Below are 72,089 nucleotides of genomic sequence, written 5' to 3' on the forward strand. Positions count from 1 at the left end.
CTGAGAGTGAAAGCGGAGGCAGCTGGAAGGCATTTCGATCAAGTAGCACATGTTGGGAATTAGTCCTTGGCGAGTACGGACCAGTAAAGAGTTAATATTTGTTCATTGAGATTGTGGCCTTGTACAAAGAGATGTTCATCTCTGATTCAGCTTTGTGACCCAGGAATTTCATGGGGGCAATAAATCATTAAATATATGTGAAATGCCCTGTAGTGTCACACAGTATTCGGCAGGACCTGCAAAAGAAAATTGACAGATGATTGCTTTCAACCTGGGGCGCAACGCAAGGAAGCTCTTCCTAGTTTCAACTGTGGATTTTGAATAGTCTTGTGAGATGAAAATGTTGCTGCCCTTTCAGTGTATGCGGTTATGTTTCTTCATGAATTAAAGTATTTTTTTGACATGTTGATAGCGAAGTGGTTTGCATACAATGAGGCGCGGATGAGTCTGGTTAGGAGGTTTCATGTTGGCACTCTGTGTGCTCTTTGGAATTCAAGTTCTTCCCGAATATGATGTCCTTATTTTGTGAGAACCATTTTTCTAGGAACAGAATACAAGACCCAGGCGGGTCTTCTGCTCCTTCTGGAATGCCAAAGATAAAGAGGTTCCCCCGTCCGTTTCTATCTTCGAGGGCTGCCAGTTCTCTGGATTTAGACAGAGTGGTGGTGTTGAGAGATGAGGTAGCTTTGTTGGTTTTGGCTTTGGAATCCTCCTGTTCACGAATTCAGCTTTGTTTAAGGAATTCTGGCATTAATTTGTTTGATGTCTGTGCGAATAGCGCACATTTCATTCTGCATTGCGTCTGTGTTGTCTTTTGTAGACTTGGCAAGATCATGGAGATCTGATAATTTCTTGAGGCTCATTTACATTGTGGAGTTAATGTCATTTTTATTTTGACAGCCGATTCAGGGTTTGAAGTGTCCGCCTTGACTATTTCCAAGCTCACTCTAGATTCTCTCTCTGCCATATTGCGTAGGAGTGGAACACTGATGGATCCTGGGTATTTTGACAAAGAAGCTTATTTTATTTTTATTTTGAAGGTTTTTTTATAGCCCTAGCTCCACCTGAGGGTATCAGAGCGCTTTACATCAGCAGTGGAAGTATACAGTAAAGAACAATCATGGCATCTGAACGAAACAAGTTGTACAGGTGCTCAAAACAATTAAAAAAAAAAGAATAAAGGGAAAAGGTAAGGGAACATAGTGATTAGAGGTATATACTGGGGCAATTGATTTCCCATGTTAGTAACGCCACGTCCCAGTTTGAGAAGGGAGGGGTGACTGGAGCCTGAGTTATTGAGAAGTGATTTGGAGTTGATAGGTCAGTGTGTATTTTATTCCTATGTAGATATGAGAGCTGTGCATTGGGATGGACCCCAAGTTATAATATTGCTCTGCACTGTGGATGTGAGTAGAGGTACTATTGGTTGTGGCGTAACACTGTCTGATTGTATTGCGCTTGTTGGTATTGGGTTCACTTGATGTAGCTGTAAAAGATTGAGGGACTGGAGTTCACTCTTTGATGCTCACCACCAGTCTGGCTGGATAGATAGCCTCTCACAAGGATTAAGTGCACTTGTTAGGGTCAATGTGTTGGAGAGAAACACTTCCTTTGACAAATGAGCTCTCTGTCGGACGCCTTAGTCCAGAGATGCTGCGGTGAAGACGCAAAGTTGTACATAAGGGCTCACAGGCCCAGCTTGCAGTGTGCCATGTAAAGAGGTCCTTGTAGAGAGTGATGTTATCAGGACAGACACTCTAAACGGATGTCAAACTCCAACCCATTATCAAATCTAGGGCTTTCGTGTGCGAGGCAACTAAAGCTCCGGTGTTGAAAATAAACGAGAGACAATCATAGGCATTAGATATTGGGGATGCTGGTCACAGTGGGCCTGAATGATCAGTGCGTTACTTAGGAATCCGTCAATATAGTGTCTACAGACCCAGAGCGGCTGAATAACGCTTGTGGGGTATTATTAGATTCCGGTGATTGGAAAGGGAATCTAGAGTGCTGTCACTATTATTCACACAGGCCTACATAGAGCAGAGCTGGCGATCGTAAAAGCGTATTGATGGCAGTGTTATATTTCACCCGTTATGGGTATTACCAATTGCCTGCTTTAGATTGTCATTGACTAACTCTGTGCTTGCCTCCTAGTAAGTTTTCAGCAGACCACAACTTCGTTACAGGGCAGGGCAAATTTTGAGTAAATTACCCCGTTATGATGTTGGACGTCGTAGCCGAAGACTTAATCTGGGCGAAACGCTTGGTTGGAGAGGTTCAGCGCTCTGATTAATATGCCGGGTTGCAGCTAGTTAAAGTGGCGTTTGACACTGTTAACCACTAAGCGTTTAGATGAAGAACCGCAGTGGTTGATAATACGTTAGTGGCATGCTCCTTATTGAAAGGGAAGCTTGGGGACACCATTTTAGTGGTGAGACCAGACATGTTGGGAGAACTCCGCGTGGGTGAAAGTCAGCAATTACTTACTGGTGAGTGCAAGTATGGGAACTACGACAGGAGAACTCTTTTACATACTCTTACATGCTTTGGTAAATCAGCCTTAAACATTCAGTTCTAGCAACAGTGCAGGAGGAAACCGTCCTTTCGATTTGCTTTACTTGTATATTACTATTCCCAGATTTTCTTTACATTTGTTTCTCATTGGGGTTGTTCTGGGGCTAAATCACAAAGGCTTGTAAGAGTATGTAAAAGAGTACTAATTTACCTACTGCACAATTGCTTTAGTCATAGGCCCCATGGCGAATAATGCCAATACAGACAACTATTCTATTCCCTTCAGCTAGAAAATATAGAAGAATTTTGTATAAATGAATCTTTAAAGAACTATGGGATACCCCTAATTTATCAGATAGAATGTCCATGCATAGATCCAAAAGACGGACACCAATTCGCCGTCACTTATCCTTTATAAGGGCATATCGCCATTATGAATTGAGCCACGCAATATATTGTAAGACCTTCTTCTGAACAGAGCGTGGCCAATGTTACCGTAAAAGTAAAAACCATTGCACAGCAACACATATTTGCATTATGTTTACCATGAAATAAAAATCAAGATATGCACTGTTTCTCACCACACTTTTACCAACTGCAATATTTGTTGTCAACAGTGTTTCCAACAGAACTTTGACTCTGTCCAGCAGTGAAGGCTTTACTTGAATGTACTGTTTTGCTACGTGTTGTAGATCATAATGCCGCCATCACCCTTTTAACCTCCAAATCAAGTCGGGGCTACCAGAAGTCTGATCTGATACGTTCTTTGGTTCGACAATCCATAAGTGTGCTTCGTAAGCCAGTTTTATAATCATTTTCCTAATGCACACAGAACTCAACCTTGGTCTGCACACCTCACTAACCTGGTCTTCGTTACAACATCAGTTATTAATCCAACTTTCTGTAAAATGTAATTTTTTTCAAGGTCTTCACATCATTGTTTCTTCGACACTATACATTGTGAATTCCCACTTTCACAGCGTACCACTGTTAATAATTTCACAATTCTCGTCCTGCAAACGTATCAAATCAAATCAAGAATATTTATTGAGCGAACATATCACCAGAAGGTCTCATGGCGCTGATGGACGACTGACTTTACGGCTAGAGAGAAGATCTTACTGGTTTTAGTGGTCAAACAGCCATGTTTTTAGCTCCCTATGGAAGCAGTTGTGATCAGTTCCCTTCCGCTTACCAAATTTTAAAGTCTGCCCCTTTATTCGGAAACCAACTAATATATAGCACATTAAAAGTGCATTCTTGTAACTTAATCACGGACTTAAATGATGTAACGGAGTCGATTTGTTCCTTCATTAACACCTCCTCAAGAGGCATGTGTTCGGTTATGATTGTGAAATCTGTGCTCCACACAAAATTTTCTAATTTAATTATGTCATATATGACTTGCGAGAGCCACTATCTTCATAGTTGAGTAATTTGTATCTGCTCCTCTTAAAGATCTCGATGTAGAAGGAGGTTTTTGATTAAAATACACACACCCAATTGATTACAGCTGGCATAATTTAATACTGTAGAAATATCTGGGGTCAAATGTTTTTAAACGCAGTGACTTGTTTAAGATATTCTTTCAATTGCTTGACTTCTGCATTACACTTCTTGATCACCATACATTTATTATCTTTCATTCTAACATTATAGCTACCATCATGCTATCAAATTTCTTAGTGTTAGTAAATTTGGAGTAAACCTCAGTCATGCCTAGGACATACAACAGTTCCTTTTTAGTTCTACGACTACGGGGAGGATGTATTAGTATCCACCAGGCCGGTTTTGGTTTACCACCTTTTCCTGAAATATTCAGGATATTAACCTTGAAACATCCAAATTTAGAGCCAATTTTTTTTCCATTTAGTATTGACGGTGCTTTTGTAATGCAAATAAAACCTTTCACCCTCTCATTGTGTTCCAAGTTGTTTTCATAAATCCAGATGTCACCCTGAAAGCATACCTGGCATATCGCCCAAAATGCTAGTAATGGTTTTTGGAAATATTATGGTATGTCAACAACAAATGTAATTTATTTACACAAATTGCACTTTCCCGATGCTAGTATAAGATCACCGCAATAAAGTTTGAAAGCCCCAATAGTGATCTAGGGCAGGCCAGGGACCACCCAATGATACAGTCCTCCTTATGTTTAGAAAATATTTTCTTGAGGAAAAGGCTTGAGGGTCCTTCAGGTTTGGTAATTGTGCTGGTCACTACATCGACGCTTCGGTCTAAAATCGTCTAACAAGTACATGAGACTAAGCGTTAAGTTTGCTTCTTCAGGAGATTCCTTGGAAGAATATTCACTTCCGAAGAGGGTCAAAAACATGACAATCTAGTTAGAAGATTTCCAGTGTGACTGAGCAAGTATAAGATTGCAAAAATAACTGAACTGTGAGTACCTTCAATTACAACCACCATAATGTTTCTCAAAAGTACCGACGCAACATGTGAGACTACGAATGACACCCATTGGCCTGGTGTTTATACCCGTACTCATTCCTGAAGCGAACATTAAGGACAGCAAGAACTCTATGTAAACTGCATATAATCACTGGCAGGGTTTAGTTTCTGCTGCACACTGAACAAATGAAGGGGGGATCATGTTAAATTTGTATTCACTCAAGAGGCAATGTTTTTTATGAACCTTCGGGGGATGGAACAAGGCCGCGAGCTCATGACTCTGTGTACAACCCGGTAAAAGATGTTGGTGGGGGACCCTGAAGTGGGACTTGGGAACACATTTAGAGCTCGAGGACCAAGTTGGCAGGATTATATTGAGGGAGGTGGGAAAGGAGTTGCAGGAGTAGGTACAGCCATTTGAAGTAAGCAAAATCCATGCAGTTTTCTCTCCCACTGTCATTCACCTGCATTTGATCCTCGTTTAGTGTGTGTGTGTGTGTAGGGGGTCATTACAGTCCGCGTCCATGTTAGAAGTGCTTAATTTGTAAATCCACAACTTCCCAGACCCATGGTATTGCTCTGGAAGCCACTGTAGTGGTTGTACTACCAACTGAAACTGCTATTACTGCTAAACGTCAGTATTAGCACTCTCTTCTAAGCATCACACTCCTATAAGTTTGGACAATTCTAGGCCACCCAAAGCAGTAAGAATAACCTGGACACTCTAGAGTTCTTTTTTTTAAACATGCATGCAATTGTTAAATGGATGTGCTCTGTACAAAATTAGGCAATGTCACCATGTGGTGGACTGTCAATCAGTGCCGGTGCTGAGCACCAGAAAACACTGGCACAAATTAAGCACTGTTGGTACTGAAGGTTTCATTACATCCTGTTGGTTGCAGAACGTCCTCTTTTGCTTGGGTCCTGTTCTTTCACCCATGTACAGTTGACCGCTTTTCTTGGGGAAAACTGCAATCAGAATCAGAATATCCAATCAGGACAGGAGGATAGTTTAAACTTGCAGCAGCTAGCCAATCAAAATGGAGTAGGATTTCTCACAGGCCAAGCTACGGGAACTACTTTGAACAGGTGCAGGATAATGAGTCTCCCAAGACTCCAGAACATTTCTTAATTAAATGACTGACTTTTTACTTGTCTGAAGCTTTCTGTAGTTGCTAAAGCTAAAGGAGCCACATTGGACAATGTAATAGAACAAATAACTTGGTTAGGTTGTAAAGTATTTGCTTAATAAGTAATGAAGATTCTACTGGACGCAGTCGCCATTGGATAGGTGGGTGAACCGTTGCTGCTGTTATGTCTAAATAAAGTTTGCTTACTCTCTAGAAGAGTGTGCAATCATTTCAGTCGTGACAAAGATGCGTCCACAATCTCTTTTAGAAGGTAAGCAAACTTTATTCAGTGAAACAGCTGCGACTGCTTAACCTACTTAAGATAAAGTAGCGCGTTATTTCGCGCTCGGACACTTCAGTCATTCTCCCTACATACAGAATCAGTTGCAAGGAATGGTTGGTCCTGCAATAGTGGGATACAAACATTTATCAAGGACGTCAGAAGACTCTTCCCCAGGGGTGTAGTAAAAAGGCTGTCACTTTACTAAGCAAACTACCCCAAACCCTGAAGGTCTTGCTATAGCCAGGTCCATAAGGGCACTCAGTGGTATATGATGCAAAATCAAAAAGGAGGAACAACAAGCATTGGCGAAGCCAATAGGTAGCGCCTTTTTGAACTATTGGCTCTGCCAATGCTTTTTGGTAATGCTGTTGTGCATACGTCGGCAAAATATATACATTTATAAAAAAAAGTAAATTTAATGACACAAATCTTCACGCATGTGTCATAATATTGCTGTCAGCCACATCATTTCATTGCCGCATGCATGCGTCACTATGTACGTGCATGCCTAAAGAACAACACAGGCGCCATTTTATTTATTTTTTACGTTAGCCATCCCAAAGATGGAGGGCGCCACTTAAAATGGCAAATAAAATTTTTAAAAATTACAAGTTCCAAAGCTCTTTTTGTAAAAACTGAGCAGCCCTGCAACTGATGGCAGCTGCTGTGCCTTCCGTAAATATATTTTTAAAATATTTTATTTTGCAGACTTCAAGAGTTTGGGGAACACCAGAGGTTTGGGTGAGGGAAAGCAACGGTGAGTGGGCGAGGGGAGCACTATACAAGTTTGAGGCTGGGAAAGGAATATATTTTTAAAAATGAAAAATAAACTGAGGTGAGAGGAAGCAATGGACGCAGTGGGCGTAGGGAACAACGCAGTGTTTTTGGGGTTTGGCAGGTATTAGACACGGCTATGCAACATACAAAAGAAAACATAAGGTACAAAGAGGAACAAAATGTGCACTCATATGGAACTCTCGCAGCAAAAGAAACAAGCATTAACAAAAAGAACATGACGTGAGCGAAACCGAAACCTGTTGTGGGGCGGGACTTCCGTCTTCTGAAGCCCGCGCCCACGTAGTGGCTGTCCCAGAGAGGAGCAGTGGTGACGCGGGGCTCCCATGCCCGAGGGAGGGCCCCGCTGAGGCTGCAGAGTCCGGAGTGGCGCCGATGCGGTGAGTGGGGTTAGTTGTAGGGGGGCTGTCTCTGTATGTGTGCGTGTGTGCGCTCGTGTGTGTGTGGGGGCGGGGGGGTGTCTCTGTATGTGTGTGTGTGTGGGGGCGGGGGCGGCGGGGGGGTGTCTCTGTATGTGTGCGCTCCTGTGTGTGTCGGGGCGGGGGGAGGTGTGGTGTGTGTCTCTTTGTATGTGTGTGCTCGCATGTGTGTGTGCGTGTAGGTGCGCTCGTGTGTGTGTTTCTGTTTCTGTGTGTGTGTGTGTGTGTGTGCGTGAGCGAAAGCAGGGGGAGGTGTGCCCGTGTGTGTTGGAGGCTAAAGGAGACAGGAGATGGTGAATGCGCGCGCGACCTGATCCGATTACGGCAGGCGGCGCGTGCACATCTCTTGTCTCCTCTTGCCTCGTTGTAAGCTGAGCTGACAGCTATAGGTCTCGCTGCAACATCGCTTCGCGATGCGTCGCAGGGCGAGACTTAAAAAGTCGCTTACTTAATTTGAGCAGTGGAAGGATGCAAGTCATCCAGTCAAAAGGTGGTAAAGCCATTAGGCTCCATGGGAGGGACAAACAAAAATAAAAGAAAAACATTCAATAAAAAGCAAGCACATTAGAGTGATAAGGAAGCCACCCAATGGTAAGCAATTGGCTGGCATAAAATACTTTGCAGGTTTGCTGAACGGTCCACAAGAGGTTAAACGTTTCCTGCAGGCAAGACAGAAAAAACGATTTTTCAGCGATAAATTAAACATAAAGAGTGGGGAGGGCAGCAAAATACAGTTTTGGTCTTTCTTGCTCACAGGTACCAGTTTTAAATTTAAGAATCCACCTTTTAATTATTTTCGCAATAATCAGTTAATTTTGCAAAGCACCAATTTGTCTTGGTACTGAAGTGATTTATTTGATATTTTTCTCCGCTCAATTATTTTGAGCTAAATTGGGCTTCATTTGAGATCTGCTGAGACGTGCATTTGAGTCAAAAATTGACCGGATTTTGTTTTTGAGAGCAGTAATTTACTGAACATATAGTCAGTCATAAGAAAATTGCATATGGCCACCCAGGAGATCCTCCATAAAAATCTAGAAAAATGGTCCTCAATTCTCTTCCTTGCCCTACCCTGTTGTGCGGATTACAGACCTGACGCGCTTCAATTGTCTGCCCTAAACTGACCTCTCTTTCCTTTCCTTTCCACCCTCCCATTTTCCATACCGCCTTGCCACTCTATTATTTTGTCATTATTGGTGAAATGGTGAAATTGTATTGCAGTCATTCTACTGTGAAATAGCTTCAGCGCGCGTGCCTGGCCTGGGCTCAGGAGTATTCAAAGAGAGAAAAACATTTGAATAGGTGGCAAGCAGCAAGAGGTGAAGGGAAGGAGGAAGGGGATCTTACAAAATACAATTCTGATCAAAATAATTATAATCCTCAGGCACAACCATGCAGAAAGGGTACATTTTTAATTGTTTCTGCCCTGCTCACTGATTTCCGCCCTGTCGTAATCCCAGTTGAAAATAGGTAGGAATGCTCATTTCACATCTGGCATATAAAAAACAGAGGCTTAAAAAGGTAATAAAATTAGTAAAACAAAAGGATAATATATGATAAGTTGAAATATGTTTTCCCACTGCTATTCACTTTTAAATTCACAAAACAGGACTTTCATTAAACAAGTTCATTGATATAGGTTGTGATTTTTTTTAGTAGAGCATTGTTTTTGTGATAATATTTTTAAGGAAAGTACTGAAAGTCTACCACCTGCATGGGTACAAATACAGAAAGGAACAATCAAGTGTGGTTGTCAGAACCTGATAGTGTTGCAAGGGTTGAAAAAGCAAAAAGTGGCTGATTCTACAAATGCAAAGTAACAACATCATATAGCTGCACCCTTCTTCTCAAACTGTACCCACTGGGTGAAACAAGCATCCTTTACTTCTACATCAACATAACATATGATGCCCCTAAAGGGCATACCGACCAGCCTACATGGCTACCTTGACCAGCTGGTCAGTGCCCTGGGTTCATACGCAACCTCATGATACCACCTTACTTCAGGAGAAGAGAAGAGGCCCGATAAGATGTAGAATCATCTCTGGTGGGCGAAGACAAAACACGTCTGCAGATCAATGAAACCAGAGATTCTGCTCTGGGGCGGGTACGTTTATGATCATTCTCACTCACATAACTTCTGATCTTGGCCTGTGCTCTCACCCCTAGCAGCTGGTACATAATTTTGGGCTGCCCATCAATACATACCTATCATTTGCACCTAGGGTGATACCACTTCCATCCCAATCGTCTACTAATTAAGGCCTTTATGAGAATCCTCCCACTCTTGCTGGTCCAAGATCACACTGGGCTGATCCCAGCAGTCCTTGCGTGCTCAATTTACTAGCCCGGCTGAAGCATTGCTGGTCTCCTATCCAAAACCGCATACAAACTAATAAAACCTGGTGACCCACAATCTCTGCAGCGATGAAACTCTACAATGGCTGCCAAGAAAACAACGCATCAGAGAGCTATGCTGGACTGACAAACTCATCTTGGCTCTTGTCCCATCGCACATGTGCTTAACTCAAGCACTGATTGAAGAACAACTGAAATGGCGACCAAAACAACTATGTGACAAAATAACGCTAGTCAACTACACCATGCAATTTATTTTAAAACTGTGATACTACAATGTGCAATTAAAGAATCAACACTCGAGAAAGATCATTGGTGTGGCCTGAGCGAAACACGTTGGCTGAGCTTTATCTGAACCATGATACAACTTCAGACTAGGCTTGACTTAAATCAAATGTCACAACAATGAGAATCAGAATTGTAACAAATGCTCCATTTACATAAAACATATTGGTTTGTACTTCCTATACATTTCTAGTGGCGTGAGTGATCAAATCTGCTCACAAAATCTGCACCTACCTCCTCAACAGAATCTTCCTGTCCTACCAACTACCCTGACGCCCAAGGTCACTATCCCAATACTGGCCATCCGCCCGCTGCAGTACAAACAGGAGTGTGTCACACTTCTAGGTGTATTGAAAATGAATTTGGCTATGAAACAGATGGCGAAACACTTTTAAAGAAGTAAATGTCAGCTACTCCAGTGGTGCACAGTGACTGGACCAGACATGTCGGGTAATTAATCTCAAATAACTACTGAAATTGACAACCATAAAAAATACTATATTGAAAATGCAAAATGTGAATTAGTAGACTACATATACCATAATGCACTGCGCCAACACATGCGAAACATCTTAATGCTGCAAACAAGAGCATGGTCACTCTCATTTTTTTAATTTTTTTTTAAAACAGTGTGCCTTAGACCCAAACGACTATGAAGGATGGCTGCAAATAGGTTGGAGTCCTTTGGTGAAAAGCAGAGCGTTGGATGAAATACTTTGTCTTGAGTCTGAGGTAGTTCTTTTCAACACCAGAATTTCTTGGGTCTACCGGTGGTGTTGAATGAAGTACTTTTATAAGGCGCTGGAGGTTTGTGATCCTGAAATGTCTAAGAGAACATGGTGCCTTCATTGGCCTCTGATTGGTGCTTTTGAGGACAGAGCTTCAGAGGGTGATAAGCCTGGAGAGAGATCTGGAAACAGATGTGTACCATTAGAGAGAACTACAGGGCTCTACCTAGTATTGACAGCCTGCAGAGCACAGATCAGCACAGGTAAAGCAATACAAATGAATAACCCTGGGGGCGAGAGTTGCTGCGGGGTGGGGCAAGAGTTGCTAGGATGGTGTACTAGCATCTAGATCTGCAGTGGGTAAGTTGTGAGGTAGGATAGGCTGGCATGGGGGTCAAAAGTGATCTTGGAAAGAAGCCTGCAGGGGTGGAGAAGTGGCCCATCAGAGAGGGAAAGGCCAGCCCTGGGATAGCATCTGCGTGTAACAGCGGGTTGTAGCTTGTCGTAATCACCAGTAACATATAGAAAGGCCCTTCCTGCTCCCCTTACCTCATCAATACAATAGCCTAAAGAACCTAGAGTTGAAGGATGCGAGAGCTGGGAGACTGTATGCTGAGCATGACATTGGGACTGAAGGGACAACAGCATGAAGGTTTGAGGGAGAAGCCCTTTCCTGGGGACTGCGCGACTGAATGGCAGACTGACCCTGAACGGGAAGTGTTCTGGGGCTGAGATCGCAGCTAGGGCAAACTGGCCATGGGTTCAGCCACGCCAGTGGTCCGAACCTGAGATTGCAAGGCAAACTAGCCTTGGACATCCAGTACTCCAAGTCTGAGATTGTAGGGCAGCATGGCTCTGGTGGCTATTGCTTCAGGCTAGAGATGCAAGGGCAGACTAACTCCAGGCAACCAGTGTTGCAGGCCTAAGTTTGTAGGGCAGACTAACTGTGGACAACCAACGCTACAGACCTGAGATTGCCGGGCAGACTAACTCTTGGCAGCCAGTACTCCAGGCCTGAGATTGCGGGGCAGACTAACTCTTGGCAACCAGTACTCCAGGCCTGAGATTGCTGTCAGACTAACTCTAGGCAACCAGTGCTACAGACATGCAGACATGAGATTGCGGGCAGACTAACTCTGGGCAAACAGTACTACAGGGCTGAGACTGTGGGGCAGACTAACTCTTGGCAACCAGTACTTCAGGCCTGAGATTGCGGGGCAGACTAACTCTTGGCAACCAGTACTCCAGGCCTGAGATTGCGGGGCAGACTAACTCTTGGCAACCAGTACTCCAGGCCTGAGATTGCGGGGCAGACTAACTCTTGGCAACCAGTACTCCAGGCCTGAGATTGCGGGGCAGACTAACTCTTGGCAACCAGTACTCCAGGCCTGAGATTGATGGGGCAGACTAACTCTTGGCAACCAGTACTCCAGGCCTGAGATTGCGGGGCAGACTAACTCTTTGCAACCAGTACTCCAGGCCTGAGATTGCGGGGCAGACTAACTCTTGGCAACCAGTACTCCAGGCCTGAGATTGCGGGGCAGACTGTCTCTTGGCAACCAGTACTCCAGGCCTGAGATTGCGGGGCAGACTGTCTCTTGGCAACCAGTACTCCAGGCCTGAGATTGCGGGGCAGACTGTCTCTTGGCAACCAGTACTCCAGGCCTGAGATTGCGGGGCAGACTGTCTCTTGGCAACCAGTACTACAGGCCTGAGATTGCGGGGCAGACTAACTCTTGGCAACCAGTACTCCAGGCCTGAGATTGCGGGGCAGACTAACTCTTTGCAACCAGTACTACAGGCCTGAGATTGCGGGGCAGACTGTCTCTTGGCAACCAGTACTACAGGCCTGAGATTGCGGGGCAGACTAACTCTTGGCAACCAGTGCTACAGACCTGAGATTGCGGGGCAGACAAACTCTGGGCAACCAGTACTCCTGGCCTGACATTGCGGGGCAAACTGTCTCTTGGCAACCAGTACTACAGGCTTGAGATTGCGGGGCAGACTAACTCTTGGCAACCAGTACTCCAGGCCTGAGATAGCGGGGCAGACTAACTCTTGGCAACCAGTACTCCAGGCCTGAGATTGCGGGGCAGACTGTCTCTTGGCAACCAGTACTACAGGCCTGAGATTGCGGGGCAGACTAACTCTTGGCAACCAGTGCTACAGACCTGAGATTGCGGGGCAGACTAACTCTTGGCAACCAGTACTCCTGGCCTGAGATTGCGGGGCAGACTGTCTCTTGGCAACCAGTACTCCTGGCCTGAGATTGCGGGGCAGACTGTCTCTTGGCAACCAGTACTACAGGCCTGAGATTGCGGGGCAGACGAACTCTTGGCAACTAGTACTACAGGCCTGAGATTGCTGTCAGACTAACTCTAGGCAACCAGTGCTACAGACATGCAGACATGAGATTGCGGGCAGACTAACTCTGGGCAAACAGTACTACAGGGCTGAGACTGTGGGGCAGACTAACTCTTGGCAACCAGTACTTCAGGCCTGAGATTGCGGGGCAGACTGTCTCTTGGCAACCAGTACTACAGGCCTGAGATTGCGGGGCAGACTAACTCTTGGCAACCAGTACTCCTGGCCTGAGATTGCGGGGCAGACTAACTCTTGGCAACCAGTACTCCAGGCCTGAGATTGCGGGGCAGATTAACTCTTGGCAACCAGTACTACAGGCCTGAGATTGCGGGGCAGACTAACTCTTGGCAACCAGTACTAAAGGCCTGAGATTGCGGGGCAGACTAACTCTTGGCAACCAGTACTACAGGCCTGAGATTGCAGTCAGACTAACTCTAGGCAACCAGTGCTACAGACCTGAGCTTGCAGGCAGACTAACTCTGGGCAACCAGTACTCCTGGCCTGAGATTGCGGGGCAGACTAACTCTTGGCAACCAGTACTAAAGGCCTGAGATTGCGGGGCAGACTAACTCTTGGCAACCAGTACTACAGACATGCAGACATGAGATTGCGGGCAGACTAACTCTGGGCAAACAGTACTACAGGGCTGAGACTGTGGGGCAGACTGGCTCTTGGCAACCAGTACTACAGGCCTGAGATTGCGGGGCAGACTAACTCTTGGCAACCAGTATTACAGGCCTGAGATTGCTGTCAGAGTAACTCTAGGCAACCAGTGCTACAGACATGCAGACATGAGATTGCAGGCAGACTAACTCCGGGCAACCAGTGCTACAGACCTGAGATTGTGGGGCAGACTAACTCTGGGCAACTAGTACTACAGGCCTGAGATTGCAGTCAGACTAACTCTAGGCAACCAGTGCTACAGACCTGAGATTGCAAGTAGACTAACTCTGGGCAACCAGTACTCCTGGTCTGAGATTGCGGGGCAGACTAACTCTTGGCAACCAGTACTACAGGCCTGAGATTGCTGTCAGACTAACTCTAGGCAACCAGTGCTACAGACATGCAGACATGAGATTGCGGGCAGACTAACTCCGGGCAACCAGTGCTACAGACCTGAGATTGTGGGGCAGACTAACTCTTGGCAACCAGTACTTCAGGCCTGAGATTGCGGGGCAGACTAACTCTTGGCAACCAGTACTCCAGGCCTGAGATTGCGGGGCAGACTAACTCTTGGCAACCAGTACTCCAGGCCTGAGATTGCGGGGCAGACTAACTCTTGGCAACCAGTACTCCAGGCCTGAGATTGATGGGGCAGACTAACTCTTGGCAACCAGTACTCCAGGCCTGAGATTGCGGGGCAGACTAACTCTTTGCAACCAGTACTCCAGGCCTGAGATTGCGGGGCAGACTAACTCTTGGCAACCAGTACTCCAGGCCTGAGATTGCGGGGCAGACTGTCTCTTGGCAACCAGTACTCCAGGCCTGAGATTGCGGGGCAGACTGTCTCTTGGCAACCAGTACTCCAGGCCTGAGATTGCGGGGCAGACTGTCTCTTGGCAACCAGTACTCCAGGCCTGAGATTGCGGGGCAGACTGTCTCTTGGCAACCAGTACTACAGGCCTGAGATTGCGGGGCAGACTAACTCTTGGCAACCAGTACTCCAGGCCTGAGATTGCGGGGCAGACTAACTCTTTGCAACCAGTACTACAGGCCTGAGATTGCGGGGCAGACTGTCTCTTGGCAACCAGTACTACAGGCCTGAGATTGCGGGGCAGACTAACTCTTGGCAACCAGTGCTACAGACCTGAGATTGCGGGGCAGACAAACTCTGGGCAACCAGTACTCCTGGCCTGACATTGCGGGGCAAACTGTCTCTTGGCAACCAGTACTACAGGCTTGAGATTGCGGGGCAGACTAACTCTTGGCAACCAGTACTCCAGGCCTGAGATAGCGGGGCAGACTAACTCTTGGCAACCAGTACTCCAGGCCTGAGATTGCGGGGCAGACTGTCTCTTGGCAACCAGTACTACAGGCCTGAGATTGCGGGGCAGACTAACTCTTGGCAACCAGTGCTACAGACCTGAGATTGCGGGGCAGACTAACTCTTGGCAACCAGTACTCCTGGCCTGAGATTGCGGGGCAGACTGTCTCTTGGCAACCAGTACTCCTGGCCTGAGATTGCGGGGCAGACTGTCTCTTGGCAACCAGTACTACAGGCCTGAGATTGCGGGGCAGACGAACTCTTGGCAACTAGTACTACAGGCCTGAGATTGCTGTCAGACTAACTCTAGGCAACCAGTGCTACAGACATGCAGACATGAGATTGCGGGCAGACTAACTCTGGGCAAACAGTACTACAGGGCTGAGACTGTGGGGCAGACTAACTCTTGGCAACCAGTACTTCAGGCCTGAGATTGCGGGGCAGACTGTCTCTTGGCAACCAGTACTACAGGCCTGAGATTGCGGGGCAGACTAACTCTTGGCAACCAGTACTCCTGGCCTGAGATTGCGGGGCAGACTAACTCTTGGCAACCAGTACTCCAGGCCTGAGATTGCGGGGCAGATTAACTCTTGGCAACCAGTACTACAGGCCTGAGATTGCGGGGCAGACTAACTCTTGGCAACCAGTACTAAAGGCCTGAGATTGCGGGGCAGACTAACTCTTGGCAACCAGTACTACAGGCCTGAGATTGCAGTCAGACTAACTCTAGGCAACCAGTGCTACAGACCTGAGCTTGCAGGCAGACTAACTCTGGGCAACCAGTACTCCTGGCCTGAGATTGCGGGGCAGACTAACTCTTGGCAACCAGTACTAAAGGCCTGAGATTGCGGGGCAGACTAACTCTTGGCAACCAGTACTACAGACATGCAGACATGAGATTGCGGGCAGACTAACTCTGGGCAAACAGTACTACAGGGCTGAGACTGTGGGGCAGACTGGCTCTTGGCAACCAGTACTACAGGCCTGAGATTGCGGGGCAGACTAACTCTTGGCAACCAGTATTACAGGCCTGAGATTGCTGTCAGAGTAACTCTAGGCAACCAGTGCTACAGACATGCAGACATGAGATTGCAGGCAGACTAACTCCGGGCAACCAGTGCTACAGACCTGAGATTGTGGGGCAGACTAACTCTGGGCAACTAGTACTACAGGCCTGAGATTGCAGTCAGACTAACTCTAGGCAACCAGTGCTACAGACCTGAGATTGCAAGTAGACTAACTCTGGGCAACCAGTACTCCTGGTCTGAGATTGCGGGGCAGACTAACTCTTGGCAACCAGTACTACAGGCCTGAGATTGCTGTCAGACTAACTCTAGGCAACCAGTGCTACAGACATGCAGACATGAGATTGCGGGCAGACTAACTCCGGGCAACCAGTGCTACAGACCTGAGATTGTGGGGCAGACTGGCTCTTGGCAACCAGTACCACATGCCTGAGATTGCTGTCAGGCTAACTCTAGGCAACCAGTGCTACAGACATGCAGACATGAGATTGCGGGCAGACTAACTCCGGGCAACCAGTACTCCTGGCCTGAGATTGCGGGGCAGACTAACTCTGGGCAACTGATACTACAGGCCTGCGATTGCAGTCAGACTAACTCTAGGCAACCAGTGCTACAGACCTGAGATTGTGGTGCAGACTAACTATAAGCAATCAGTACTACAGGCCCGAGATTGCGGGGCAGACTAACTCTGGGCAAACAGTACTACAGGGCTGAGACTGTGGGGCAGACTGGCTCTTGGCAACCAGTACCACATGCCTGAGATTGCTGTCAGACTAACTCTAGGCAACCAGTGCTACAGACATGCAGACATGAGATTGCGGGCAGACTAACTCCGGGCAACCAGTGCTACAGGCCTGAGATTGCGGGGCAGACTAACTCCGGGCAACCAGTGCTACAGACCTGAGATTGTGGGGCAGACTAACTCTGGGCAACTAGTACTACAGGCCTGAGATTGCAGTCAGACTAACTCTAGGCAACCAGTGCTACAGACATGCAGACATAAGATTGCAGGCAGACTAACTCTGGGCAACCAGTACTAAAGGCCTGAGATTGCAGTCAGACTAACTCTAGGCAACCAGTGCTACAGACCTGAGATTGTGGTGCAGACTAACTATAAGCAATCAGTACTACAGGCCCGAGATTGTGGGGCAGACTAACTCTGGGCAACTAGTACTACAGGCCTGAGATTGCAGTCAGACTAACTCTAGGCAACCAGTGCTACAGACCTGAGATTGTGGTGCAGACTAACTAAAAGCAATCAGTACTACAGGCCCGAGATTGTGGGGCAGACTAACTCTGGGCAACTAGTACTACAGGCCTGAGATTGCAGTCAGACTAACTCTAGGCAACCAGTGCTACAGACCTGAGATTGTGGTGCAGACTAACTAAAAGCAATCAGTACTACAGGCCCGAGATTGCGGGGCAGACTAACTCTAGGCAACCAGTGCTACAGACATGCAGACATAAGATTGCAGGCAGACTAACTCTGGGCAACCAGTACTCCTGGCCTGAGATTGCGGGGCAGACTAACTATTGGCAACCAGTACTAAAGGCCTGAGATTGCAGTCAGACTAACTCTAGGCAACCAGTGCTCAGACCTGAGATTGTGGTGCAGACTAACTATAAGCAATCAGTACTACAGGCCCGAGATTGCGGGGCAGACTGGCTCTTGGAAACCATTGCTAAAGGCCTGAGATTACGGGGCAGACTAACTCAGGGCAACTAGTACTACAGGCCCGAGCTTCTGGGGCAGACTGTCTCTTGGCAACCATTGCTACAGGCCTGAGATTGCGGGGCAGACTAATTCTGGGCAACCAGTACTACAGGCCTGAGATTGTGGGGCAGGCTAACTCTGGGAAAACCAGTATTACAGGCCTGAGATTGTGGGGCAGGCTAACTCTGGGAAAACCAGTACTACAGGCCTGAGATTGTGGGGCAGACTTGCTCTTGGCATCCTGTGCTCCTGTCCGAGTTAGCGAGGCACTAGCCTGGTCTGTCACTTAGCTGCTGTCATTTCGGCCATCTGAATTCCCTGCTGGTACAACAAATTAGGAAAATCTCCTAAAGCCAGTATTTCTGACCTTTAACAGCACATAATTTAAACAGTAAGTGTGAGAAGAAAGCATTTTAAAATGTGTTCTGTATGTATCTGCCTTAACGTCACCAGACTGACCATTAAAGTAACAAAGAGAGAAAGGCAATGTAAAAATGACTACAGATGATGAAGAATGTTGTCTCGGCCTTTTCAGAATATTAAAAGGTGAACATATAGCCAGTATTTTCTTTAGGAAAAGCAGCCACAAGCATGTCAGTGCAACATACGAAAACCCAGAACAAGAACTCGGTGTCCTCATTGACATGGAGCCAAACTATTACATGCAAGTATCAAGGTCAGGGCTTTAAGTTAGCCAGGTCCCTCCGGGCCTCATACCAGTTAGTAATAATTAAAAACGGACATTTAACCAAGTCCCTATATTTATGTCCTATACTTTACAGGCAAATAACACTTTATCGATTTTTGAACAATTAATGAAAAAAATGTTTAGGTAATCCATGTTAGCAATATAGCTCCTGTTTATATTTCACGTTTAACGTAATCTTGCATCAAAATAGTGGTTTAGGTGGCACACTATATGGATCACTGAAATTGAGTTTACTTGTTTAAGCCATGTCCTTAATTGCATAGGCCACGCCCCTATAAGACACCCTCCACTTTTTGCCTCCCATGTAAAGCCCTGATCCAGGTGACCTGTGCATGGACACAATACACGACTGCTTTGCTTTTGACCTTGGGATGTCTTTAACCCGCCTGTTTACAGCGCTGCAAAACTCAGGGGGTGATGATTCACCATCACTAGGCATGTCTGTGGGATGAAAGCAATCAAACACCTCCAATGACGTCAGAGCGGCTGGCTCCAGTCACGTGACTGGCCGGTTCCCATAGCGACGCTGGCGGCGTCGCGGCCTTGGCTTACCTCCGGCGGGACATGGCGGACACGGAGTCGGCGCTGGAGCCCAGCGACCCCGGGGCCCTGACCCCCGAGCAGCTCGAGAGGCTCCGGGACTTCAAGGTGAGGGGCTGGGAGGGGGCGGCGTGGCGGGAAACCCACCCGGTCTGCGCGAGAGCAGCGCGCGCTGGACAAGGCATCCTCCCCGCCGGCAACCAATAGCAACGCGTAGAGGAGTGACTGACGCGAAAAGCAGCCTGTGGGAGCGTGCAGGAGGCGGGATTTGAGTGGCAGTAACTACCACGGAAATGTAGTGAGACGCCAATTGGATTGGAGCACCTGGTTGAATAATTTATTTAGCGCATCTGTTATGGCCAGCATTTACTTGTCGATACAATCAACGGCTGAAAGGAACATTGTTATTTATAGTTAAGGTGATGCAGGGAGACGGGCGTCCTTTATGTTTCACTCATGGCGGCTGAAGCCTCTCCGTGACTGAGCCAGACCTTATTTATTTTATTTATTTATTTATAAAGTTTTATATAGCACTGGCTAGACCTGGAGGTATCACAGCGCTTTACATAAGAATCAGTGTGTTGCTAGTTACAAGATCAGCGAGTTACAGGTTACATAGTTACAGCTGCCGGGTGCTTCATTTTAATAGATATATTTGCAGGAGAAAGAAGATGACGTTCTTCGGGGTACTCTGAAATGCTGGGGTTGCCGAATAACAAGGTTCCCATTTTGATTCCCCCACATTTCTCTTTCACCAACCTACATTTTCTGCTTATTTTATTAACCTCGCTATAGTTGGTTCTCTTTATCCCCACACGTTGTCACTGTCTTCCTGCCTTTCTCTTCTTTCTTCCTTTTCTACTTTTACCTCTTTTGCTCTGGGTCAAAGTTTGAATCTGAAATATAGGACCTGTCTCCTGCAAATCTACCCCACTCCCCCAAAAAAGCGGTGCTGCTCACTTCACTTTCATGTGGTACCCAATAATAGGACCAGCAGAACTTTATTGTAAGGGTTCTACAACTCATAGGTGTTCTTAGGCCAGCTCAACCATAACTGACCTCTAAAACCTTCACAGCAGTTCCATCTGACATTAAACAGAACCCCAGCGTAGTGATGGACAAGTTAAAACTACACCCCTCCCCATTCTCTATAACATAAACATTCATAATCAATAAGGGAAAAACTTACACATCCAATTTGTTAGCACTTGGGAAGGGGAGATTAATTACATTGTAAAACCCTTAACATTAACATGAAGTAAATAAAGGGAAAATGAACCAGCAGTTCAATGAAAAGAAAACAGAATGTTATTGTGACTCAGTCGCGCGATTTGACCTGCAAATCACCGCTCATAATTGTGTAGCCTATTGGCAGCTTGCCTCACTCTGCCCATGTTGGTCCTCCTAGATACGTGTTCCCTCACTGCCCTATCACCTCCGCCTCTTTCGGCCCTGGGTTCCCAACTCTCAGTTGCGCTGCACTAATTCTCCATCAACGGCATTACTCCTTTACATCCATCCGTCACCTCCCTCTGCCAGTCTAGTACTCGCGTCCTCACAACCAGCACCCCTTTAGTACGACGATGCGCTCCTCATGTTCCACTTTGGACCAGTGTTGGCTCCTTAAGGCGGAGGAGCGTCGGCCCACTGCTCTTAGAACAGTGAAAAAATAAACCTATAATAAAAAGGTTATCGTTTTATTTTTGGTTGCTGCGGGCTGGGTTTGGGAGGGGTGGGGCTGGTGACTCAGGGTGGAAGCAGGAGTGGACTGTGTACACTAAGTGTGCATGACTGCTTACCAGTCATGCGCACTTTGCATATTCCCTACCAGGCTGTAATGGACAGCCTGGTGGGGAATATGCACAGGCTCCCTGTCCCGATCTGAGTGCCAATCCACAGCACTTAGACCAATAACAACTCTGCATTGCAGCATTGTGATTCGCTCAGGGGAACCTGTGTGCTGAGTGCTTCCTGCAGCTTCTACCAGACTGGAGTCAGGAAGAGCAGAGAAGTGGAGGAGAGAGGCACCCTCAGGAAAAGGTAAGTAAAAATGTTTTTTATATATTTTCAACCCTCCCCCATTCCCTACCAGCCGCCTCTGCTTTGGACCATCGTCTGATTCCATGTAGTGATCTCTTGATAGAACCTCTGTGCAGAGGCCCTTGAACCTGTACAGGCCCTGTCCGCCTGTCTCACTTTTAACCAATCAACTTCCTCAACCAGCCTCCAACACTCATTGTCTTTTTTTGGTCTCACTTCCTTTTTAGGTCTCGCTGGTACTGCATCCGAAGGATGCGTCCAGCTGGAGACTTCATGTTGCCCGTCTCGGGGGAAGGAGGGACAAGAGGGTGCCACGCGCTTCTCTTGTCCTGGATTTCACTGCGTGCACGCGCACCCACACTCACGCATGCGCACATCACAGCCACACGCATACACAGCCACACGCATACACAGCCACACGCATACACAGCCACACGCATACACAGCCACACGCATACACAGGCACAAGCAATCACAGGCACACCCCCCCCCCGTCGCCGCACCTACACACACACTAGCGCACCTACACGCACACACAGAGACCCCCCCACACACACACCAGCGCACCTACACACTCGCACGCACACATACATACACACACACCAGCACCGGACCCCACTCACCGGCTACGCAGGATTTCTCTTCTCTGGGGCAGCGGTAGCGGGGCTCTCCCGATCCCTGGGAGCCCCGCCCGACAGCGCCTCTGTTCTCCCGGTCCCCCATCTCGGGACCGGGACTCAAGGTCGGGACCGGGACTCAAGGTGGGGCGGCCCCGGGGCTCTCCCTAGCTCACGGGAGCCCCGGGCCGCGGAAGGACTTGGCCTCTTTGCTCCATCCCGGCGGGCAGCCAATCATAGCCCAGCAGCAGGCGGGACTTCCTTCTCTCTTCTGGCCCAGCCCACGTCTTCTCTCCCGTTGCCTGGCTTCCTGCCTCAGGGGTCCGCCAATGGCAGCGCGGCCCCGAGCAGGGAGGCGGGCACAGCGTTTCCTCGGGAATCCCGGGCCCGTCGGCGGTGATAATTTATTTGTGTTTAATTGACCTGCCTTTAACGTGATATACCTGGAACGCCGAGTCACAGCTTAAGAGCACTGTTCCAGTAGTAGGGGAGGATGCTGAAATACGCCCAGCAGTGGTCAAATCCTGAAATTGCTCCCCGGTATCCCTTGGGGTGTCTGTCCGGCCAGAAATTATTTTACTATTAAGATTAGCCCTCCTACCACTCACTGTGGCCTTTTTTGATTTTTTTCCCCCACTTCCTGGTAATGGTGATGGCTACGGCCGCTATTTGTGATGTATTGACCACCTGTGTACTACTGGCGGTTTGAGTAGTTTGACCGGCAGCAGCCCCAATTACTTGCAGATGATCCTCCATTGGAGCAACTGACCTCTGGACCGCGGCAGCTACGGCCTTGTCAAGCTTACCTCTACCCTCCTGCACGGCTTTTCCTCTCTGAACCGGCTCCTGGCAAAAGAAACTGCCAATGCTGTGTTTCCCCCTAAGGTGGGCTAATGCGGCCGCCATACGCCCTCTTCGGAGATCCAGGGCGGCCTGCAGCCAGCAAGGCGGTACGGGCAGACGTTCCCCCAGCCTCCTCCCTGCACATTCCCAGCTGCGCGGCTGACACAGAATCCGGAACATGTCGCGGCCACGAGACCGCTCCCTCCTCACAGGTAAGGAGCGGCAGGAGCGCAACAGGGGTGCGATGAAAAGACGTCTCTTCATCTTCATTTTTGGCAAGTCCATGGTTAGCGTAAGTCTCCTCCGTCCCGGGATTTAACTAATCAAGTGGCCGTGATGGGAGCTCCGGGTGCTAGCGGCTAACGTCCAGCCGCCATGTTCCCCCCGACAAGGGGTCCTTTTTGTTAAAAAACAGTCAAGAGCAGTGGTGCTCCGTTCTAGTTTTAGCATCGACTAAAGCGATGGGGCAAAACATTAGTCATTGTTAAAAAGCTGCTAGCTAAACCACTAATAGTGCAATTCTATTTGTAAATAAGTAGAACCCCTACATATGGTGATTAAAAGTTTCAAGGTCACACAAAGCACAGGACAATAAGTGAACAATGTGCAAAATGCCATATTCGGCCGCTGTCAAGTTGTGCTGCGGGGCAGGTAGTTGTGTGCCGGCCGGGGTTGACGAATTAGGATATTCATGGGTTAAAGGTAGTTTTTCAAAATAATACACTACAGTACACTGGCTGTGACTGACTGTGTGTGTGCCTGTCAGCCTGAGGCCTGCTCAGTGCCTGACTGACTGCGGCGGCGTCCACGCGTCAGCTGACTTTTATTAACACTTCATTTTAGTGCCCTTCCATTTCTGTGGCTTTGCAGCAGTTTGATCAGCTTCGAGTTTCTCCTTGCTAAAATGAGGAGAATTTGTGAGATTTATGTTTCCTTCCACTTTCTTGCTTGATTTTCCTCGGGACAAAGTGTCACTCATAGTCGTTGAAATGTCACTCATAATTACACTGAAATTATAAAAATGCCACTCGTACAAATCTGAAACCTTGGCAGCTATGGGGTTTCACTGCAGGCAGGCCTGGGGGCCAACTTGAATTACCAAGGCTCAAGCCTCACGCAGCCTTCAGCCAGCTGTAGGCCACAGACATCGCGGCCTGGAGGCCAACTTGAATTGCCACGACCCGCGGTGGCTACAGCCTGCCTTCTGCCATCTGACACCAGAGTCTCCCTGCAAATATACAACACGAAGCTCCAGAAATAGTTTAAGACCATACTTTCGAGCGCGGAACCAATCTACTGCTTCTGAAGGTGTACAGTGGACTCTTCAGCAGGCATTTGATGGCAAGATCATTTTTTCTTAAGTTGATATGGTGACGTGCATAGTAAGATGTGCAAACCTATTACTTTGCAAAGGAAAGGTTGCTGTTTTCCCAGAATAGAAATCCCAAATACGGTGACTGTTTCATAAATTAATGTAAAGCAAGATCTGTATTACATTTTATTACCTCTTCTGCTTTTACATTCACAATCCTGAAGCACTATGGCATTGAAAATCGTAACCTGCATTAGAGTTGTTTGCCAATATCACTTGAAAGGTAATTCTTGCTAAATGCATGCACAAGAAACTATTTAAAACAAACAGTGCACATTATATTTTATTCCCCAGCAACAGTCCACAGACCTGCAGGTACCGAAACTAACTTTCTGTCGAGTGCTGCTCTCTTTGATACTCTCTCTGTGATTGACGGTCATGCTGACAGCTCTTACCCCCCCAGCGAAGGGGCTAAGCTGTTAGCATTGTAAATGTTTAAAAACAAAAACATAAATAAAAGGCATTGCCATTTACAATGCCAATAGCTCTAACTTTAATAATGCGAGACCTATTGCATTGCAAATGCTTGTTGTATCCCTTTTACCATTTCTTTCAACCAACTAAACAACCAAGTTCGTATTTGCTTCCGTGGCCATTATCAAGAAGAACTGTGAGCCATCTGTGACACCATTCACACAAGTACGATACAACCACACCAAGTCTTCCACTACCCTGTCCGCTTCCAAATTACTCTTCGAAGCCTGCCCAGGCACCCCTTTAATGATATGGTTTCTCTTTCGTCCGTGGGCCATAAGACTGGGTGATGCACACTCATCCTGCTATGTTTCACACCATTCCATTCCAAGAAATGTCTCCTTTCTCTGGGACTCAGTTGAGGCTCATTATCATTAACAAGCGAGCCATTGTGCACCATCCCTCGGCAACCCTTTCCTCAAAACATTAATCTTGCTGGACGCAGTTATCTCCTTGACAAACTCTGCGTCCAACCACCTTCTTTGTAAATCGACCATAACCACTGCAAAGCGTGTCTACATTGGTAGGTTCCACATGGGTCTGATAAAGTCCAAAGACATGTATCCAGCGGACACCCAGATCAATCAAATGTTGAACTTTGTCTCCACTTACTTTCAACTTTTTCTCCCTCGCTATATACGCTTTACAAGTCTTCACCCATCGCAACATCTCTTCATATGTCTGTGGCCACCAAAAAGTTTCCTTCAGCTTTCTGAACGTGCCTCTCTTATATGTCCCTCGTGAGTTTACTGCATCCGTCTTTGGTGCAAAAGTTCAGGAGGTACGAATCTTTCACCCCTCATAATGATATAATCTCCACATATCACTACCTCTCCCTTTAGTTTGACAAACAGCCCGACTACCATGCTTACACACCATCCTCTCTCGCTTGCCTCCATCCTTGATCAGAGACCTGAGGGCTACAACTTATAGGTAGTATACCTTAGGCCAGCAAAACACACTGACCTCTGTAATTACTCCTAAAATAAGTTCACATGACATCAAATACCCAGGTGAAGTTCCACGTAAACTGAACAACAGCATCTACCACTGGCAAAATGAAACACTGCTTCTGCGCTTCTCTACCCGGATACCATCTCGGCGATGGACAGGGACAATGGTCTTTGTGGACTTAGCTTGTCTTAGCATCTTTGGGTGCCATGTTGAATTGTTGCACTGTTGGTCCTCTGTGAGGCCTGATGATTACACTTGGTTTATTGTGGCTCCTGAGTTGTTGCTTCTGTGAAGTGTTGCCCATAAAAAGACCATTACTTGGATGTGCTTCCCTCATGGCCTGCTGGGCTCTTTATTTTGCTTCGCGTCTACTATTTAAAGGTCCATTTCTTGTGGTTTCCCACGTTCCAGCTTTCTGAAGGAGGGGCTGGTGTTTGCTCTCGCATGGAGCGATTCTGGGATCTTTTCAGCTTGCATATTTTAGGAAGGTGCTGGAAATGTTTGCCTCACCCTCTACACGTGAAGGGTTAAATTCTTTTCAATTCAACTAGAGGTTTTTTTCTAGAATTTCTCATCTGAATTCCATTTAAAATTGGCAGCTCCATCTCCAGTCTAGATTTTATTGGCAACACATACATTCAAAAAGTCTAAAAACTGTGGTTAGCTGGAGTAATACACAGCTTGGGTGTTATTCACTGTTGTACAGAAAGTAGGACGGAAGCACTCAGGAAGAGGTGAGTGGTCAGGACATTTGCTATTTTTTTGATGCATGTCTCATTACTATCTACCTTTTAAATGTGCTCCTTGGACTTGTCTATATCCTCTTAATAACAAGGCCTGGGTGAAATATGCTGGTAGAATTAGTGTAATTTGGTGTTTCCATTGTTACTCGAAACACCATTTGCAGTAATAATGTACTGCAAAAGCATGGGAACGACATGAACAATGGAGTGATGGCAGATTTGTAGTTGATTGTTTGCAGTATATTTTAAGCGTAAAATGCAACTTCAGAGGACACAAGAATGCATTTTGTGCTAAAATAAAGTGGCATATGCCAGTTATACATTTTGCATAATTATTCGTAATTTCGAATAATTCAGCCGAATTTTCATACAGTTAAGCTGAAACAAATTACGCGCACATCTATTAATAATCCATCATAATTCGTTTTTTTATTGTTGGTTTTGGAGGTTAAATATCCCCAGAAATGACAACAGGATGTGGGAGCACACCGCTGACCTCTCAGGCAAGGTTCGCCCCTGGCATTCTGGTAAATTGTGTTTCGCCAAGGTTGGGGCAGATAGTGCTGATCTCTAGACACGTGTTTCTGGTTTATTAACCGTCATCAGTAGAGAATACAGTCTTTCATTTTGGGGTTTGCTGAGTAGGCTGCCAAACATTATATCAGATCCGGTACCACTCACTGGCGCACAGGTGCTTCATCCACGAGCTCGTCAGCTCAGTGACTCACAGGAGTCCTTTAAATAGACAACAGGATGTGGGAGCACATCGCTGACCTCTCAGGCAAGGTTCGCCCCTGGCATTCTGGTAAATGCAGTCTCTTGTAGCTCGCTCCAATATTTTCGAATGTTTCGCCAAGGTTGGCGCAGATAGTGTTGATCTATAGACACGTGTTTCTGGTTTATTAACCGTCATCAGTAGAGAATACAGTCTTTCATTTGGGGGTTTGCTGAGTAGGCTGCCAAACATTATATCAGGTCCGGTACCACTCACTGGCGTGCAGGTGCTTCATCCATGAGCTCGTCCGCTCAGTGACTCACAGGAGTACTTTAAATAGACAACAGGATGTGGGAGCACACCGCTGACCTCTCAGGCAAGGTTCGCCCCTGGCATTCTGGTAAATGAAGTCTTTTGTAGCTCGCTCCAATATTTTCGAGTGTTTCGCCAAGGTTGGCGCAGATAGTACGGATCTCTAGACATGTGTTTCTGGTTTATTAACCGTCATCAGTAGAGAATACAGTCTTTCATTTTGGGGTTTGCTGAGTAGGACGCCAAACATTAAATCAGGTCCCCAGAAATGAATTAGATGTAGTTTTGGATGGCTGAGTAATAATGTTGCCAATATATATAGCACATGGTACAAACTAAATTGCCTGTGCTAGAATAGTAGGTGTCTACAAGCAGCCACGGCCCATGCAGGTAAGAGCGGTGTGGCCTGGTTGGGGGTCGGGGGTCGGGGGGATTTCGCCAGACGATGACAAGGTACAATTAAATAAATAATTAATCGACCCTGGAAACCCCCCTCACAGGGCCCTACCACCCCTCTGCTCTTACCTGCATGGGCCGCGGCTGGTCTACAAGTGTATTTTACCACATCTGAAAGATGCACATATGAGTCGGGCGCCAGGATTCAAACCTGTGCGCCTGCAACTTATATGCAGAACACTGCAGAAGGTTATCTAGTGTACCATTTGCTTGCAAGGGTGTTTTGTTGTGAACTCGCTGTATGCGTAAAGTTATTACACATCAGGGCCCCTCCTCCACACACTACTTCATTCATACTCCGGTGTGGAGTCTCCCTTTTTACTGAGCTGCTGAAACTAGAGCAGAAGCGTCACCAGCGCAAGCGGAGGCCATTAATCTTCCCCCCTCCTGCCGCTTATCAAAATGACTTGCATAAATATGTAATTTCAGTCCCTGCAGATTCACCCACTTACATTTATCTTCACCTGAGGCAGACAGCTGAGGTGTAAGCGGGGGATTTCAGGCCAGGCCTGAGGGACTGCGTAGTAATTAGCACACTTCCTGCACAGAAGACCCAGTGATGCGCTGGCGGCGCGTTCCCGCCCCTTCGCTTCCCAGGGATATTTTTTTTCCTTAACGTTGGGCCTAGTCTGGAGAGGGAGGCTATTTCTGAAAAGGTTGGGAGCCCGGGGAAGTGGTTCATGGCAACGGCATACTGCTTCGATTACTTACCGGTAATTGCATTACTCTGAGTCCTTCTCCCGCTTACTTTCCTAACGACATGAGGCCTCCATGCCTCTCCCGACCTTTTACCAAGCATAAAAGCTCCTCCCCCCTTTTATACTTCCTGTTTCGTCAACAAGCCCCGAATAAACAGTTGGCTTGGACATACAGGGCCAGGAGGGAGGTAGGAATCTAAGCGAAAGAAGGACTTGGAGTAATGCAATTACCGGTCAGCATTACCACCTCATCCCTCTCGCTTAGATATCTAACAACGTGGATGTATACAAGCCAAGAAAAGCGAGGGTAATTGAGCACATAGAAGAAATATTTTTGAACAGCTGTCCAGTCCACCCACTTCAACCCTGGTATTTGAAGGACCTGGGATATTAATGCAAAGACCACCACTTTGGCAGACGTTGCGAGGGCGGCTCTCATCCACATCATTGCGGCAATTCTTGCCCTGCCAACCTAGGGAACAGGTGCAATTGTAGTGATCATTCCAGTTGATAAAGTGAGCACCATAGGCACAAGTGTTGTTTGCACTTGCATTAACCAGGGAGCAGTGTTGTCTTCAGAACCCCTGTGGGCAGCCCCACATGAACTGCACAGAGCCATCAATCACAAAGTTTGTACAGAACCCTCTGTCGCGTCAGGGTATTTGGTGGCAGGGGTCTTGAAACTGGCATTGGTCACCAATAGGCCTTGGGCGGCACCACACAGGACGCTGATCTGTTTGAGTACCTGTTACACTTGCCCACAATTTTTCAAGGCCGTTTACCATCCCAGCATTGCAGACCTGTAGGTTGCCTCACCCGAAAAGCGCGCCGAAGCTCCCTGCAGACCTACCGAAAGCGCCCCTGGAGCAGTGTCGCATTCTCCCCTCCAGGTCATCCAAGAGAACGCCGGCGACCCAGAGAAGCACCGCACTCCCTGCAACCCGGAAGTGCTCCAAAGCACCAACGACGCACACACCTCTGGTGGTTAAAGACCAGGAAGAATGGTTACACCATTGCCTACTGGAGTGCCACAATCCTGGCAATTGCCTGTGAGAGATGTTCACCGCTGGGCCAGAGGGGGTAATGACTAAAAGGGAGAATGGGGACTGCTGCTAGAAGCCGTGGCACTGCTTACTTTGTGCCAGTGTTTGCAGGGAGTGGGTGGGCACCTACACTTATATTTTGGGACTTGTAAGTATTTTTCATCATGAGACTTTGACACAGAAAAAGGGAGAAAGGGGGAAGAGACTGAAAAACAGAGAAAGCAAGAATGAAAAAGGACCTGCATGAGAGAGGTAAATAGAAATTGTAGGGTAGTGGAAGAAAGAAGTTTGAGGTGCAATAAAGACGAGGCAGCCTGGGCATTGGCAACCCAGGCACACGGCAGCTGAAGCAGTGGTCTCCTAAAAAAAAAACTTTACATCCTGCTCTTATGGTTTTTCTTCTTACAAATTAACCCAAATGAAGCACTGCTGCCGCCTCTGACAGGCAGGAGATCTAGACATATGATCAGTGACGGCTGCCACAGAATAGTACATATGGGGCGGTAAAAAAAAAGTCACTTACCTAGCGGCAGGCCGCCTCCTCCGTCCTCCTCTATTACTCCCCGAAGCAGGAAGCACACAGGCTTACCATGACAGCAGAATAATGATTGGTCTGAGCGCCATGGTTCGGCGCTCAGACTGGGAGTGGGAGCATGTGCATATTCCCAGGCTGTGCAATACAGCCAGGTGGAGAACATGCTAAGTGTACATGACTGTTTGGCAGGCCCAAGACCCCGGCCAAACCCTCATGCGCACTTAAGTGCCCCAACCACTCCGCTCCCTCCTAGCTGTGACGACAGCCCTGCCCTGACCCGTAAAACTGCCTGAGTACCGAATAAGAAAACATTGTGTTATTATTTTATTTTTCCCTTTTCCTGCAGTGGGGCAGCGCTCCTCCGCCTTAGCTGAGAAACCGCCGCTGTATGTGATGTACTCTATCCCAGCCCTCTCAACCTCTCTGACATGTTAGCAATGCACATGCTCTCCTTATTCCAATATTGGAGTCAGTTTTAAACTCACATGGCTTTTCCACCCCATGACACCTCGATTAGACATTTGCTGCTGTAACCCCCTGCTTGCCTTTCGAGTTGACCTTTTTGGGATTCCCATCGACTCTGCACAAGTTCAGTTACTAGAGCCATTTCAAGAGCATCTCGTCCCTAGGTCTTTCTTCCTTCTTCCTGACTTGAGGATCACCTCTCGGATAGCTCAGTGGTTAAAGCACCCACTGCTGCTCCCAGGTTTGACTCAAACTTTCCTTCCGTCAAGGCTGAAGACCTAAAAATTCTGCAAATACTGAATAAATGATCTATGTTACATTCTTGTACATTGGTACAAATTATTGATCTGGGCTTTTCCTTAACACTGGTCTATGTGGGGCTGATTATAAATCCAATTACTGAACTATCCAGGATTACTAACTTCTTGCACCCACATGTGGGTCCTTCCTGAGCCCAACTAACAGCATATTATGAAGTTATATGTCAATAAAATAAATCATTGTGCATGTAAGGGGTTCTTCATCTGTCAACTGACTCTTTTGTTCCCCCATTTGTAACATCAGTGAACATTTATTCAGGGGTGCAGGTAGACACGCCATGGCCTTCCTTGAGGTTCTCTTATCAATTCACCGACTAGTATCGCCATGTCTTCTCCCAATATATCATCAATAAATGTGTACTTGGAGACTGCAAATAGTCGATCCTGGGCCTTCCTGGAGGTGTCCTTTTCTGTTTACCCCTATACCTGTGATGATGGGGTTGGATATTGCACATTGACAATCCAGTGCAGCCCTAGAAGCAATATTTTTGGTTCCCCCTCTCATCCTGTCAGTGTAAAAGTACTTGGATCTTGGCCTTTGTAAAGGGTCCTTGTTTGTTCACCCACTAACATCGCCAATGATCAAAGACTTTGGTATTGTTAAAATTTGGGGCCCGGTATTTTTGCAGGTGACTGTTCACCCACAAATACTGCCAACGAAAAAGTACTCGTGAATGGGCTAGTACCGGAGTAGCTGGGTATTGTGAATAGGTTAGCCCCGTAGTAGCTGGGTATTGTGAATAGGTTAGCACCGGAGTAGCTGGGTATTGTGAATAGGTTAGCACCGGAGTAGCTGGGTATTGTGAATAGGTTAGCACCGGAGTAGCTGGGTATTGTGAATAGGTTAGCACCGGAGTAGCTGGGTATTGTGAATAGGTTAGCACCGGAGTAGCTGGGTATTGTGAATAGGTTAGCACCGGAGTAGCTGGGTATTGTGAATAGGTTAGCACCGGAGTAGCTGGGTATTATGAATAGGTTTGCACAGGAGTAGCTGGGTATTGTGAATAGGTTAGCACCGGAGTAGCTGGGTATTGTGAATAGGTTAGCACCGGAGTAGCTGGGTATTATGAATAGGTTTGCACAGGAGTAACTGGGTATTGTGAATAGGTTAGCACCGTAGTAGCTGGGTATTGTGAATAGGTTAGCTCCGGAGTAGCTGGGTATTATGAATAGGTTAGCACAGGAGTAGCTGGGTATTGTGAATAGGTTAACACCAGAAGTAACTGGGTATTCTAAATAGATTAGCACCGGAAGTAACTTGGTATTGTGAATGGGTTAGCACCATAAGTAACAGGTTATTGTGAATAGGTTCGCACCGGAAGTAACAGGTTATTGTGAATAGGTGTGCACCGAAAGTAACTGGGTATTGTGAATAGGTTAGCACCGGAGTAGCTGGGTATTGTGAATAGGTTAGCACCGGAAGTAACTGGGTATTGTGAATAGGTTAGCACCGGAGTAGCTGGGTATTGTGAATAGGTTAGCACCGTAAGTAACTGGGTATTGTGAATGGGTTAGCACCGGAAGTAACAGGTTATTGTGAATAGGTGTGCACTTGAAGTAACTGGGTATTGTGAATAGGTTAGCACCGGAGTAACTGGGTATTGTGAATGGGTTAGCACCGGAAGTAACAGGTTATTGTGAATAGGTGTGCACTGGAAGTAACTGGGTACTGTGAATAGGTTAGCACCGTAAGTAACCGGGTATTGTGAATGGGTTAGCACTGGAAGTAACCGGTTATTGTGAATAGGTGTTCACTGGAAGTAACTGGGTATTGTGAATAGGTTAAAACCATAAGTAACAGGGTATTGTGAATAGGTGTGCACCGTAAGTAACTGGGTATTGTGAATAGGTGTGCACCGGAAGTAACTGGGTATTGTGTATAGGTTAGCACTGTAAGTAGCTGGGTGTTGTGAATGGGTTAGCACCGGAAGTAACAGGTTATTGTGAATAGGTGTGCACCGGAAGTAACTGGGTATTGTGAATAGGTTAACACCGTAAGTAACAGGGTATTGTGAATAGGTGTGCACCAGAAGTAACAGGGTATTGTGAATAGGTGTGCACCAGAAGTAACTGGGTATTGTGTATAGGTGTGCACCAGAAGTAACTGGGTATTGTGAATGGGTTAGCACCAGAAGTAACTGGGTATTGTGAATGGGTTAGCACCGGAAGTAACAATTTATTGTGAATAGGTGTGCACCGGAAGTAACTGGGTATTGTGAATAGGTTAACACCGGAAGTAACTGGGCATTGTGAATAGGTTAGCACCGGAAGTAACTGGGTATTGTGAATAGGTTAGCACAGGAAGTAACTGGGTATTGTGAATAGGTTAGCACCGGAAGTAACTGGGTATTGTGAATAGGTCATCACTGGAAGTAACTGGGTATTGTGTATAGGTGTGCACCAGAAGTAACTGGGTATTGTGAATGGGTTAGCATCGGAAGTAACAAGTTATTGTGAATAGGTGTGCACCGTAAGTAACTGGGTATTGTGAATAGGTTAACACCGGAAGTAACTGGACATTGTGAATAGGTAAGCACTGGAAGTAACTGGGTATTGTGAATAGGTTAGATCCGGAAGTAACTGGGTATTGTGAATAGGTCATCACTGGAAGTAACTGGGTATTGTGAATAGGTTAGCACCGGAGTAACTGGGTATTGTGAATGGGTTAGCACCGGAAGTAACTGGGTATTGTGAATAGGTTAGCACCGGAACTAACTGGGTATTGTGAACGGGTTAGCACCGGAAGTAACTGGGTATTGTGAATGGGTTAGCACTGGAAGTAACTGGGTATTGTGAATAGGTTAGCACCGGAAGTAACTGGCTATTGTGAATAGGTTAGCACCGGAGTAGCTGGGTATTGTGAATAGGTTAGCACCGTAAGTAACTGGGTATTGTGAATGGGTTAGCACCGGAAGTAACAGGTTATTGTGAATAGGTGTGCACTTGAAGTAACTGGGTATTGTGAATAGGTTAGCACCGGAGTAACTGGGTATTGTGAATGGGTTAGCACCGGAAGTAACAGGTTATTGTGAATAGGTGTGCACTGGAAGTAACTGGGTACTGTGAATAGGTTAGCACCGTAACGGGGTATTGTGAAGGGGTTAGCACTGGAAGTAACCGGTTATTGTGAATAGGTGTGCACTGGAAGTAACTGGGTATTGTGAATAGGTTAAAACCATAAGTAACATGGTATTGTGAATAGGTGTGCACCGTAAGTAACTGGGTATTGTGAATAGGTGTGCACCGGAAGTAACTGGGTATTGTGAATAGGTTAACACCGTAAGTAACAGGGTATTGTGAATAGGTGTGCACCAGAAGTAACAGGGTATTGTGAATAGGTGTGCACCAGAAGTAACTGGGTATTGTGTATAGGTGTGCACCAGAAGTAACTGGGTATTGTGAATGGGTTAGCACCAGAAGTAACTGGGTATTGTGAATGGGTTAGCACCGGAAGTAACAATTTATTGTGAATAGGTGTGCACCGGAAGTAACTGGGTATTGTGAATAGGTTAACACCGGAAGTAACTGGGCATTGTGAATAGGTTAGCACCGGAAGTAACTGGGTATTGTCAATAGGTTAGCACAGGAAGTAACTGGGTATTGTGAATAGGTTAGCACCGGAAGTAACTGGGTATTGTGAATAGGTCATCACTGGAAGTAACTGGGTATTGTGTATAGGTGTGCACCAGAAGTAACTGGGTATTGTGAATGGGTTAGCACCGGAAGTAACAAGTTATTGTGAATAGGTGTGCACCGTAAGTAACTGGGTATTGTGAATAGGTTAACACCGGAAGTAACTGGACATTGTGAATAGGTAAGCACCGGAAGTAACTGGGTATTGTGAATAGGTTAGATCCGGAAGTAACTGGGTATTGTGAATAGGTCATCACTGGAAGTAACTGGGTATTGTGAATAGGTTAGCACCGGAGTAACTGGGTATTGTGAATGGGTTAGCACCGGAAGTAACTGGGTATTGTGAATAGGTTAGCACCGGAACTAACTGGGTATTGTGAACGGGTTAGCACGGAAGTAACTGGGTATTGTGAATGGGTTAGCACTGGAAGTAACTGGGTATTGTGAATAGGTTAGCACCGGAAGTAACTGGGTATTGTGAATAGGTTAGCACCGGAGTAGCTGGGTATTGTGAATAGGTTAGCACCGTAAGTAACTGGGTATTGTGAATGGGTTAGCACCGGAAGTAACAGGTTATTGTGAATAGGTGTGCACTTGAAGTAACTGGGTATTGTGAATAGGTTAGCACCGGAGTAACTGGGTATTGTGAATGGGTTAGCACCGGAAGTAACAGGTTATTGTGAATAGGTGTGCACTGGAAGTAACTGGGTACTGTGAATAGGTTAGCACCGTAACGGGGTATTGTGAATGGGTTAGCACTGGAAGTAACCGGTTATTGTGAATAGGTGTGCACTGGAAGTAACTGGGTATTGTGAATAGGTTAAAACCATAAGTAACATGGTATTGTGAATAGGTGTGCACCGTAAGTAACTGGGTATTGTGAATAGGTGTGCACCGGAAGTAACTGGGTATTGTGTATAGGTTAGCACCGTGTCACCTTTCGGTCACAAGAAGGGAAGGAGCCAAGACTAGAGGGCGACTGTTTATCTAGTTTATTGCGGTTTACAGATAACAAAACAAAGTCTTTCAGTCAGACACGGGGTCGGTGGTAGGTTTGTGATCCTCGGGGCACTTCCTGGGTCGGGGTCCGGGACACTCCAGCACATGGAAGAAAAGAAAAGAACGTGGCTTTTAGTGGGCTGTTCCGTTTACTAGAAACTCTTGTAATAGGGAGGGTGTGAGGGATAAAGCAAAGACCACCACCACATTCAGTGAGCTATACACGGCTTTGCTAAACGAGGTGCCCCAGTGTTTGCACGGTCCCCTATCCGGTCCCTCCCTTCTTAAAGTTTAACAACGAACCCAAACGAGCACGCACCTGGGAGAGCCACGCGTCCTCCTTTGCGTGGCTGGGCGAAACGCGGTGTCGTTGGCCTCCTGGCTTTACAGCTGCCGCCGTCCGCTCCTCTTCTGTTCTCGGTCCGGCACCTTCTCTGCTCCTGGTGTCGTCCACTTCCAAGGAATCCGTCCCCACGGTGCTTTCCGTCCTCCCGGTCGCGTGGTTCTCCTGGCGTCTAACTTCCTCCTCCCACGACGAAGACACAGCGTCTTCCGGGTCTCTCCTCATATGGCGAGACGCCACTCCTGATAGGTCCGAAAAGTCAGGTGGTTCCGATGCGAAGCCTCCGTCACGTACACAAAGGCCATCCTTAAAGGGCCCGTAGTAATCCGCCTGTTGAGGAGACGGACATTCAGTTAGCCCTGTCGGGGCTGAGCACGGGACCCCCTGACACACCGTAAGTAGCTGGGTGTTGTGAATGGGTTAGCACCGCAAGTAACAGGTTATTGTGAATAGGTGTGCACCAGAAGTAACAGGGTATTGTGAATAGGTGTGCACCAGAAGTAACTGGGTATTGTGTATAGGTGTGCACCAGAAGTAACTGGGTATTGTGAATGGGTTAGCACCGGAAGTAACAATTTATTGTGAATAGGTGTGCACCGGAAGTAAATGGGTATTGTGAATAGGTTAACACCGGAAGTAACTGGGCATTGTGAATAGGTTAGCACCGGAAGTAACTGGGTATTGTGAATAGGTTAGCACAGGAAGTAACTGGGTATTGTGAATAGGTTAGCACCGGAAGTAACTGGGTATTGTGAATAGGTCATCACTGGAAGTAACTGGGTATTATGTATAGGTGTGCACCAGAAGTAACTGGGTATTGTGAATGGGTTAGCACCGGAAGTAACAAGTTATTGTGAATAGGTGTGCACCGGAAGTAACTGGGTATTGTGAATAGGTTAACACCGGAAGTAACTGGGCATTGTGAATAGGTAAGCACCGGAAGTAACTGGGTATTGTGAATAGGTTAGATCCGGAAGTAACTGGGTATTGTGAATAGGTCATCACTGGAAGTAACTGGGTATTGTGAATAGGTTAGCACCGGAGTAACTGGGTATTGTGAATGGGTTAGCACCGGAAGTAACTGGGTATTGTGAATAGGTTAGCACCGGAAGTAACTGGGTATTGTGAACGGGTTAGCACCGGAAGTAACTGGGTATTGTGAATGGGTTAGCACTGGAAGTAACTGGGTATTGTGAATAGGTTAGCACCGGAAGTAACTGGGTATTGTGAATAGGTCATCACTGGAAGTAACTGGGTATTGTGTATAGGTGTGCACCAGAAGTAACTGGGTATTGTGAATGGGTTAGCACCGGAAGTAACAAGTTATTGTGAATAGGTGTGCACTGGAAGTAACTGGGTATTGTGAATAGGTTAAAACCATAAGTAACATGGTATTGTGAATAGGTGTGCACCGTAAGTAACTGGGTATTGTGAATAGGTGTGCACCGGAAGTAACTGGGTATTGTGTATAGGTTAGCACCGTAAGTAGCTGGGTGTTGTGAATGGGTTTGCACCGCAAGTAACAGGTTATTGTGAATAGGTGTGCACCAGAAGTAACAGGGTATTGTGAATAGGTGTGCACCAGAAGTAACTGGGTATTGTGAATAGGTTAGATCCGGAAGTAACTGGGTATTGTGAATAGGTCATCACTGGAAGTAACTGGGTATTGTGAATAGGTTAGCACCGGAGTAACTGGGTATTGTGAATGGGTTAGCACCGGAAGTAACTGGGTATTGTGAATAGGTTAGCACCGGAAGTAACTGGGTATTGTGAACGGGTTAGCACCGGAAGTAACTGGGTATTGTGAATGGGTTAGCACTGGAAGTAACTGGGTATTGTGAATAGGTTAGCACCGGAAGTAACTGGGTATTGTGAATAGGTTAGCACCGGAAGTAACTGGGTATTGTGAATGGGTTAGCACCAGAAGTGAATGGGTTAGCACTGGAAGTAACTGGGTATTGTGAATAGGTTAGCCCCGGAAGTAACTGGGTATTGTGAATAGGTTAGCCCCGGAAGTAACTGGGTATTGTGAATAGGTTAGTACCGGAAGTAACTGGGTATTGTGAATAGGTTAGCACCGGAAGTACTTGGCTATTGTGAATAGATAAGCCCTGGCCTTCGTAGAGGTGACTTTATGTGTTCTCGCACTATCTCCTTTGAATAACTAAACAGGTATTGCAAAAAGAGAAGCCCTGGTCTTTCCAGAGGTATTCCCAAGTATTCCCCCTCAATATATCGTCAATGACCAGAGGTATTCTGACATTATGAATAGATTAGCCCCGGCCTTTCATGGAGGCACCATTGTCTCTTCGCCTCAAACACTATTGATGAGCAAGTAATAAGCCATTGCCTTACCCTACTTGAGGTGCACCCCAAAATGGTAAAACTCTTTGCCCACGACTACTGCTGACTGCTCTTCCTTTTTTGGTTGTAGATCAAGACCCGCATCGCCAATGAAAGATATCTGCGGTCGCACAAAGAACTGCCACTGCTGCTGGCTGGATTTCTGCGGTAAGGAGGGTCTTCAGATTATACTGGTCGTGGTTTGCTGGCTCTTGCATGATTGAGCAGGAGGTCTGAACCACCACTAAAATATAAAGATATTCAGATTTGTTGAGCTGTCAGTTGACCTAAGGTGGCTAAAGTTTTGAGCAACTTTCCCTCTTTTTTCCCTGAGAAAATACCCATTTGTCAGCTTGAGCTGAAAACGTGTGTTTTTGGGCCTCGCCTACCGACAGTTTATCGCTGTACGTTGTTGAAACACCTACTGTGGACCATACCTATAACCTACAGTGGTTGACTTATCATTGGTTGACTTTCTTGTCACTCTTATTTGATTGTTTCTTATTGGACGACTTTCCTTCCTCTCCTGTCTTAGTTCCTACCCTGGAGCATTGTTTCTTTACCATTCTTAAGATTGGATAATTTGTATCTTTCCACTGCTCACATTCAGGTCACGACTTTTTTTTTTCTTTTGCATTCAGCACTCCGTGCGAGTGCATTGTTTTCTTGCTCTTTACGCCCATGTGCGGCTTCCCCAATCACATGCCCACCCTGTGCGCTATGGGTTGCTCACCACCCCGCACAACTCATCTGTAAAAGCATAGCAACATGTATATTTTTGCCAGCGTTTGATTAAAGAGCAGACTTTATTGACTTGGCTTTGTTCTGTCTCCTGCATTTCACATATCGTGTGAAACCCCAGGCCGTGGCATATATAGGAAATATTTATGGCGCTGGGGGAGGGGGGGGTGCTGCTGCACTCAGTTTGCCGCCATTTGGCTGAAAAGAAGATGCTTATTCCCCTGGCTGCTGCTGAGACCGAATGGCTGCAGCGTTTGGCATTTGTTTCAGCTCTGAGTGCTATCAGAGTTGGACTGGCTTTCTGGCAGCTTGGCAAATTGGCATTTCTAGGTGGGCCAGCTTCAATGGGGCAGTGTGTGGCCCATTTTCGGCCCTGTGGACTGTGACCGAATGGAATAAAAAAATGTAAAAAACAGCCCAATCAGTGGGCCTGTCAAGCTGGCCCGTCTGGCTATACCAGACTGCCTGAAACGTCAGCCACACGCTGAGGGCTGTGGAAAGTAAATAAGGCCTTGGCAAGTGTTTTCCTTTCAGGTTTGACACTTCTTTACTCTTCATAACCGCTTAACCGCTGCAGCAATTCCGCGGCGGTTGAGCAGAGTGGACGGGACCGCGTTGGCCAACGCACGTGCGCAGCACTACGAAGCTAGTGCACGTGACGGCCGTTGGCCGACAGAAGCACGCAAGGGGTTAAATTCCGCATGAAAACTATTTTAAAAATAAATATGCCGTTTATTAACATTTCACATTTTTAATGCTTTGTACAGGTTTAGGATACTTTGACATTTGCATTTGCTTTTCATCCAGTATTTTTATTTTTTATTTTTTATATTTCACTTAAATTTTACTTTTTTTTCCTCAGCAGTGCTTTGTAAACAAGCATTGGCAAAGCCAATAGCCCACCACTTGCTTTATAGTGGCGCGATTTATTGGCTTTGCCAATGCTTGTTTAAGGTCTTACCACATTCCTGTCGCTTGCTAATCGGGGGGTGCATTTAGACCCGCCAAGAACTACTGATAAAGCTGTAAATTGAATTTCCGCCAGGTGCCACAATGGCGCTTGTCAGGAGCTGTGCAAATCTCCCTCGCTTGCACTTGGCATGTTTTACAAATTTCTGTAGGACTTGCAAAGAGGCAAACAAATATTTTTGGGGAGAAACTCCCCATATATTTAGACAAATATTTAAATCCAACACTACAACGCACTCCCTGCCGACGCAGATGTTATTTGCAGTGGTGTGTTCCCAGACCAGCAATCAACACTGGGTGTAAATTACCCTGTGAGGTATTAATTAACTTTTTTTTATGTAGCAATTTTACATCTGCTTATGGATTGTGTTTCGACTTCTTGTACTGTATGTTTATCCCTTATACAGTGTGTTTGCTCCTGCCTATAAAATGCTTTTATCTGCTTATTCAGTGTTTGCCATTGCTTATGCAGTGTGCAAACATCTGCTTATAAAGTGCACATTGGTCTGCTTTTTACAGTCAATGACCTATACAATATTTTTACTTCTGTTGATATGCTGTGTATTTACGTCTATATCTGCAGTTTTTATCTGAATATATAGTCTGCTTAGTGTCTGTTACTGCTTACATCCTGTTTGTATCCGAAAGTACAGTGGCTTATACAGTTGTTGTCAGATTATGCAGTTTTTGGCCATGAAAGTGTTTGTTTCTGCTTCTTATTTGTTTATACAGTGTGGTTGCTTCTGCTTATACAGTTGTCTGCTTCTGCAGTGTGTTAACATCTGCTTATACAGCGTGTGCTTTAATGTACAGTTGTCTGCATATAGATGTTACAGTTGTCTACATATGCAGTTTTAACATCTGCGTATACAATGTCTGATTCTACAGCTGTCTACTTATGCAGTGTGTTTTTCCTATTTTTATGTAGGCGCCTGCCTATGCAGTGTGTTAGCGTGTGCTTATGCAGTTTAAGTTTTGGTGCGATTACATGGTTGTTTAGTTACACTGTTTATAGAGAGGTAGTGTCTGCTTATAAGAAGTATTAGTGTCTGCTTATACAGTGTCTGATATTTCAGGTGTCTGATTATCCAGTGTGTCTACGTATTATGCAGTGTGCTTGGATTTGGTTATAGCATTGTCTGCTTTTACAGTGTTTGTGTCAGCGTATGCACTATGCTAGTAGCTGCTTATACAGTCAGTTATCATCTCTTTATACAGTATATGTTTGTCTGATATTTCAATTGTCCGCTTATACACTGTGCTTGCGTATGCAGTGTGCTAGCGCCTCGTTAAACAATGTGTACTTTGGGTTATTGCTTGGACAGTGATTGAGTCTGCATATGTTATGTTAATGTCTCCTTATGCAACTTGTTAGTGTCTGCTTGTACAGTGTGCGTTATACGGATTTTTGCAGGTATCTGCTTATAGTGTTCGCATTGCTTATACAGCGTGTGTCTGATTCTGGAGTTGTCTGTGTATACAGTTTGTATCTACCTATGCAGCGCGTAAGTGCCTGCTAATACAGTGTTTTTGTGTCTGCTTATACAGTGAGTCTCCTTATGCAGTATTAGACCCTGCTTAAGCAGTGTGCTAAAATGTGCTTATACCGTTTGCGTTTGGATGTGCTTAGATGGTTGTTAGCTAATGCATTATTTGTGTCTGCGACTACACTACAGAGCGTTTGAGTCTGCTTATGCAGTGTCTTTGTGTCTGCTTATACAGCGAGCCTCCTTATGCAGTCTTAGACCCTGCTTAAGCAGTGTGTTAGGATGAGCTTATGCAGTGTGGGTTTGGGTGTGATTACACGCTGAGTACGTTTTTAGGTCTGTGTATACAGTGCGTTAGTGTCTGATTATGCAGTGTCTTTCTTTGTGCCTGCTTATACAGGGAACCTCCTTATGCAGCCTTGGAGCCTGCTTAAGCAGTGTGTTCGGGTGAGCTTATGCAGTGTGGTTTTGGGTGTGATTACACGCTGTGTACTTTTTTGTTTCTGGGTATATACAGTGCATAAGTGGCTACTTATGCAGTGCATAAGTGTCTGCTTATACAGTGAGCGGTCAGTCTTAGAGCCTGCTTGAGCAGTGTGTTCGGGTGAGCTTATGCAGTGTGGTTTTGGGTGTGATTACACGCTGTGTATTTTTTTGTGTCTGTGTATATACAGTGCGTAAGTGTCTACTTATGCAGTGCCTTTGTGTCTGCTTATACAGTGAGCGGTCAGTCTTAGAGCCTGCTTGAGCAGTGTGTTAGGGTGAGCTTATGCAGTGTGTGTTTGGGTGTGTTTACACGCTGTATATATACACTTTTTTGGGTCTACCTATACAGTGTGTTATCTGCTTCTACAGTGTTTGATTAATCGGTGATCTCTCTGTGTGATCAGTTTGTTTTTGCTTATGCACTCTGTATATCCGGGCTTATGTCGTGCATGTGTTTGCATTTAGCGTTTGGTTACCTTTGCTTGTGCTTCGAAGCGCCGCATTCAGAGTCCCACAGGGGTTTGCGGTCCTTAAAACTGTCTGGGTTGAATCCAGTTAGGCGGTATGCAGGCCTGAATGGGGCATAACACGTGGCCGCTTTAACCGCACGTCCACAGTGCACGCTTTCTCCATCACAAGCCTGTTTTTGACGTGCAGTTTTCTTCACGCTATGCCTGGGGGATACGAGTGGGAAAAACACGCTTTTCTCCTGACATTTCTCGGTCGTTTCAGGAGAACAAGAGATGTTCCAGACCACAAGGCTGCATTATTTATTTCGGAGTGCGTGAAGCGCAAGTGGTCCTGGGGAAGGGAATTGGGGTTACCGTAAGATTCCTGACGACACCATTTCCAGTCCTAGGCAGTGGCATAACAAAACTCGAGCCCCACCCCTGCAAAGTACCAGTGGCGGTTGGTGACACACAAAAATGGTGACATAAATAAAATGACACAAAATACAAATAAACATTTACATTTAAAAATGAAAAAACGTTTCACTTACCTTTTTAGCCTGCAGCACATCCTCGGTGTTCTCCGGCGGGCTCCAGCCTCCTCCAGCACAAGGTCTCGCACCTCCTTATCCAATCCAGGCGCTGCTCTCATGTTGCACAAGAGAAGTGTCTGGATTGGCTGGAGCAGGCTGCTCCAGCGCTCCCAAGAGCACCGAAGGCCTGTGCCTGCTCTTGAGAGGTTGAATTGCGCATGACTGTTTGGCCGTAATAATGTAGCCGACCAAACCGACCTGTGCAGTTCATACTGAAGGGGCCACTCGTCATTGCTGCCAATCAGCAGCAGTGACGCACTGGCCCCGCCCTGCCCTCTCCATTCGGCAGAAAGCCGGCAAAAATAAAATGTAAATAAAATCCTTTTATTACCATTTTATTTTTCCAGCTGTGTGGGGAGGGGGCGGTGCTCCTCTGCTCCTATGGAGGAACCGCTGCTGCAAAGTACATGGGTTGGGCTCCCACGCTCCGGGCCCAGTCAAGAGCGCTCAGGCCAAGCCGCACCCCTCCTCCATGCTGTAGGGGCTAATGTTACGCCACTGGTCCCAGGACTCCATTAACCACATCAGTGCATTCTGGGATTTGCAGTCTTGATTTAGTTCAACGTACCCTTAGGACCGCTATGATTTGTAAAAATAAAAGTTCAGGGCTGCAAAGTGACCTGGTGAGGTAGAAAGGAGACGTACCTTCACCCAGAATGCAAAGTGTGTTTGTGTCCGGCTAAACACTCTGTTCATGCCACCGTATACGAACTGCTTAATACTGTCCATTTACGACTGTTCAAGCGTTGTGTTTACAATTTACTTACTCAGTCTAACACTCCTTTTAACCGCAGGGAAGTGATGCTGAAGAGGCCGGAAAACGTCCGAGAATTTGCTGCAGGTCAGATATACTATTTTCTAAAATGATTTTTAAAACGATTGAATGATTTTGTCACCTAGTGTGCCTGGCTGAGGTCTTCCCTGTGCAGGGTGCCATCTCTCGTTCTCTCATCTCATGTGGATCTTAGAATTGGGATATGGTGACCACCTCCCTCCACGTCATTATTACCTCCTCCTCTGCCTTCCTCATCCCAGTCCTTACAAATGAGGCCTTTGTCTCGGGTGTAGACCTTGTTCACTCCCTAGAGACTAAAAAACAATGGCCGCCTAGGCTTTGTTTGTATAAAACCCCGCCCCCAGCGCATCGATACAAATGAGGGACTAACCCCCCTTCAAACCACGTGGTATCCAAACAAAAATAAAGAACATTATAGCCCTAATTGACAGAGGGAGGGAGGGTACGTAGAACTGTGACGAGGAAGACTACGACTCGAAGTAATGAAGATTACCGCTAAGTAGTTCGAGCATTACGGACAATGTTTTCACACTGATCTTTTCACCTTCAAATAATTGCTTTCAGGTGTGTTAGTCTAATTAGTTCAATGGAAGGAAAGCTTGACTACAACACCCAGAATGCATTGGGGATCACACGAAAGTCAAGGTCTGTAAACTGTGTCTGTAATGACTTGGAAGGAGGTGGTCACCTAGAGTGGGACCATTTCTAAAGGGGGTTTACTATTTCGCATACTAGCAAGCCATTATAACCTCAGTACCATTAACAGCCTATTTCAAAATGCCATAAATTCCTTAATCCGCTCTCCGCCCTGAAGAGTCATAAAAATAACTACACAATAAAGCATTTACTAGTGCAGTGAATAACAAGCATTGCTATGAACTAATTTAGAGCTAATCCTTTTCTCGACCCTAGAATATTGAAAGCATAGTCTCCATTTCCAGGACTCGAACATAGAGCCGCTCAAATAAGAACATGGCCATTGGAATTATGCGATTCTGGGGCTGCTGCATTTTCCGCATAATTATGCATTTGCCACGTTTGCCCGACAAACCATCACCTGCTGCCTATCATGCAGATTATTTTTTTTTTAACCCCAAAAAATGGTTTCCAGCTCAAAGAGATCAAAAGTACTAAAGAAGTGGCGAGGTATACCAGCGCTGTGGAAGGTCCTATGCAAAGTTTGACTGGCCATCTTCAGTTGCTTATTGCTTTATTTGGTTGTTAAACTATTCCTAAGGAGGTAAGATCTTTGCACAGACAGTGTTACTGTGTGTAAGAAGTACAAAATACTGAAGTAACACTCTCACAGAATACCCGGCTTTACACTGCATAATTCGTCTTTTCTTGCTTTTTAATTTAGGGAACCCTGCCACATCATTTGGTCTTCCCCTGCTGCATAATCTTCAGTGGTCCGTCTTACGCGTCCTTAATTCATTGAGCTATCATACAGGCCACCACTTGTACGGATCTACTGGTCTGAGGGCCTCGAAGTAGCTCCTGTCGCAAACCGGTGCTTTACAAAACATGAAATATGTGTGTGTGTGTATATATATATATATATATATATATATATATATATGTGTGTGTATATATATAGATAGATAGATAGATAGATAGATAGATACTCACACAGCCTGCAGGCCCCACTCCAGAACGGTATAAACCGGTTTCCGACACCTGCCAATTAGGCCATTAGGAAAGTCTCTGAGCCTGCCGCTGCGGTCCCCTCGCTACCTCCTCGCGGGAAACCTCATGAATTATATACGGTTTGTTCATGTTGTTCACGTTCTCGAAAACACTGACAGCTCACCTCGTTTTTTATATATATAATTTATCCAAATAGATTGTTGCAGCCGAAGTCGATGTTTAGCCTGCCGCTGCCGACAGGTCCCCAGACATAACCACAGGCCACGCTCAAAACAAGCACAGCATGGAATGGTTACTGACCAGGGACTACCGGGTTTTGTTCTTATGGAAACCTGAGAAAAAGGATATTTTTGTTTTGTGAATGAGGGCTTCATAACCAAGCCTCCGCAAAATTTAATTTCGCGAAAATAAGTTCGCAAGTTTACGAAATTTAGCAGTATCCGTCATGAAAATTGAACACTGCAGCATACCTGACAGTTGTAATCGCATTTATATAGCGCTTCCTACCCCAGACGAGGCGTCGTTGGAAGTACCTGCAATCAGGCGGTGCCGCAAAAGTAGCAGGATTTAGCAAATTTGGTCAAATATAAAATTAGGTGCCATCGTATCAGCTGCATTTAAAAATAAATAAATCACCAGCCTTGTATTTTTACCCAAAAAAACACAGCCCGAAAAAGTTGAAATTCTGTCTTAAAATGGCAGAGTGACTCTCAGGCTCGCCTCCAGCCTGTTTTCCTTACATGCATTGCACACACTGGAGAGAGGCTCTTTATTTTACTGACATCCTGAAAAGGGGAGCACGTGAGTAGGCCTCAGGCTGTGTGTTTTTGCAACCAGGAAGTGATTCTCTGGTTGAAGAAAACGGTCAAAAACGTGCTTAAAATGAAACGCTGGCTGAGGTCTTCGGCGTGCAGGTTAGTGTTGTTCAGTGGATGAAATGCCACAAAAGACCCCCATTTATAATAATAATTCCTATTTGTAAAGCACAAACATATCACTCCTTAAGGTTTCAAGGCGCTGTGGGCCGTCGGGGAGATTAAGTGAGCTATTGCCCAGAGTCACATGGTGCTTAGCTGGGCTGCCAGCGATCGAACCGTGAGCCCCACGCTCCGGAGACAGCCACTCTGGCCACTGCGCCACACCTCTCCCTTTAAAGAGTTAAAAGTTAGATGTCCACCACCACCATGGACAAGGCCAGCGTAAGTGCCACCGGTGGGCATGGGGTCCAAGTCACCCCAGGTCTTGCTTTCTACCCACCTTGAGGCAGGGGCCCGTTGCTTGCATGAGGGCTCATGGCGACCTCGCCTCGCCCCTCCGTGTAGGCCAGACACCCCTCCCACACTTCTTCTCGGAGGTCTCCTCAAGCGAAGCCTTCCTCCTGCAGTCCCTGCCTGCACGCCTTGGGTACAGAAACAGGATTAGCAGGTAAAGTCCTCATTGATTTATAGAACATCGCTCACAAGCACTGAAGCGCGAGCAATAAAACATCATTAAACTGCAGAAACCCAATAAAAGGCACCGACAACAACAAACAGGTTCAAGCTGTGGAGCACAACATCTTGTTCTTTAGTGTCTTTATGGGAGAGACAAGCGAGGAGGAGAATTATATGGCTGGCGGGAAGAGGCGGCACGGTACCAGGGCTTCCCGCTGGGTGGGGAGAGGTGGTCGGTTGAGCCACGTGGGCTACCTTAGATTAGGGTGGGCAAATAGTTGATGTGTGTCCAATGCCCAGGTGTGGCTTGGATCACTGCCTCCGCTGTGGCTGTGGCACCTACGCCGCCACGGTTATGATGTCAGCATCTGGTCAAAAAGCACCAAGAAGGTCATGTGAAATTTTCTGCTGTATCCCTAGTAGTGGTCGAAGCATGAACCCGCAGTCGGTTTAATGTTCCAGTGCACATCAGTGCTAGCCGAAGGGTATTCCCGGCTTTGGACGGATAAGCCGTGGTTGTCCATGTGAGTGCGTAATCCAAGTTTACCAGTTGACAGCGTTAAAAGATGAGTTGTCTTTTGCCAGCCGTTGTGACTGGTACGAGCCAAGCAGACTGCGCCAAAGCTCAGGGATTCATGTCCAACTTTGATAAATAAAATAAACATAGCTGGCTCTACCTGTGGTCCTGATGAAGGGCTCCAGGGCAGTGCTATGCACGTCCTTTACTTACAGGTAAGGAACTGGGCCAATGTTCCCCACTCACCAGATACAAGGTGTAGACCAGGGTTTACTGTTGCCTTGGTGTATTGGACTAATTTAAGATTTCCCATATGCCTGTAGTGATGGAATAGGGCACCGCTGTGCTTATAGAATGGTCTGAGCCAAGGTTACCCGCTGCCCAGATACAGTGAACAAGTCCGAGGTTGTCGGCCTCCTCGTGTAAAGGGCAAGTGTCCGTTCTCTCAATGCCTTTGTATAATGGAGCAGACCAAGGATACGCACTGCTCTCATATAATGGGTTAGGCCAGTGTTGTCCACTGAAAATATACAAATGACTAGACCAGATGTTCTGCTGGGCTTCTAGGTTCACCCACTACCTTTATCGAAGTGATTTGACCAAGGATATGGAAAACCTACAATAAGACACTAGTTCGTGGATGCTTCTTCGCCTTACTTATTACAGTACACCAATGTCAACAACTGGAAAGATATGAATGAGTAGACTTGGGTTTCCGCTGCTCTGGGGTAATAGGCTAAGTTAAGATTACTCACTCCCTTGAAGTGATGGATCAGACCACCCAGTAGTTATATAAAAGACTAAACCAGGGTTACCCACTGGCCAAATACAAGGGTCTAAACCAAGAATCTCTGCTGCCAGCATATGATGACCAGGTCTAGGCTTGCCAACTGGCTTTGTATGAACGCAGCCGAGTTTACCCACTGCCCAGATAGAATGAAGTAGACCAAAAGTATGTGCTGCACTAATGGAATGGCCTAGACCAAGATTATCGACTTCGCTAATTTTATAGAAAAATATACAGGTTTACCTGCTGCCCTGGATGGGCTAGTCAGAGGTCACTTAAAAAACTGGTATAATGAACTATACTCAGAATTCCTCTTCCTTCTAATAGTCGGCTAGATCAGGGTTACGTGCTGCATTCGATGAATGGATTAAGCTTGATGACCTTCTCGCCTTGTATGATATTCTGGACCCAGGTTACGTGCTTTCGAATGTGTTTGACCTGACCAAGGCTGTTTGTTGTCCTGATGGGATGGACTCGACAAAGTTTGCTGAGTGCCCTGATATAATGAGCGAAGCCAAGGAAGCCTCTACCCTCATAGAACATATTAAGCTGCTGCCATAATGGAATGGACTAAACTGAGATTATTTAGCTCCCTAATGAACTGGAATTTTCCAAGGTGTCCTACCACCCTGAACTAATGGACTAGACTCCAGCATCTGTCAACTCCAGTGCAACAAGATTACTGAATCAGACAGATTTTGGCGTCCGTGTCTGAGGTGGCAGCTATCCATGCTGTTTAAACATGGACGTATGATTGGAATGAGCACAGAAATAACATTAAGGACACTGATATAAAGAGGTCATACACGAGGGTACTAAGGGTTTATAAGTGTCAATCAGATTTGGAGTAGCAAAAGTGGAAGTATCTTTGCAGTATTTGCCAGGGCGAAAGTAGAACTGGCTGGCCGGTGTAAATAGAGCGACAATTCAGGAATACAGCCCTGAGGAAGTCGTGGGGAACACCCCAATCGACAAAACACGTGTTGGCTGGTTGGACTAAAGAGAAAGAAAATTAAAAGACCAAGAGAAATACAAGAAATGTGTTATAAAATGTGATTTGTTTGACTGGACTGAGTGTGTGCTCAGGTAATGCAATTTTACTCCAGTGCAGCCGTCTAGACCAAGTTTGCCCATGGCTCTAATACAGAGGTGACTTGCCGAGTTGTTCTAATAAACTAAGCAGAGGTCACCCACTGCCTTGAAGGAATGGAGTAGCCCATTTGCCCTCTATCCTGCTAGAATGCACCATCTGTTTCCTCTTATAGGGGTCTAGACCTTACACACCATCTACTCTAGTAGGCAGGACAACGCTTTCCTGCTCTCCTCAAAGAAAGGACGACCAAAGGTTCTGGATCCCACAAAGGAATAGACTAAACTAACTTCATTCAATGTCCTGAAATAAAAGACTAGATTGGGGGTACACACTTACCGGATACAGTGGGATTACACCACGGTTCTTTGACAAACCAATATTAACAAACCTACCTACGTATCAGTATTTTTAGACGGTAATCCTATCTGGGGAGCATTGGAGTGCTGGGCAGGGCCAGGAATCTTGACGAATGTTTCAGGATTATTAACAATTAGCTTGGCCGGACTGGCTATAACGGGCATCGGTGTTTCCCGGGGAAGCTGGAAGGGTGGCGGCCGGTTTTGGAGCGGTGGCGGCCGGTTTTGGAGCGGTGGCGGCCAGTTTTGGAGTGGTGGGGGGCCAGTTTTCCAGCTGTGCTGCAATATTGGCCCCAGTAAAAACAAAGCATCAGTGCTGAGGGCCTGTTTTGATACTGTGGGTCAGTTTTTCAGGGTTGCTGCAATATGGGGTCCCCAGTAACCAAAGCAGCAGTGTACACACTGCCCTCCCCCACCCCACCCCTGGGGGCCGGTCCAACAAAATTGCCAGGGCTGCTTTGGGTCCCAGTCCGGCCCTGACAATAAGGCAAACGCAATGAACTAACCCAAAGTTCAAGTCCTGGTATAATTAATTAGACCAATATCATTAATACCCTAATATAATGTTGGAGCAGGTTATAATGGACTAAACAAAGTTCACACACTGTTCCAACACGGTGGACTGGATTCATGTTACCCACCACCTTGATATAATGCAGTAAACCAAGTTTCAATACTACTTGGACTCGCCCAAAGTTTTCCTCTGCTGAGATGGGTGTGTATCATGGCTATTAGCTGGACTGGTATAATGGACGAGACAAGAGCTGCCCTCTTCGTAAACTTGCCCGCTGCGCCAATGGATGTACCCTGGGGTTACTAGCCGGGGCAGGATAATGGTCAAGGCCAGTAAATGACCAATGGAATCCTAATATGACGGACACGATTATGGTTACCCACATGCTTATCTCATGGGCCAGAGACCGAGACTTCGTTGTTGCAGGATCTGAATATGCTCCAGATCATGCGTTCCCACTACGGGGCATTGATAGGTGACCATCGTTCAAGTCACGCGTTCCCACTGCTAGGCAACGCTAGTTAACCATCACCCTGGTCACCTACTCCCACTACTGGGCAATGATATAAATGCAATTACAATACAATACAATGGGTGATTGACATCTGGGCAAGCAAACCCTAATGTAGTGTTGATGTCTGCTTAGCTGGGCCCAACCTTCTTCCAGCACTTGATGTAATTTCCAGTGCCAGCCAGGGGAGCTTTCAGAATTTAATACAAATGGATTAATTGCTCGCTGATTATGAGTGTGAGAGTACATCCCGCCGCAGGGTTGTTGTTTTGTAACGCTAATGGTGGGATTGCAGACGGCGCGAGTCACCAGGGATGGAAAGGGCGTTTTGTACATTCCGGAAAGGTGGAGGCTTGTGAAAAACAGGAGGCTTTTTTGGGGAGGGGATATGGAGTGAGAACCAATACAGAGGATTTTGAACAAAATTTGCAGCCCTCAAAAGATTTTAGAAAATTAACAATTTACCATTTGCATCATCCACATGGTAGTCAGTTTGATTGAGTTTATGTTTCAGGCCCTAAGTTGCGGTAGGAGTGGCACTTGGGTCTGGACATGAGAAGGTGGCTACCTTTTTAGGCGAAAAAGTGAGATTTTTGGAAGAAGAGAAATAGAAAAAAAGAGGACGCAAGATGTGCATTTTACTGTGCCTCTTTGGCGTTCATAAAAAGAGTTGGTCCATGTGGCCCAGACATAGCCCTTTGCTGGACAGTAAAAGTACTCGGTAGGAGGCCGAGTCTCTCTGGAGCTGGTGCATGCATCTCATGACTCTTCGAGTCGGTGTCTAAACATTTTTGTCAGAGTGCCTCTACATCATCCCATAAAAACATTTTTCACTCTCCCACAGTCTTGCACCATCCCACAGGCCCAAGGCTCTTCCACCATCCCAAAGGCCTAGCAGTCTTACAGCCTGCCCGGCAGCATTGCTCTCACACCAACCCATGGACAATGCCATACTTAGACACCCCCAGGCTGACGCCCTTGGAATCTCAAGAGCAAAATGGGCAGGTATCTGCAGCCCCTCCACAGCTCTCTCTGTTGCTAAGCAACAACCCATGCTCCCCAAAATCAGACACCTCTGCCTCCCCAGAAGCAAGAGCATCTTCAGAAATGAAGGTGAGTGAACCTATTTGAGACAAGTTCTACCTCTCACCAACGCCTCCTTCCTCTATGTATCAATTTGAGCCACGTTTATCAACCCGCGTGCCACAACTCGCGCTGCTCGCCACATTGTTCCCCTGATAACTATTTTTGAGTTTCTATGCTGTTTCCAAATTGGTGCTTTGTCTGTGGCAAACACTGCCAGTTACGTTTTTTTGTGTGTACCTTGACAACCTTCACCTGTGAATTTCAGTGGTTTTATGCATTTCAACCAGAACCATAACTCGGTGTTCAACTGTGCTTTTTCAGTGAATTTCAGTGTTTTCATAAAAATACTTGATTTGCAACCACCGCTGTACGTAGCTGTGTGCAGCAGGGTCAGTCACAGGGTCTGCGCCCCCACCTGCCGCTGGGGGTCATCCTTCCCCCAACATGCAGCTGCAGTTAAAACTTCTGCCAGACCGCTGGCCGCGTGGCCCAACCCGCTGCGGGTGCCCAAACTCTGCTGCGTATGACCTTTGGCCTTGTTCGGCAGTGGTTGTGTGCAGGGCCCTGTGCCATACCCTCCGTGGACCAGCCTGTGATGCATGTTTATTGGCTGTGCTGGTGGGGGGTGGGGACGGAGTTGATTCCTGGTCTGTTTGCCAATATCCCTGAGGTTACTCCATGGTGCTTGGACCTTTTTTGTTTTGTTTTTTGTTCAGCATCATACCCTGAAGCTCACATCAGCATCATGAGTTGGATTTCTGATTCTTGAATCCTCTGTATCAAAAAATGTCTGGCTCAAGAAGGTACCATTGTCCCCTGCTGCCATTTCAGATATGGGACTTGTGATTCTGAAACCTGACTCTTGAATCCCACAGCTTTGTTTGTTGAGGGCCCGACCCCAACTCCAAGGTCACCTTGCCCCCTTATCGACCATTCTTTTACTATACCTCTGGGAAAAGGAACTGTGCCCCGAGTATTGCAATGGCTGCCTAATGAGAAATGTTTCAATTGTGGCAGCCAATCAGATCTATTGAATCCGCTGTACCAAATCTGACACCTCAGATCCAAAAGAGAGGATGGGACAAAAGGCTTCCTCATCCAAACAGATTTTTTTAGTTTTCGGAAATCTCAGACTCGCAAATTATTCACAAAGGTGTTCACCGTTTAAAGACCACTCAAACTTTTTTAAACATTAGGACCTCAAAAACGACTGAATGAATTTACACCAAACCAACACAAGTAAATTCTCTGAGTAAAGTTCTATTCTCATGCCAAGTTTGTGCAAATCTGTTCAGAAGTTCTGGCTGTAGAGCTGAGCAAAATTTCGTGGGAGCTAAAATGGGGGGGGGGGGGGGGGGAATATTTTTTTGTTTTGCTTTTTTTTTGCACAGAAGTCAGTGGTATAAAAACTCATACTTCAGGTATAACTGTGAAATATAGGAAATCATTTATGGATCTACATAAAATATTGGTTTCATAAACATGACAGGCCTCAAAACAGCTTTACCGTTGTCAGGGCTACTTTGATTATGCAGCATTTGGAACCAAATTAAACCACAAGGTTATCTGCGGAGTATGGTCTGATATTGCATGTATGGGCTCTGGATTTATCAGATAGCGCCTCGCGACCCTCACCGGTGTAGCAGCTGTGCTCTACAAATCCTGATTGATTGATTGGATTCTTAACCCTCTCTTTCGCTGACGCAATCTTAGCACTCCATAGATAGCGCTACACTCATTCGAAAAACCCATATCAAATAGCCTTGTGAGGGCAGCCATTTTATATTCCACCTAAGATGCATTTGATGTGCATCGCTGACCTTATTGTTGGCATGCGGGCCCCTTTCATCTGCGCTTGACATGGCGCTCGCTGAGCCCAAGTCCTTAGACAGACACAAGTCGACCAGAAAATCACCCACACACATTTATTCATCTTTCAGGCCATAGGCACCGGTATTATCCGGGACAGTACTTAAGCCATTTTGCTCAGCCCTACAGTCACCCCCACTAAAAATACATAAATCCTATAGAAAGTAGCACACCAAACTGCACCCACACCTCCACAAAAGTCAATCAACTCTGGTCTGTAGTGGAAATGGTACGAAGACCTACTCTGGACTACCGAAACCTGTTGCGATGCCAGACAAATGTCAGATTGTGAGCTATACGGGAAACATCCTTTACGACGCAAATTTTACCACGCAGTGTCTTTACAACGCAAGTCATTACAACAAATTGCGCTGGGGGCGCTCTAGGATAGGTAATAGTTTAATTTACTAACCAACACCTTCCCTACTATCCACGGGGACTGGAGTTGGAATAGTAAATTAAACTATTCACTATCCAGCACCCCCCAACGCAAGTCCTTGTAACGACTTGCGTTGAAAAACCTGCGTTGTAAAGGCATGCGTAGTAAAAGCATGCGTTGTAACAACGTACATCCGAGCTATACACAGCGCTGGGAAGCCTTTGGGTAGCTATGCGCTATATAAATCTGCATAAGATTAGATCCGGGTACAAATTGACAACAAAAACATAGCAAGAATTTTCGTTCTTGGCCCTCCATTTCTTGTTGAAAGTAAGGGTGATAGCCATGGGCTTATGTGTAAAAATGTGAGCAGAGAAAAGTGTTACTCAAGCAGGCGCTTGCATTTGCAAGGGTTGCAAAGATTTATGAGTTACCAGTGTTACCAGCAGGTCTCAGATTTGGAACCTTTGCAGTCTTAATTCAGTCTTTTATCCTTCCGAGATTAATAAAATGAGTGCCAATTTCGTTTGATTCTTAATAAGTGTATGTAAAACGTCTTCTGTGAACTGAGATGCTTGCAAACTCTATATAGATGTCAAACAGTCGTCATTATACAGGTATTATACTTGGAGTAGAACATTTCTCTAGAAAGACCTTTTAAGACAGGAGAATTAACATTTATAAGTGGCATCATTCTGGTAAAAAGTGCAGCATTCCTTAAAGAAAAGCGAGGGTGGAAGGTAAAGTATAGAGAAGACGCCAACTTATCCTGATACCGACCGGTGTAAATGGAAGCAAGTTAGGTGTAAAAAAAATGTTTTTTATTCAAAGCAATATTTCTGAAATACTCGTGCTTTTATTAAACACAAGTGTGTAAGTGCAATAAAATGTTAATTTGGTGCAGAATTGCAGCTTCGATAACACGGGCAGTTTTAAGAGAAATACCCAGCATAGGCATGGCACAGGGAACTGCCAATCTCACCCCAGCAGATCCTAAGACATAAAAAAAACTCTCCACTCACATTACAAGAAGTATCAAGCATGTTTATTACAGATATATTTAATCAAGAGGGGAGAGAAAGAAGGGATTGTAATCCATTCAGCTTCCTTGTAGCCATACAAGATATCAAGAGGGAATGGATCACTCGACCTGAGTAACCAGGGTTTGCAACGTGTTCAGTCGTCTTTCGTTCGAAAACCCTCATTCACGTACACAAGCCGCGAGGCGGTATATCTTGGTTCTCCGCCCTGTTAAAAACGTGACAGCATCATCATTGGGTTTCTTTTTCGTATGCTTTCCCCCACCAGTAGGAGAACCACTGGTTATTTTGTACAGAATTACAGAAACAAAAGCCAGAAATCCATAGAAATAGTCTTCTGATATAAAGGTATGGCAAAAGCGATGTTCTAGCTTAGACGGTCTGAGAGAAACGCTGCAACAAGCCTTGGCAAAGCCAACGTGTCTGGCCTGCCCATGTGAAGAGCACTGGAAAGAGTTGCCCATGGAGAGCCGCCTTCAGCAGTATGGTGATGGGGAGCGCAGCGACCAGGGCTTTGAACCGCCAATGTGAAGCCCCTGCCAGGGCATCAGGAGCTACATCTGCTGCCGACATATGTCTACTACTTGTGAGTAAGGAGCTACTTTGCCACATCACCAAAACCATAATGTACAGTGAGCGGTTCAGGGTAACTATCCGCGAAATAGCGTGGCCCTTTTTTTTTTTACACACGAGCTCGTACAGCAGTCACCTGTTTGCTGCCAGGCGCTAAAAGTGAAATATGTTTTCCAGATAGCTCAGTCTGTTAATGCATTGACTGTAGAGATTCATCTGTAGCCTGCATAGCTGCGGTTCGAATTTCGGCAGAGCCGATTTAACCGTTTTCTTTTTTCCAACATTTCACCTTCCTAGGGTTAATAAAACCAGCACCACTTATATCGACAACACCTCTCATTTAAGCATCTAGATCATTTATGTTGTGGCGAGCGATATTTTAAATGATCAATATGAATTGGACCGTATTTATTTCTAAGAGAATCCCCTCTAGATGGATGTGGTAATTTCCAGAAGAAAATGGATTCCCTCTCTCCCCCAATCTTTCCTTTCCCACTGTCGGATTCAACGAGGAACATGTTTCCATCCGCCTAAACCCATCAATTGCCTTGTCAGGGACCTGATATAACAGTGAGCCAGACCTAATGCAATCAAAAGTGGAGGGGAGGTTTAAGAAAAATGGAAAATCAAGTATTTATGAAACATCTTGAGGCTGAGTGGAAACTGGACACTGGCCCTACCAGGCGAGTTTGTTTAAACATTGCCCCTTTTCTTGTTTAAGTGTTTGCTTTGTGACTCATAGGGTTTTCTTGTGCATCAGTACTTTTCTCCACCCAGAAGAGAAACTAAAGCTAATACTTTTTTAAATATTTATTTCAGAATATTTTACAGACCCGGAGTTGCCTTCAAAAATTCAAGAGAAATTAGCCAAAAAAGAAGAAGAAGAAAACGAGTGTAAGCCTTGAGCGCAACTGGCCATCCTGTCTGAATATATGCTGTGGTGCAAAGGTCAACACCGAAGATGGACCAATCCGGACGCTGCATTGTGCTGGACTCCTGCGGTAGCGTTGGCCTGTTGGATAAGCAACCCTTCTGTCAACTTCTAAAGGAGGAGTGTTGTTTATAGTAAATAAAACATGTTGTTTCGACAGATACATTATTATATTCTTATAAATCACAGAACAATAACATTTTACTTCCTACAATTTTTAATAAATTGTTCTAAAACAGCAGAAGCAACTGAGTATTTCTCCTTTCAACCCCTCATCACCATGGCCGAGCTACTGGAATTACTGTCGTGTAAATCTAATACTAGAGCAATCCGTGTTTTTCATAAATGTACAACAGCTGAAGAATGGGAGTGTAGAGCAGGTGGGGGAGGGGTGTGTGCATGTGAGTGGGGAGGGGTATTGATCTTTAAGATAGACTATATGCATTGCATTTATTTTGTTTATTTCATTTGTAGTACGCTTTTATCCAAATCGCTAAACGAGCATCGGAGTAATAAAAGATCTTACAACTGCACACTCGACGACCGCCTTATCCTTTGTAATGTCTCCAAACTACACAGTAGTGTGATGCAACTGATCCAAATCAAAATTTCACCATCTCCTTCTCACCAGTTCACCACTCTAGCAGGCACCTCACGGCTCACTCTTACCGCTAAATGCTGCCATCATATCCGTTGTAAGAGCAAATTACACTGTCCGCATCTTTATATGCGGTATACGGAGATTCACGGGGAAAGCACAGTTAAAGCGAAGTTTTTGCTATAATTGGGTAGAACACCTTAATGTCTGCTTTTAAAAAATCACTGAAATTCTTGGTGTTTATAAGAATAAATATGTGGACTTTATACTTTAATGCCACAAGACCACATTATCGAAAGGGTTGTATGTTAGCATGGTATGACCAGGTTATGGTCCCAAGAGGTAGCAGGGCAGTCGCCCGGGGAAAAAGATAGATTCTGCCTGGCACCTTGGTTTTCACAGAATTCCTGACTTCTGCAGGGAGTTATTCAGTAGGTCCACAATGGCTTCAAGATGTGTCTTGCCTTGTCTACCTGTACCCAAATCTCCACCAGGAGATGTGAAAAGGACATGATCTCATCGCTAAGTATGCAAGCGGGTTGATGTTCTACGTTAGTGCCCAGTGCCAGAACGTCAGCCACGTGGGCCAGCCCCCTTGGCTGAAGGAACCATGCGTGCCACCTGCCTTGCTGTTCTGGGGCGACCCTCGGCTAATCTCTTAACATGACCGCCAACCGTTAACACATGACGCAAAACTCCTAATCTTCAGGGAGCCACTCGGTGATGGCATTTTCTTCCATCACAATTTGGAATCCCTGATTTCCCCCCGTGGGATGCAGCTAAAGCGCTGTCTGGAGGCACGAGGCCTTCTGCCGTAGGATTAGCGGGACAGCATCTGCCAGATATCTATTCGGCCATGTTCCCAGATCTGGTCTCCCCAGGCCCATGGACTCCGCTAGGATTTCATTAAAACAAGCCTGGGGGGGGGGTACTGTGTCGACCACCACTCGGGGAGGGGGGCTTCCCCTTCATCCCCAACAGCCTGCAAGGCGGTATGGGTTGGGGGTGGGGTACCCGGGCCCAGGGAGGCCTTTGTGGTGCCCGAGGCCTTCCAGGCCTCGTTGTGGCTCTTTGGAGGCCGCTGTTGTTGCCAGCCTCGGAGAGAGATGTCTGCCGCTAATGACGCCCCTCATTATAACCCTCTCCTGCCCTCTGTGTCCTGCAGTCTGGGCGATCCGGACAGCAGCCTGCCTTTTCTCTTCCTCCTAATGCAATTCTATTCAGAGATAAATCTCATTATGGACAAGGCCGGGTGTAGTCGAGGGACCACGCATTCAGTTCATTTTTTTCGGATTACACTGCTTGCAGGCCCTCCAACAACCCCTGTTCGGTTTTTTTCTTTTTTTTTTAAATAAAACATTAATTTTCGCGAGCAGCTTCCTTTTGTGTGCCTGTTTGTTAATCATTTATACCGTGGAGAAAAAAAATGAGGTTGGGAAACGCCAGCCGGTTCAGCTGAGGCGTTGACAGGACGAGGTGACAATATTCTCGGGTCCTCGGACCAGCAGCACTTGTTGGGAGAGAGGGGGGTCTGTCCCTCACTTAAAAGCCCTCCCTGACACAGAATACTCCACTAACCCGCTTTGTCGTGTTTATACAAACAATGCACATTCACTGTCTTTTCCTCGGTGAGTTGTTCTATTTGCCTCTGAAGCAGGCAGAGTTTTCGCCGCCATTTTGAAGGGCTCCAGGCTGTGTTTTGGGCGAACTATAATAGATTCATACTGGCCACATCACCAAAATAATTATTTTGTAGGGTTTAAGGGTTACTACGCCCAATTCTTGATTACTCGACCCGGAGGATAATAGCCCGAGTCAGGCTGGTGACACTGGTGCAGTTATTTACAGCGCTTGGGCACTACAAGACCAAGTAAGCGCTACAGATTTCACAGGACCGTCATATTTCTTTACACTCGTATTATTAATGGCCTTATGTCAGCCTTCTCTGTCTCGGTGGTCAAAGAATAACAACATTATTTAGGATTTCACGGCGATAGTGCAATATGTACTTACAACCTGTATAAAAATATGTTTTTAACGCACACATCAGAAGCAGGCGAGATAGTGATGGGATGGGACGTGTGTTTTTATGTTATTTGCCTGTTATTCGATTGCAGCGAGGCTCTCTGCTGCCCTCTGCTGGGCGAACAAAGCAAAACCAAAGGGGATGATGGAGGTAGTGTTGATTGAACATTGCAAGCTCTCACCCTCAGTCACAGATCTGGGTTGAATCCCTCATCATTCTTTAGCTCACTTCGCCACCCCAGTTCAGACATGGCCATATGCAAGTCTGACCCTGTGGCTCATGGGAACAGTCCAGCTCGAACTGCTGGAGCCCACCGATTTATGCATGCATGTGAACACCAGGCTGCCTTTCCGTTAATATTGTATTGTGACATTTATACAGGGGCGTAGCTTCCATTGGTTGGGCAGGTGCAGTGGCACTGAGGCCTGAGAGGCCCACAGAACCCTGATTGTTGCTGTATTTCACAGTTCAATCACCGGCCAGGGGACCCATTTCCTTCTTTGCACTAGAACCCATGACACACTTGAGCCATACAAGGCCTCCTGCCCCTGTGGGGCGTGCAGAAATGCTTGACCGCTGCATAGCACGGTACACTGCACCATGTGTGCAGGTGGAAGGGCGCTCGCTCTTCATGTCATCTCAGGTGTGGTTATCGTGTTATGGCAGAAAGGTGAGAGATGGCGCGCTGTTTATGGTTAGCAGTGTGCGGGCACCTTTCAGCCGCCCCGAATGGCATTCTTTATGTTTACTGTCCATTATGTTGGTCCGACTATTCTAGCAAAAGTTCAAACCAGCCCTGCTACTTTTTTAGGTTTCGTTTGTGCTCTGCTTGTGAACTCTATTGTTTTTAATATAAACTTAAAACGGGCTTACATCCCATCCTTTTCTCTCCTGGCTTTTCATTGGTTCCTGTGCTTGCCACTTACTTTTCCTCCATTTCTAGTGGCTGTAGCATATTTTCCTGCATTTACCAATGCTTTTTCCTTGTCTGCTTCTCTTATCAGTTTCCCGTAGCTAAAATACAGTTCACATCCGCTTTGGTGGAACAATTTTTTCATAAAGTTTTGCCTCTTTCAGCTTTTTTGTCTTGTAGTAGATTTATATAGCGCAACTTCGCATCGGTAGGGATAAAGTGATTTGTTAGAAATCACATGATGTAGCACCGCAAGACTTGAACCCGGATCCCCAGCTCTCGAATCAGCATCTCTGGCTGCTGAGCCACATCCTCTCCACTCCTGTGATACTTGTAAGGGATCTCTTTACTTCGTCCCGGACAGTGATTGATAAAAACTGCGTATTATTCATTTCATAGGCGAAACTGATGCATTAACAATGCTTGTTTTCTCTCTCTGTCCTGAAGCCCCCACTGTGCCTGCAGCAGTTAACTTCGAGGGGCTATAGAGAGAGACAGAGGTGCAGAAGAAGTCATGTGCCTTCAAAAACTGGCCTCAATGGCATAAGCCTCCCGGGGAAATGCTTAGTGGCATCAATGGCCAGCCTGGCCCTTTCTCGAAAAGCAGGCGCGGGACTGGATTAAGAACAGCACCAGGCCTCTTAGCAGATCTGATAAAGGAACCTTATTCCCTCCAGAGTAAGGGCCTCAGAGTAGTCACGGGAACCTTCCCTGGTGTAAGGAGCATGGAATATTCATTAAACCTCCGTCACGCTTTCCCAGAAGATGGAAACAATGTACGTAGAGTTGTCCATCGCAACAAGGGTTGCTCATCACTATGCGGTGCACCAGGAGCCTTCAGCGAGGATGGTCTGGTCCCCAGTATTGAGACCCTAACAATGGAAGAAGGATCACATGATCAAATGAGTTACCCACAGCAGTGGTCCTTAACCTTTAGGCGCAGACCCAGGGGAGGGGGAGGTCTATGACAACTTCTCAGGGTGTCCGCACCTGTTTAGAAAATTAAATAACAGCTTATTAATTAAGTAGATAAACATAAAAGAGCAAAATAAAACAATGTAAAATGCTATGTAAATTTGAAGGACTTGGGTGCTGTCAACAAAGTTTGTATCCTTATCTTGATTTGCGGAAGCAGCACAAGTAAAGTAAAAGAAATTGAGTATGGACGATTGGTGTCCTCAATGGAAGGAGTAGTGTAAGCGGACAAAAAGATAGCGCGCATTTGGAGCAAAAAAACAAAATGATAGGATAGCATCCAACATATGGTTTCATCTGGAAATAAAACAACATTTTTAAGAGCTGCAATTTTCTGATTAAAATTTCGAATTTTGCATAAGTGTTTGTTTGTGAAATAAATAAAATATTTCATACTTTGTCTATTTGTTTGAGATACACTTGTTTCTGTAATTTTATGAATTGTCCTGAAGTTCAAATCAAAGTAATTGCTTAGGTGGGGGGGGTCCCCTGGCTTCCAGTAGTGATTCAACATGGGTCCCCAGGAGACAAAAGGTTAAGAGCCGCTAATCCTACAGACTATGGGATCCAAGCTCACCTCTACGTAGCGAAGGGAAAAGTCCTGCCCAGTAAAAGATGCAGCCCATGAGAAATAAAACACATTTGCATTTGGTAATTTATAGAGCAGAGCTGCTACCTGACACTAGCAGGAAAATTGGCCCAAGCCTAAACAGGTGAATAAAAAATCTCCGTTCTTGACTGCTCGGAGAATTGAACATTAGTTGAGAAAATGTTGGGGGAGAGAAATGGCATTCCAGGAAGTAGGTGCTCTGTATGACAAACTACAGCTAGCCTAGAGTTTGCCACACAAGAGTTGTGGTAAACGCTTCAGAGTGTACGCAAAGGGATCCGGGGGCAGGTAGAACTTTAATTTAGGGTGGAAAAAAGGGTGGGCTAGTCTTTTGAAGGGCACATAACTTGGTACATAGAACTTAAAAGCACATCTTCTCGCCAGCGGCCACTGACAAAAGGTTCTGAGAAGCCAGAGACGGCTCACTTTGCCTGAGCACCAGAATCATCTGAGTGACGCAATTTTAAGCAGTTTGAACGTGAGGTAATAAATAAAGGCATCATACCAACATCCTCGATTTAGATGCGGACACCTGAGCCAGCAGACAATGGTAGTGCCTCTGGGGTGCAGGTACCCCTAGGGTTCTCATCAAAACAATAATGATCCAGACCCAGGGCACTCAATAAATTTCTTTAGACTTGGCTCCCTATTGTCATATTATTTTAACAATGACCACCCATTCCATGCTGTGTAGGGTTGGAGGTATACCAGTCAATGGCCCATCTTAAAAAAGCCTGTCTCATTCTCTACAACAGTTCTAGTACCCACACCATAATATGTGAAAAAATGTGTGAAAAACGTGATAACACCTCACGGGCGCACCACCAATGGGACCCCTGGCTGGTACTCACCAGGATGGCCCTGTTATCATCATCGGTGTTATCACGCTGAACGGAAAACGTGTCCAACCAAACCCGTGTTAGTGGTAATGTGTACAGTGGAACAAACAGACAACACATACATATAGTGGGACAATACCACATATATAAAATCCACAACAAGCATGAACCGACCACTTTTATTCTTGTTCTAATCTGCTTGTTGTACTCAAGTTAAAAAAGGTGAAAAAGGCTACTACCTATAGAGCCAATATCAACTTGCCGACATGTTTCATTGCCTTAATAATTTCAGGCAATTTCTTCAGGGCATATCTTTAGTCGCCACTGCTTAGGACACCAGGGTTGTAGATACTGTTGTAAAGACAAACCACAAGAGAGCACACAAAAGAGTCTCACTCAAATATCCTTTACGTGTGTAATTCTCTTAACACACCGCACTGCACACACAATCATATTTTGTATATTTACCCTCAGTCGGCCAAAGTGTCTCCTACCAGCCACGAGGTATTTAAAAACAAAATACCCCCGAACTCCAGTCGTGAGTTCACGAGGTTTCTCCTTGCGCGATGAATCACTGTAAACACATCGCAATTATGTTCAAAAATATGCCTTACGCATTAGTACAGACCTGTATTCCTCCAACTATTCCCTCTGTTTGTTTTAAGGAAAAGTTACCGCTATATGGAGAGGCGCCGGCTTTCTCTCATCCCTCGAGCAACCTTCTGGCGTCTCCTTCCCTGTTTACATACAGATTCCCTCTGATAGGCTCCCGTAGTCTCGCGATAGCACGCGGCCATTTTGGATTGGGGCAGTTTCTATTCTAGATTGTACTGCAAGTGTGAACTCCCGTCTGTTCACGCGAGATGACGGGGTCTGTTACCCTGGTTACACGGATCCCAGTGTAATCTGCTGTCACCTCGTTTGCTGTTTTAGCCACCCGATCAAACAAACGTAAACAAATTTCTGTAATCAGAGCCCTGATTTACTCGTTAGTGTATAATAGATGAAGTGCATTTTGTACATTCCTATATGATTCATGTCCCACCACAGGCGAGTGTAGTCATTGCAGCTAATACTTTAGAAGCCATACTGTAGGTTCTAATTAATCACATTGACTATAGGGATTTCGAATATTAGGATTCTCTGTAACCCTTGCTTACTCCTATGTTTATTTTGTATTGTTTTGCTCTCAACAGACAAAAAACACAGTATGTCTGGAGGTGCCTGATGCACAAGGGACGGTAATCAAACCTTCTGTAATGATTATATACAGTACTCCCAACTGAGCGGCCACTTGGTGCATAATGCGAGTAAACCTATCGCAAGACTTATGGACCACTGAGAAAATCACCGTAGTCTGTTCCATTCTAAGAGTTCGTTCAGTCCTCTTTCTTCACTTTTCTCATTGTAGATCCATCTTGCTTCTTTTATCATGAGCGATCTTTCAATCGTTTGTGGATCTCCTTTCACTTTTTCCAGTACCACCCATGTGAACGTGTGTTTATTCCTGTGGCAATGTTGCACAAGCTTTGTCGTTAGTCTACCAGTTCTAATTGTGCTTAGATGCTCCTGTATTCGTAGTTTTATTTTTCTTGTGGTTAGGCCAATATACTGAAGGCCACATTCGCATTGGAGTCTATATACCACATTTGTGGTATTGCAATTGCTGAATTGCCCCAACCACCATGTTTTGCCCGATTGGAGCGTTACATTCAGTGTTTTTTCTGTCAAAGCACATACAGAACAGGATCCGCATGGGTAATGGCCATTAGGGATGTTTCTTTCATTTCCTTCATTGGTTTGTTTTTCCCTTGTATGCACCAATTTATCTTTCAGATTGCACGCTCTTTTAAAAGAGAAACGTGGAGGGGGCATCTTGAACTCGTTGGTTGATAATAGTGCCCAGTGTTTCCTGATCGATTGACGTACTTTAGTCGCAAGCGGGTCAAATGTCATGATGACCGGAATACACACCTCTCTTTCTCTCTTATTGGACTCCAACAAAACACTCCTGGGTGTGTTAAGGGCTCTTTTTCTAGCCTGCTTGATCACTCTCGGTGGATATTCTCTGGCTTTTAGTTTTTCACTCAGGATCATAGATTGCTCATTATAGTCTGTAGTGGATGAGCAATTTCTGCGGTATCTCAGAAATTGACCCACCGGCAGATTATCCCTCAACGCCCTCGGATGGTATGACCTGTATGACAAAAGGGAGTTTCTGTCGGTGGGTTTTTGATGCACACAGGTTTTTAAGATGTTATCTGTAACTTCAATGTCCAAATCCAGATACACAGCTCTGCTCTTGCTGTACGTCCAAGTGAATCGCAAGCTCTGGTCTTGGGTGTTGAGCCAGTTTAAAAACTCGAGGAGAGAACCTTCATCACCAGTCCAGATGCAGAGCACGTCATCGATATATCTCTTCCAAAGACGCATGTGGTCTTTGAAAGGATTGATGTTAGAATCGATGACGTGCTCCTCAAACTGGCCCACATAAATGCAGGCCAGGCTCGGCGCCATTGTTCATGCTTGTTGTGGATTTTATATATGTGGTATATATGTGGTATTGTCCCACTATATGTATGTGTTGTCTGTTTGTTCCACTGTACACATTACCACTAACACGGGGTTTGGTTGGACACGTTTTCCGTTCAGCGTGATAACACCGATGATGATAACAGGGCCATCCTGGTGAGTACCAGCCAGGGGTCCCATTGGTGGTGCGCCCGTGAGGTGTTATCACGTTTTTCACACATTTTTTCACATATTATGGTGTGGGTACTAGAACTGTTGTAGAGAATGAGACAGGCTTTTTTAAGATGGGCCATTGACTGGTATACCTCCAACCCTACACAGCATGGAATGGGTGGTCATTGTTAAAATAATATGACAATAGGGAGCCAAGTCTAAAGAAATTTATTGAGTGCCCTGGGTCTGGATCATTATTGTTTTGATGATGTATTGAGTGGGGGGCGGTCCAGACCTATTTTTCCCTCTAAGCTCCAATTCTGTGTGCACCCCTAGGGTTCTCACCGCCTCTCCACACCTCCTGGTGCACTCAGACGATATAACCTGGAGCCCAGAGAGAGCATTGCAGATCGAGGGACTTGTAGACAACAGCAGACACCTGCGCCTTGAGGTACGAGAAACCTGCGGCTTCGGACGGGCAGGATGGCCCGAGGCCCCGTCTCTAGGTGGAATCCATTGATCACACAGGAGCACAGGCGCTTTAACAGCACGTTCACTCTATTCTCGAGGTATTACTTGATCCCATGAAGAACAGTGCTGTCCAAGCCCATTGGGGTTGTCAGGGTGAGAAGAAGGACTTCATGTCGAAGGCTAGGAGTCCACACCTCACATGTCCCGCCCACAGACACCTACCAGGTAATGACCCTGACCCACACAGCAGCTTCCATCACTTGCCACCGGGACTCTAGACCGGACATTTGCAAATCATCTCATGAAGCACACCACACTGCCTTCTAAGACTGGTACTAAACAGATCGACCACGAGCTGTAGGACTGCAGCCGAATATATCTACCATGAGCTGTAGGACAGCTACCGAACAGATCGACCACAAGCTGTAGGACTGGTACCAAACAGATCTACCATGAGCTGTAGGACAGCTGCTGAACAGATCGACCGCAAGCTGTAGGACTGCTGCTGAATAGATCTACCAAGAGCTGTAGGACTGCTGCCAAATAGGTCTACCAAGAGCTGTAGGACTGCTACCGAATAGATCTACCACGAGCTGTTGGACTGCTGCCAAATAGATCGACCACGAGCTGTAGGACTGCTGCAGAATAGATCTACCACGAGCTGTTGGACTGCTGCCAAATAGATCGACCACGAGCTGTAGGACTGCTGCAGAATAGCTCTACCATGAGCTGTAGGACTGCTGCCGAATAGATCTACCAAGAGCTGTAGGACTGCTGCCGAATAGATCTACCAAGAGCTGTAGGACTGCTGCCAAATAGATCGACCACGAGCTGTAGGACTGCTGCAGAATAGATCTACCACGAGCTGTTGGACTGCTGCCAAATAGATCGACCACGAGCTGTAGGACTGCTGCAGAATAGATCTACCACGAGCTGTTGGACTGCTGCCAAATAGATCGACCACGAGCTGTAGGACTGCTGCAGAATAGATCTACCACGAGCTGTTGGACTGCTGCCAAATAGATCGACCACAAGCTGTAGGACTGCTGCAGAATAGCTCTACCATGAGCTGTAGGACTGCTGCCGAATAGATCTACCAAGAGCTGTAGGACTGCTGCCGAATAGATCTACCAAGAGCTGTAGGACTGCTGCCAAATAGATCGACCACGAGCTGTAGGACTGCTGCAGAATAGATCTACCACGAGCTGTTGGACTGCTGCCAAATAGATCGACCACGAGCTGTAGGACTGCTGCAGAATAGATCTACCATGAGCTGTAGGACTGCTGCCGAATAGGTCTACTAAGAGCTGTGGGATCGCCCCCCCTGAATACGCATCAGGTTCAAACTAGTAAGTCCACAAGTGAGCATTTCTCGTCAACCTCGTTCAATTAACCAGCGACTCCCTTTGACCCTCAGAAATATCCCCATGAATCACTCTTACACCCCAAACTAAGAGCTCCCAACTGAGCTGAGGGTCACAATCAGCCGCCCATCCTTATGTTCGCACCACGATCCTTACCTGGTCTATAACATTTAGTCAGCCAAAAAGCCTGCAGAGGGAACACTGGACCTGACTGAGTACCGCCCAACCGTACGCTATTACCGTACATCTCTACCTGTGTTACAGCCTCTCCTTCAAGGCGATCTGGAGAGTTGAGGTGAAGAAGTGTCACTCACAGTTCTCCCTTGGACAGCTACAGTGTTCCTCTGAGTAGTAGGGCGGCTCCTCTGCCCGTCTTGACAGTCTTAACCCTGACTATGCCAATGATTCAGATGAGCGCCCCGTCACTAGGTATCAGACAACAGGCCATAACTGGGTGCCTGTGTCCCATGAGGTCACAGCAGACCGGCCACCCAACGTCAAGTCGCCAGTCCACGCAAAAAACACATTTTTGTGCTTCCTCGTCAGAATCAACCCAACACTCCATCTGTGGTAAACTAGTTTGGCCAATTTGGCGGTACAGACAGTGGGAGGACATGTTCGTAGTTTGCGCAATCATGTACAACCTCTAGAGTTCGTTAATGGCACTACGGACGTCTGGTCTGTTTTGGTAAACCCACTAACACAATGAATGTGATAAAAGATATAAAACTGTAGGTAAAGTACTGGAACATGGTGGACAAAATATTGGCTGCCACAAATATTGTAACCTGTTATGCAGAACTGACTGATCTATATTTCAACGTTCTTGTGGCCCTTAAAATTGACTACATCTAGTCAGTAGAGGCAGAGGAGACAACTAACTCACTGCAGCAGTCTGAGGATGGACGGTGAGGGGGGCAGAGAGGGAGAGAAATTCAAGCCTGGAATTCACTCTCGGTGCGGACTCTGTTCAGGTCAGGAACGGCAGAGGAGTCTCACTGTGTGATACAATGAAATGAATGCTGATCAGCCGTTAGTCCCAGATTTATCAAAGTTTCTCGCAACGCAGCAATATACTTGGCTGCAGCGCGCTGCGTGAAAGTGAGAGGGCAAGAATGTGCCATATTTAGTAAGATATGATGCATTCCAGTCCTCTTCATGCACTGGCGTGCTGCCTAGCTCCAACATAGGCGCCCATGAACCATGGCACAAGGGTGCCTGCGTTGCAAGCAGGATTGTTTTTGTGCAGAAAATGGCACCTTCCTGCACAGAAACAATCTTCATTGCTCTTTCCTCTTTCTACGTGTGCTGCACAATGCAGCATACTTAGTAGGAGGGAAAAAACAGGACAAATAAACATTTCTCCTCGTTTTTCTGCCCCTGGAAAGGCATAGCTCTATCCTTGGAACGCCTTCCCAAGGCAGAGTTATGCAAGGCAGCGACTTGTGCTGCCTTGCGACTTGTGCTGCCTTGCGACCTGTGCTGCCTTGCGACCTGTGCTGCCTTTCGAGTTGTGCTGCCTTACGCCCTGTGCTGCCTTGCGACCTGTGCTGCCTTGCGACCTGTGCTGTCTTGCGACTTGTGCTGCCTTGCGACCTGTGCTGCCTTGCAACTTGTGCTGCCTTGCGACTTGTGCTGCCTTGCGACTTGAGCTGCCTTGCGACCTGTACTGCCTTGCAACTTGTGCTGCCTTGGGACCTGTGCTGCCTTGCGACTTGAGCTGCCTTGCAACCTGTGCTGCCTTGCAACCTGTGCTGCCTTGCGATTTGTGCTGCCTTGGGTTACTCCGGATTTACCAAGCACCGCAGGGCCAAGTGAGGTGGTCTTGCATGGCTTGGAAAATCTGACATTAGCTTTGCGTTGCCCTTACGTTACTTTGCTTGACGCAAGGGCAACGCAACACTACGATGAATCTGCCCCACAGTTTCAAACATTTATATGGAGAATTATTTACAATGACAAATTTGATCTCTGCCTTCAACAGCTATAAACACAATCCTGTTTTGTAATATGGTGATCAGCAAAAACATGAGTTAGTCCATTTTATTGCATTATAATAAATGTGACATGTTTATATATTATAATACTTTTAAGGTATTGTTTTTACTACTACTTTAATTCAGAGAGTAAAAGTAGTTTTTGTAACACCGTTCATTTGTGCATGTTTCTTTGCAAAGATCTCAACATTACATACATACGTCTCTCCCATCATCTAAACCCTCGACCAAGAACTTGCACCAAAAATCCCAGGCCTGGAGTTAGAATTGTAAATTAAACCAGTCGTAAATACATTGGGAGTAGGTTTGACTGCATTTTAGAAGTTTGCGCTATATCAAACTTTATAAATAAATAAATAAATACAGGTCCCAACTTACCTGGGACATTATGTGATGTCTGAAAACTGGCAGCCTATATTCTGGAGTGAGTATTTTTGCAAACGATGATTTTGCAGTCTATATTTCCATGTGCAACCCCAGGGCTGCCCCCGCCCTCCCCGTGTCACGGCGGTGATGAACGAGGAGGCCTTTCCTGAAGTGGCCCCCACAGGACATGATGAAGTGCTCTCTCACTGCGAGTTGAGCTCAGCCCTGATAAGGCTGTCAGACATCCCAGTACTTATTATGTCTGAAAAATGGGCCCATTTATCAGCAGCCTTTAGAGCGGTCAGGTCTGTGTCAAGGAAGATCAACAAACGAATATTTTTTTCACGTGGAAACATCCCCTGGACGGCCTCGTCTTATCCCCCGGTTTCCACCTCTATTACGGGTCATAATGAGCTCCGGGGCCCATCATTCCGCGTCTGTGGGAGCCCCTCCGCCCAGCTCTCACCCCTTTTTTATGGGCGGACTTGATAGCCCAGCAATCCCCAGACAATTATGTGTGAACACTAGAGAGGGGCTTTGGCTCCGCCTACATGTTGGGAAGACCGGAGTACATGTTTTCATTGAGCCGAATTTGTCTGCTTCCACAAAAAAGTGCTTGCCCTCCACACAGCTTTGTTCAGTTTGTGTATTTAGCCAGCGGTCTGAGCTTGAACTTTCAAGGGCACACATGTGCTATTAATTTATCTTAGATAGTTTATGGTGTTTTTTCTCTGGCAGCAGCACAGATAGGAGGAGGGCATTCCTTAACCGACATGGATATTTAGGTCTAGCTTGACAGTGCAACAGTCATCTGACCTTTTAACCTACACCAAAACTGTTCTACAGTTCTTTGCTTCTACTCAAATACATCAGTTCCCATGCTATCCACTTGTACTACTTCACATTACCATACACCATTCTTTTAAAGCCAGACCTATTGGCATTGCCAGTGCTTCTTTCTGTAGTATATAATGATCATCAGCTAAAAATAACATTTCCCCCAATTTATAGAACACATATGCCGATGCACAGAAAGGTGAGTGAGGTTGAATACAGTAATAAGCTACAGGAAGATGTGTGGCTCCGCTTGACTACAGGAAAAACATCCACCGCTGAACGGCCACATTTTTGGGAAATTGCTAATAATTCGAGCTGGGGCTAGGGATTATGGCAAGGGAGATGTGCACAGAAAGCAAGCAAATGCACCAAAAAGTGTACCCAGTCGATAAACAAATGCCCAGGAAATTGTATCCGGACCTAGAAGGTGACTGAGGAAGGTGTAAACCCGGATAAAGAATAATACCCTGGAAGGCGTACCCGGACAACAGGCAGATGCCCTGGAATGCACATGTGCGGTGTGGGGATAATGGCCAGGAAGGTGTACCAGTGCTACAGACCTATGCCCTGGAATGTTTATGCCCAGGGTGAAGGATAATGCCCAGGATGGCATACCCAAACTGCAGATAGATCTGTTGAAATTGATATATCCAGGCGGAAGGATTATGCCCAGGTTGGTGAACCCAAGTCAAAGACAGATGTCATGCAATGTATATGCCCTGGCTGAAGGATAATGCCCTAGAAGGTGTGCCGGGGCGACAGAGAGATGCCCTGGAATGCATATGCCATGACTGAAGGATAATGCCCAGGAAGGTGTACACAAACTGCAGGCAGATGTACTGTAATGTTTATACCCAGGCTGAAGGATAATACCATGAAATGTGTAACTGAACTGCAAACAGATGCCCTGCTATGCATAAGGCCAGGCTGAAGAATAATGCCCAGGATGGGGAGCCTGGGCTCCAGACAAATGTCCTTGAAGGCACAAGCCTAGTCTACCTGATAATGTCCACAATGTAAACGAATGGAAACAAAGGGTAAAACACTCTGCAATTAACAGAGTCCAGACTTTAGATAGAAAAATATCTGGTACATTGTGGCAGATTTACAACTTCTGGCGCATCTCTGCTAATCAGCAGGGATGCGACAGAAGAGTTGCGACGCATCTGCCCACCCGTGTGCCACCACTGATGCGCCACATTTATAATGCGGCGCATGGATGGGCAGATGCGTGTCGCATCAACCGGCGGAAATGCGGTGCATTGCTGGAGTCGCGTCGCAAGCGCGACGCGGCTCCAGCAAGGCTCGGGGGTGCCCTATGCCTATCATGCTGCGTCAATCCTTACGCCTGCTTCAAGCAGGCGCAGGGTTTTGATGCAGCATGGCCATAAAAGTGACTCCGTGAAATCTTGTAGATTTCACTGCATCACTTTTACGAGGCGTACCTGCGAGGGAACGCCCACCCTGTGCTGGAACACCCACAGGCGCAGGAGTTTACAACATGACGCATCTCACTAGATGCATCACGTTGGCGCATGATTTACGCCGCCACTGCGTCACAGAAGTGACGCAACGGCGGCGTAAATGTGTCGCAAGGGGCTTGTAAATCTGCCCCATTGTGTCCACCCCAATGAAAAATGCTCATAATTGTTTGCCTAGACTACAGAAAGGAGACAAGAACAGTGTGGAGTCACAGCATGGAATATTGACAGCTATTTGTGTCAAGCAGGAGGGAAATATCCAACAATGTTTTGCCCCTAGAAGGAGAATGTCCAGAGAATATGAACGGGTGTGCACTGGTTTTAGACTCAAGGGTAGGAGCAACCTGTTTACATCGAAAGCAAAATAAAACACAGATTGGACAATCCTTGCACAATTGTAAGTGGTTCACAACCAATCACTCCTGAGATGCATGTCGGGCGGTGGAACATGTTTCCCCTGAGCTGTGACTTCATTGGGGTGGTTTTTGAGACTTCTGGGTCT

General features: G+C 46.2%; 1 protein-coding gene across 1 annotated transcript; it reads left to right on the forward strand.

Moving 5' to 3' along the window:
* The first annotated feature begins 19,185 nt into the window (after positions 1-19,185).
* Positions 19,186-56,669, forward strand: RIIAD1 (regulatory subunit of type II PKA R-subunit domain containing 1). Its single transcript, XM_078668258.1, has 4 exons — positions 19,186-19,371; positions 38,260-38,336; positions 43,688-43,734; positions 56,314-56,669. Exons 1-4 carry the CDS (start codon positions 19,288-19,290, stop codon positions 56,397-56,399), a joined length of 294 nt encoding a protein of 97 aa, XP_078524384.1. The 5' UTR covers positions 19,186-19,287; the 3' UTR covers positions 56,400-56,669.
* Positions 56,670-72,089: the final 15,420 nt, after the last annotated feature.

This window comes from Lissotriton helveticus, chromosome 12 (assembly GCF_964261635.1).
Source record: "Lissotriton helveticus chromosome 12, aLisHel1.1, whole genome shotgun sequence".
Lineage (NCBI taxonomy): Eukaryota > Metazoa > Chordata > Amphibia > Caudata > Salamandridae > Lissotriton > Lissotriton helveticus.

What these genes read in the sequence shown, in the direction of transcription:
- RIIAD1 (XM_078668258.1), top strand. Translation starts at nt 19,288, where the DNA reads ATGGCGGACACGGAGTCGGCGCTGGAGCCCAGCGACCCCGGGGCCCTG. An exon ending in AGAGGCTCCGGGACTTCAAG is followed by an intron (nt 19,372 to 38,259) that starts GTGAGGGGCTGG and finishes TTTTGGTTGTAG; the next exon opens with ATCAAGACCCGCATCGCCAA. An exon ending in CTGCTGGCTGGATTTCTGCG is followed by an intron (nt 38,337 to 43,687) that starts GTAAGGAGGGTC and finishes TTTTAACCGCAG; the next exon opens with GGAAGTGATGCTGAAGAGGC.